The following is a 60,354-nucleotide window of genomic DNA, read 5'->3' as shown; positions in this document are numbered from 1 at the left end:
TTTAAGGCTTATTTATTTATGTATTTTATATATATATAATGAATGGGCTTCAGATCCCCTGAGACTATAGTCATAGACAGTTGTGAGCCACCATGTGGGTGCTGGGAATTGAACTCAGGACCTCTGGAAGAGCAGCCAGTGCTCTTAACCTGAGCCATCTCTCTAGCCCCTGCTGCCAGATCTTATGGAGACATTTTTTTCAACTGAGGTTTCTTCCTCTCAAATGACTTTAGCTTGTGTCAAGCTGACATAAAAACTAGCCAGCACATATCCAAAGGACTCTCAAGTGTACAGTAGAGATACTTGCACATCCATGTTGATTACACAATAGCCAGAAAACGGAATCAGCCTACATACCCATTGACGGATAGAGTAAATGCGGTGCACACACACAGTGGAATTTGACACAACCAGAGAGAACAATGAAGTCATGATGACTGCAGGAAAAGGAGGAGCTGGAAAGTACTAAATAAAATAAGCCCAACATGAACTTTCTCTTATATGTGGAACCTAGATTTAAAACTGTGTGTGGCCAGGTGGTGGTGGCGGTGGTGGCACATGCCTTTAATCCCAACACTCGGGAAGCAGAGCCAGGCAGATCTCTGTGAGTTCGAGGCCAGCCTGGGCTACAGAGTGAGTTCCAGGACAGGCTCCAAAGCTACACAGAGAAACCCTGTTTCGAAAAACCAAATTAAAAAAAAAAAAAAAAGTGTGTCTGTGTGTGTGTGTGTGTGTGTGTGAGAGAGAGAGAGAGAGAGAGAGAGAGAGAGAGAGAGAGAGAGATGAAACTAGAAAGGGGATCATGAGAGAGAGGGAGAGAGACCTTAAAGGAAGAGAGTCGTGGAATTCCTATACTAGGAATGCACAAAGGGGCACTAACTAGGGAGGAGAAGAAAGAACCACCTAGAGTGGAGCTCTGAAAACACTATGATGAAACTCTTTAGTTTAGACCACAGCCTTAAGAATTAACTGGAAAGCTCTGGCTGGAGAGATGGCTCAGCAGTTAAGAGCACTAGTTGCTCTTCCAGAGGATCTAGCTTCAGTTGCCAGCATCCATACAGCAGCTCTCTCTCTGTAACTCTAGTTCCAAGGGATCCAACACCCTCACACAGACAGGGGAGATACCAATACACATAAAATAAATTTTAGTAAATAAATACATTTTTAAAAATTAATTGAAAAACTTAAAACTCAAAGCAGGAACATTCCAGAAAGATAATGGGATGGAGGTCAAGCAGCCACTCATGCACATAGTTCTCATCAAAGCTCCAAGACTCCCTCGCACGTCCGGTCTGAACAAATGTGAAGCGTTTGTTGGCATGCACACCCATTTAAATCACTCTGACATGTCCATTATCATTTGTATCAGTTCTTCCTCTTGTAGTAGGCAAGATACTTTCAGTTTACTGCCACAGGCATGGGAACGAGCTGTAACTTCTGCCTACAATTCAGGGTGGTAGTCATCCTGAGATCCTACTCCACTGATGATACTTAAGATACTTTTTTCAATATTGTTGTAGATATAAATTGCCAATTCAGGATTTCCTCTTCCCCATATTTGTTCAGATTATCCAAATACCTGGATAGTTATAGGATCACATTAGATTGGCAATGGGGCCAGGCATGGTGATGCACGCCTTTAATCTCAGCAGGTGGATCCCTGAGTTTGAGGCCAGCCTGGTCTATAGAGCAAGTTCCACAACTACCAGGGCTACACAGAGAAGCCCTGTCTCAGGAAAACCAACAACAAAAAAGACTGGAGTGGGGAAGAGAAGCCGAACATTAGCCCAGCTGAGAGGGGACGACGGACTTCACAACACAACGGCAGAAGGATCTTAATTTTTTTTTCTCGTTTGTTTGAGGGACATAGTTTTGCTACATAGCTTAGACTAGACCAGCTCTTGTGTTTAACCCTCTTCCCTCAGCCTTCCAAGTGTCAGGATTCTAGGTACGGGCTGCAGATTAGTTTTTCGTATTTAAGCACAGAGGAGTCAATAGAGGAAATCCTATCACTCAGATGCCCCTTGGTGCACATAACAAAATAAAACAACATTGGCTAGAAAATATTTAAACTAATTTCTACATTTTCTCATTCACTTTCTCATTCGCTTTTGAATTAGTAAATCTCATTCCAAGCCAGGTGTGGCAGCATATGCCTTTAATTCACAGCAAGGAGGCAGCTAACCAGGGAAACATAATAAAAGCCTGTTTCTAAACAAACAATGGTTTTCTAGACAGGGTTTCTTTGTCCTGGAACTCCATCTATAGACCAGGCTGGCCTCAAACTCCAACATACATCTGCTTCTGCCTCCAGAGTGCTGGGATTAAAGGCATGCATCACCACTGCCAGGCTTAATAAATAATTTTTGTTTTGTTTTGTTTTATTTAGGTTTTTGGTTTTTTGAGACAGGGTTTCTCTATGTATCTTTGGCTGTCCTGGAATTCACTCTGTAGACCAGTCTGGCTTCGAACTCGCAGAAATCCACCTGCCTCTGCCTCCTAAGTGCTGGGATTAAAAGCATGTGCCAGCACCACCCAGTAATAAACAATTTTTAAAAGAAAGAGAGAAAAGAAAATCGTATCCAGAAAACAATTATAATTTTCACAAATATTTCAAAGAACATGAACACATTCTAATCTGACTATAATTTTATGAAATTATTTGTTTCTTCTATTTAGTAAACTTTTTTTTTTTTTTTTTTTTTTTTTTTGAGACAGGGTTAGGGTTTCTCTGTGTAGCTTTGTGCCTTTCCTGGATCTCACTCTGTAGACCAGGCTGACCTTGAACTCACAGAGATCTGCCTGGCTCTGCCTCCCCAGTGCTGGGATTAAAGGCATGCACCACCACCACCACCACCACCACCACCACCACCACCACCACCCAGCCTATTTAGTAAATTCTAGACAAGCTCTCTGTCAAACACTAGGTAGTCAGATGAGACCCAGAACCACCTCAAATTGGAGCTTTGGCTCTAGCTTACTTATTCTGTGTCTGTGATGAACAGGAGGCTACAAGCACCTCACACAGATTCCTCAATGGGGACTCCAGATACCAGGCGAGTGCCACTGCAGAGAGTTCCAGCTTTGACCGCAAATCTATGACCAAGTTAATCCATGTACTTCAATGTATAAAAAGCCTCTAGAAAATGTTTCAAAGAGGAAACACTACTGAGGGCTGATGGGATTGCTCAGTGGGTAAAGAACTGCCATGTAAATCAGAGAGCTTGAGTTCAATTCTCAGATTCCACAGGAGAGAGCAGACTTCTGGCATGACACACCCACAAAATAATAAACAAGTAAGTGTTTTGACATTAAAGATACAACATGTGTCAGGGTTCTCTCATTGTGCTATAAGCCTGTATTTAAGACCTCCTCCCTCCTTCAATAAACGGCATTTGCATTCAAAAGAAGAAGAATAAGAAGGAGGAGGAGGAGAAGTCAAGATCACAATGGGGAAACCCACAGAGACAGCTAACAGGTGCTAGTTGGAACTCACTGACTCTGGACTGACACCTCGGGAACCTGCATGAGACTGAACTAGGCCTGCTGAATGTGGGTGACAGCTATGTGGCTCCATGTTTGTGGGGGTCCCTGGCAGGAGGGCCAGGACTTATCCCAGGTACATGAACTGGCTCTTTGGAGCCCGTTCCCTGTGGTGGGATACCTTGCTCAGCCTTGATACAATGGGGAGGGGCTAGACTCTCCTTCAACTTGGTATGCCAGACTTTGTTGACTACCATGGGAGGCCTTACCCACTCTGAGGAGTGGATAGGGGTAGAGTGGGAGGGAGGTGAGGAGGAGGGAGAAGGGGAGGGAGGGGGAACTGGGGTTGGTATGTAAAATGAAAAAATTTTTTTTTAATTTAAAAAAAAAAGAAGAAGATACAACATGTGGCTGGAGAGTTGGCTCGTGGCTAAGAGCATTTGTTGCCCTTGTAAAGGACCCAGGCTTGATTCTCAGCACCCATTTGGTGGCTCACAGCCATCTGTAATTTCAGTTCCAGGGAATCTGACACCCTTTTCTGACCTCTGTGAGCACCTGGCATGTACACAGTGCCATATATAAATGAAGGCAAAACAGTTATACAGATAAAATTAAATAAATCTAAAATAAATATAATAGGAAGAACAGCATGTCTTGTACCAATCAGTCTCTTCTGGTTAGGTTGTAGATGTAATCACACATGGCCTGTCTCCAGCACTCCAGCATGTACACACACACACACACACACACACACACACACACACACACACACCACCCTCAGCTCTATTCACACTGGTTACAGGTATATGTTGTCATACCCATCTGGAGATCTGAACTCATGTCCTTATTCAAGCAACAAGCACTTACCCACTAAGCCATTTCCCTGGTTTCACCACAACTGTCTGAATCCATGTCCCTTAGTGACCTAAAGACCTTCCATCACCTCTCAGCAGTGACAAGCTGGGAACGAAAACTTTAATATATGGAGTTCTGAGGTTCATCCAAGGTCCAATTATAGCATGTATGAACACCTGTTATGGACCAAACCAACTAAGTTATTTCTATAGAGAAACAGAAATCAATCTGTTATGTGTCGAGACATCTAACAGTGTGATGCAGCAGCTACAGCCTAATGCCTTTCAGATGCCAGCAGCATTCCTACCTGTGGATTCTGCTGGAAGAACAAGGAGCAATAAATAAGAGGAGGAGGAGAAAAAATAAACCAACTCTATATCTTTTATCTTTGGTATAAGTATATTCATCTTTTTATCACCCTCAAGTTTGTTGCTAAGAATACCAACTAATACAAATGCATTGAGTCTGAAATGTGTATTCAACATCTGTGGGGAGATTGTGACTACAGATCTGAACACAGACCAGAGGGCAAGGAAGTAACTGAAGATGCTGGGGTAGATGCAGTTGCCAGAAGAAGTCCAAAGAGATGAAGGGGTTAAGTGGAGAGGGGAGGAGATGAAAGGTGAAGCTCTCGGGGATCAACGAAAGAAGAGTGAGTGTGAGTGAAGAGGGTTAAAAAGAACAAAATGAGGAGACAATGCTTTGTAGAAGCCAAGAAATGAAAGCGGTCAGTTTGTATGGAAGAAAATCCAGCCGGGTATGGTGGCACAAGACCACGTGCATGGTCACCAGGTGTCTGGGATGGACTGCACTTGGCTGTGCTGGAGGACGGTCTTTGGCTCCACCCCTTGGCATTCCTTGAAAAGACCTTTACCAGAGACAGAAGGGGCTGGTGGGTTTTGACCCAGGCCCTCCTGGGCTATCCTGTGTCTCTGTTTCTCTCCTCTATATTTCTATCTACATACTTCTCGTTTCTCCCTGCTCAAGAGTATCCTGGGAGAAAAAGAGGGAGCTGGATGCGTAGCAATTGTTAGACGTATGCAAGAAAAGATTGAAATGGTTGGTGAAAATATTACAGTACTGAGGATCGAACCTAAGGTTTCATGCATGCTAGGCAAGAGCACTACCATTGAGCTATAGAGCTCTAGTCACAAATTATGGTTTTATAAATGCACACCTTAAAGCTGTTGAACTTTGATTTGACCGTTGAAAGCTAAATCGTCCTGTAACTTGCTGTGTAGACGAAGATAATCTTAAACTTCTGATCCTTATGCCCCCACATGCTGGAATTGTAACTGTGGAACTCCACACCTGGTTTATATGGATCTGGGGGCTGCTGTGGGATGTCTTGCTGTGAATAAGTGTTGCTCTGATTGGTTGATAAATAAAGCTGTTTGGCCTATGAGCCCAGGAGATGTTGCTCAACAACTCTACCAACTGAGCCACATCCCCAAGCAAGAAGAGAACTTTGGAATTAGCTATCATCAAATTTGAGGGAAGGGATGAGAACATAATAAGATCTCACCAAAATTTTTCTTTTTTCTTTTTCGAGACAGGCTTTCTCTGTGTAGCTTTGCGCCTTTCCTGGATCTCGCTCTGTAGTCCAGGCTGGCCTGGAACTCACAGAGATCCGCCTGGCTCTGCCTCCCGAGTGCTGGGATTCAAGGCGTGTGCCACCACCGCCCGGCTAAGATCTCGCCAAAATTTAAGTTCTGCTTCATTTAGTAGATCATCGGCCACAGGCAAGCGGAGAGCAGCTGTAGACCGAGAATAGTGATGACATGTATAGGCTTCTCAACATTTCAACTTTTTCCCAGGCTCGAGGGCCCCACAGAGCATAGGACAAGAACTGGACGTTTCTCTTGCTTGTCTAATCTTGAAAACGCTGTGGCAAAAAGCAACAGGCAGTCCTTAACAGAAACAATCAGAACTAGTTCTGCAGATTTGTTTCCTTCAGCAGAAAGCCGCCAACTGGACTGTTCTGAAAACTCAGACACCACGAATCCACACATAGAATCACGCTAGCGCCAGGGCGACTTCTGAGATCAGAGTCCTAACGTGAAGAGCCCATCGAGACGCGTGAGCGAGAAAATGACTCTCACTTCCCATTGGCTGAACTTTCAGTTTGGCCCTCTAATACATTTTTCATTGGTTGCTATTGCTGTCACGTCTTTTCGCCACACCCACTTCCTGGTTGGCTTCCAGCAAGGGCAGGACCAGAGTGCGGTACGGTAGTCAGGGGCTCTTCCATTTCCCCCATACACTAGGCCGAGGCTCTTGCCACGCCCCTGTATGCTCGAGGGCACGCCCCCAGACCGTCAGTCTCCACCCCTTATGGTTGGAGCCCCGCCCCCAGCCCGAGATACCGCCTCGGAAAGTGAGATCCCCGCCCCCAGCTCATGATCACACCCCTACCTGCGGGGCCGCCCTCATTTGTGGTCCCGCCCCCATGCTCAAGCCCCGCCCCAGGCGGGACAGGTCCCCGCCCCTTGCCCGCGGACCCGCCCCTCCCTCCCCAGAAGGCGGCGGCCGTAGCCGCAGGAAGATGCTGGAAGCGGCGGGGCGCGCGCCGCAGAGGTGCTGAAGGGACAGTTCCCGCGGCAGAACTTGCCCCTGAGCGCGTGGGGCACGGAAGCGATGGAGACTATCTGGATCTACCAGTTCCGCCTCATCGTGATCGGGGACTCCACGGTGGGCAAGTCGTGCCTCCTGCACCGCTTCACCCAGGGCCGCTTCCCAGGGCTGCGCTCCCCCGCCTGCGACCCCACGGTTGGCGTCGACTTCTTCTCGCGCCTGCTGGAGATTGAGCCGGGCAAGAGGATCAAGCTGCAGCTCTGGGACACGGCGGGGCAGGAGCGCTTCAGGTAGGGAGGCACCCGCTACGAGCTCTCGAAAGTGCTCGCGCTCGGTGCTCGCTTCCCCTTCGCCCCTCCCCTTCCAGGGGCTACTTCCTCCTCCGCAGTTTCTCCTTTCTTTAGCGCGGATTCCTGCGCCCCCTTTCTGTCTCCTTTCCCGTCCGAACCAGGGTCGCCCAGTCTTCCCCAGCGCTATCTGCTCCTCTAGGCATGTGGGTCCCTTTAGCTCCCCCGCTGCCTTCACCCCAAACTCGACTTCGCACACACGCTTTGACTTAACGACCTTCCTCCTAGAGTCCCGTCTTCAGCCTTGACCAAGCCTCTTTCGGGCCGGGAGACATGCCAAGTGGGGTTCCCTGGTCTGTGATACATCTTTAGTTCTCAGCAAGCAGAACTCCAGCCGGGGTTATGGCCTGGGCTCCCTTGGAACGGTTCACAGCGAGATGCATGCGGTAATTGGTTTGAACGTCTGACAGCACCAAGTGCGGTCATCAGAAAATACTGGGCCATGCCCCTCGGGAGTAGGTCCTGGAAAACCACTAAATGCAACATCGGAGTCACTGACACAACTGAGGGTGTGTGTGTTTGTGTTTAAAGGGTGGAGTTGCCTTTAAAAGTTTGTCATCTTTGGGGCTCTGACGTGAGAAAGATAATATTGAGGTCTGTCTGCAACTTTCCCCTTATTTCATTGATCCGTACTTAACGTTCCAGCGAGATAACAAGAGAAAATACTTTTCTAAATTGTACAAAGACGACTGACGTTACAGCAATAAAAAGTAAATGAAACTGAATTCCTTGGATATTTGAGACCAAATCACATTTAAAGCGTATTTCCAGTTTCTGGGTCCGAAGAGTACTTTATTTTAGAGGAAGGTAAGGAACTGGTAATGTACTGTTTTGTTCCTTAAAAAAATCACATGATCAATTGGACCTCTTGTAGGCAAGCGTTTTTAGTCTCTCAGCAAGAACTCTGCTTGTGAAATAAAGAACTCCATTAAGGAACTTCCCAAACATGGCTTCCTCTCACTCCCAACCACCATTCATTCCAAATGAATGCAGCCGACATCTGTAGAGTGTCCAACATTGAAATTTTTGGTTTCCATTCTTGAGTCTGACACTGATTCGTGGAGATAGTAAGGGAACTAACTGCCTTGCTTGTTTGTAGTTTTCTTACTTTTGTGTGTGAAGTACAGAAATGGTAAGGCCAGCTTTCAGAGGTGTTAAGATTTTGTTTAGAATTCCATGAAGACATTTTTGTTCCCTTTTCTTTTTTTTCTTTTCTTTTTTTTTCTTTCTTTTTTTTTTTTTTCTTCTTTTTTTTGAGACAGAGTTTCTCTGTGTAGCTTTGTGCCTTTCTTGGAACTCACTTGGTTGCCCAGGCTGGCCTCAAACTCACAGAGATCCGCCTGGCTCTGCCTCCCGAGTGCTGGGATTAAAGGCATGTGCCACCACCGCCCGCTTGTTCCCTTTTCAATCAGCCTCCTTTGATTGAAACAGTTTTTAAAACTTGTGTAAAATGAAGATATCTTCATGATTTCTAAGATTCCTTCCGATTCAACTACTCTTGAGATCAGTTATAGATTCTTCTATTTGTGGTCTTAGTCAGGGTTAAACTTTGAGGTATTTCAAGGTCAGAAAAAAAAAAAAACATTTACTGAGAGTGCTTGCTCTGCCCTTTAAAAGTAGTAAGATCTTCCTGTTTTTATTTACTTAAAAGTAATTCCTCTACCTATTGACAGGAAAATAAAGGATAATTAATCTATTAGAATGTAAAGACCTTGCTAAAGACAGTGTTGTAATGCCTTTGTGAAGAATGTAAATAGCAATTCATTTTATATGTACATTATTAAAACCATCCAGTAACTGCCCCATAATATGCAAGAACAGTAGAGAATGTTTACAATGAGTCATACTTTGTTTTGTTTGGCTCTTTACCAATGATATATTCATAAATACATATCTCAGTAGCGACCTACAATACTTGTCTTTCTAGCATTTAGCAGAATGCTTCATCATAAAACTGCATTCAAAACAATTACTGTTAAATCATCCCACATCTTCTAGAAAATGCAGATATTTATTCTGAATCATGGATCTCTTGGCACCTTTTATTACATTCAAGGGTACTTGGAGATATATGCCTGTCATTACAATCATACCCTGAGGAATTTGTGGGAAATATTGTATTAGGTTTATTGGTGATTAGACATAAAGCAAAAAAGGAGCTTACCTCAGAGGGCTCATGGTGTAGTTTGAAAGCATCAAGAAATGTATTACAGAACAGTGAAATGACCAGCTGGTAATTATCATGACTAGTTTTCCGTTCAGTATTTAAATTAGCATTCTAGTGGAATTTAACTACTTGCAAAACAAAAAGGGACAAGAGCAGCTGGACATGGTGACACTTGTCTGCCATTCAAAGGTTGAAACAGGAGGATCTTGTGTAGCCAGCCCAGGCTACACAACCAGACGCTCTCAAAAGGGCATATACAAGCCTTTAATGCCAGCATTTGGGGTCTTTGTTTTATTCTGGTTTTTCGAGACAGCGTTTCTCTGTAGCTTTGGGTGCCTGTCCTGGATCTCGATCTGTAGACCAGGCTGGCCTCGAACTCACAGAGATCCGCCTGGCTCTGCCTCCCAAGTGCCAAGATTAAAGGCATGTGCCACCACTGCCTGACTTTTTTTGGTTTGTTTTTGGTTTGTTTTGTTTTTTCTTTTTCTTTTTTTTTTTTTAAAAGATTTATTTATTTATTATGTATACAGTGTTCTGCCTACATGCATGCTTGCAGGCCAGAAGAGGGCACCAGATCTCATTACAGATGGTTGTGAGCCACCATGTGGTTGCTGAGAATTAAACTCTGGAAGAACAGCCAGTGCTCTTAACCTCTGAGCCATCTCTCCAGCCCTTTGTTTTGTTTTTTCAAGACAGGGTTTCTCTGTATAGCTTTGGATCCTATCCTGGAACTCACTCTGTAGCCCGGGCTGGCCTCAAACTGACAGCCTCTGCCTCCAGAGTACTGGGATTAAAGGCATGTACCACCACCACCGGGCTAATGCCAGCATTAGGGAAGCAGAGGTAAACGAGCCTCTGAGTTCTAAGCCAGTCTTGTCTACATAGAGAGTTGGTGTTGTTTTGTTTGTTTGTTTGTTTGTTTGCTTGTTTGTTTTAAAAAAAAAAAAAAAAGGAGACAGAGGCAAGTGGATCTCCGTAAGTTTGAGGCCAGCCTGGTCTACAGAATGAGTTCCAGGACAGGCTCCAAAGCTACAGAGAAACCCCGTGGTGGGGAGGGGAAGAGTTGTGGGCCAACTGAGTGCTACATAGTGAGATCCTGTCTAAAGAATAAAAAGTAAAATCATGGGAAATTGATTTGGTTTATACAATACTTAGGATTCCATGAAGAACCCTAGTTCATGTGTTTAGGAAGTGGGGAAGGAGAGTCTAGGATTGTGAATGTTAGACAAGAACTAGCAATTACCTCTTTTTATAATTTTTAATTGTGGTGGGGAAAGTTTAGCGGTAAAAGAAATAAAAACAATGTTTAATGCCATGTCTGAGACTCTCTCTCTCTCTCTCTCTCTCTCTCTCTCTCTCTCTCTCTCTTTCTCTCTCTCTCTCTCTCCTCTCACTTGCTCTGGGAGCCCCCTATATAGACCAGGCTGGCCTTGAACTCAGAAGGCCAGCTGCCTCTGCCTCCCAAGGGCTGGGACTGAAGGTGTGTGCCACCATACCAGGGGCCATACAGTGTTAGTAAGTTTATAGGAAGGGTTAAAAATATGAAAGGTGTTAAGCAGAAAAATATAAATTTTGACGTTTTTATATAAAATGCATTTATGAAATATAAAATGCTATGGTCTGTCTTCTTCTGTTGACACCACCAGTTTCAACCAGCTCCACCAGTGTAATTGGTAAGAGGTGTCGGGATTTCTAAAAGGGGGTCTATAGCGTAAAGTCATTTGGGTCATTGGATACATTATCCTTGGGAGGGATCAAGTAATTTCTCGTGGAGGGTCTGCAAGATAGCTCCGTGGGTAAACCTGGTAAACTAAGTTTAATTCCTGGGATCCACATGGTATAAAGAAAGCATTGACTCTTATACATTGTCCTCTGACTTCTGTGTGTGTACTGTGGTGCCCCCTACCCCCATAAATAAATTCATGAAATAAAATTTTAAAGGAAAAATTTAAGGTAGAGCGTTTTAAAAAGTAATTTCTCATGGAACTCCAATTAGTTTTGTGAAAGTAAGTTCTTACAAAAGAATGAGCCCAGCCCCTCCCAGCTTTCTGGCACCTTGTCTGGCTATATGATGTCTTCCTCTCAAACATGCTGCCACCAGGATGTCACCTACCTGCCAAGGGGGCCCTCACCAAACCTAGTGTCAAGCTGTTTGGACTCTCAGCCTCCAAAACTGAACTAGACGCACAATTTCCCTTTCTACTGTATCCAGCCTCAGGTATTCTGTCAGAGTAGCAGAAAGTGGTCTAAACTATAAAATGAAAAAAGCATGGTAGCAATACTGCGTACACACAGACCATGAGACTTCCAGATTTCAAACCACATTTGGTCATTTTTTCCCCCATATTGTCTGACCTTTGGGTAGTACAATTATAGCCACTTATTATAATGCTCGGAGAATGGTGCCTGCCTCCGTGCTCTCAAGATAAGCTCTGTAGAACACTCATCTCCTGTGAGTCTTTTTGAAGGATGACTTGCATAATTACATGTGTTTAGAAATCTCTAACCATAGAACATCCCCTTAAAACACCTTATCAAAGCCTCTAAGAAGCAAGGCATGATGGTATATGCCTGTGACCTAAACACCTGGGAAGCAGAGGCAGGATTGTAAGTTTGAAGCCAGCATAGGCTACATAGCAAGATTTTGTCTCAAACTACCAAGGACTAAAGCTACATGTAGCTCAGTGGCAGAGTACTTGTTTACTATTCCCAAGACCCTAGGTTCGATCCCAGCACTGAAGGAAGAAAGCTGCAAAGAAATATTGCAGCAAAGAAATGTGTTTAACTTTGATTAAATTAACAGACTTACTTGGGTGATTTCCAAAATACCCAATTAGGGATAACTGGTGTGCAAGGAGTATGCTTTAGGAAAGGCTTCTTTGATAAGCTGCTTTCATCTTTTTCAGATTTGAAGCCATAGTGGACCTACATGAATGAGTTAGCTGGCTAGTTAATTTAGCAAAAGGCTTCAGGCTGTAAGGCTGTGAGTTAACTCCAGGGCCCCTCCTGTCTGCCTCAGTGTTGAGGTTACAGTGCACGCTGCCACGCCTGGCTTTTCTACACAGGTGCTGGGACCCACACAGGTCCTCATACTTGCAGAGCAAGTGCTTTACCCACTGAACCATTTCCCCACCCTCCTTTTCTGATTCTTTAGCCCCTCCCAATGGATCCCTTTGTACAGGGTTTAGTGTGATATGGAGTCATGTAGATACGGTCGAAGTATAGCTTCAAATATAGATGCTGCCTCAGATATACAAAGTGAAGTAAGTGGGGGGCCTGGAGAGATGGCTCAGTGGTTAAGAGCACTGGCTGTTCTTCCAGAGGACCTGGGTTCAATTCCCAGCACCCACATGGCAGCTCACAACTCCAGTTCCAGGGAATCTGGCACCTTCATACCAAGGCACATAAATAAATTATTTAAAAAAACAAAACAAAGTGTAGTAAGTGACCCAAACTGAAACCAAGAAGTGAGACCAAGAGAGAATGCTGTAAAGGGGAGTTAGGTGTTCCTAAAAACTTACCTAGCTGGACTGGACCGCAGTGGACTCTTGGGAGGCAGAGGCAGGCAGATCTCTGTTTCTGTGAGTTAGAGACCAGCCTGGTCTACAAAGCAAGTTCCAGGACAGCCAGGACTGTTACACAGAGAAATCCTGTCTTGAGGGGAAAAAAAATTTCCCTAGCTGGAGGCAGAGGCAGATCTCTGTGAGTTCAAGGCCAGCCTGGTCTACAGAGCGAGATTCAGGACAGGCACCAAAACTACACAGAGAAACTCTGTCTCGAAAAACCAAGACATTATGAAGAAAGATTATAGATTCTCAAATTATAGGTATTACCCGCCACTTTTCCTTGAAATAATTTTCAATGTGCTATTAATAGGTGTCACTAGAGAAAAGTCTTCCTTATTTTTTACTAAACTAAATTTACACAATTTTATTGAAAAATGGTCTCATGAAATCCAGGCTGGCTCAAACTCACTTTGTACTTATTCCTTTAAAACTGAACTCCTGATCCCCCTGTCTCCACTTATCAAATGCCATTTTCTAAGTAATATAATTAATGTATATAGAATCTTTGACTTGCCCAAGATCTTATAGCTCGTAGCAGGTTTTCATAAGAACTCAGTTCTCACCGGGCAGTGGTGGCACACACCTTAAATCCTAGCCCTTGGGAGGCAGAGGCTGGTGGATCTCTGTGAGTCAAGGCCAGTCTGGTCTACAGAGCAAGTTGCAGGACAGAAACTCTATCTAGAAAAACAAAACAAAAATAAATAACTAAATAAAACCTCGGTTCTCTTGATTTTATTTATTTTTATTTCACGTGTATGTATGCCTGTGTACCACATGTATGTAATGCCTGTGGAGTCCAGAAGAGAGCATCAGATGCCCTGGGATTGGAGTTACAGATGGTTATGAGTCAACATGTGGGTGCTTGAAATTGAACATGGGTCTTCTGGAAGAGCAGCCAGTGCTCTTTACCTCTGAGCCATCTCTCCAGCCCGCTAGATCTCTTAACTTTGTGTCTAGTGCTCTTTCTATGACCAATGTATGGTTGAAGCAAACTGTATTGGCACGCACAGTTTCTATCCTGGAAAATCTTTGTTTCCAAACAACGTAACACCCATCCCAGTGGACCCAAATTAATAGCCATCCAAACCATGGCTTTACTACTGCTATCTGCAAGAAACCAAGAGGAAAACTGTTTTACATAGTGGTTGCAATATCAAAATGAAAACATACCTGTGGCATCAGTGAATGATAGCCTTCCCCTCTGTGCAGCCCTTGCTGACTGCACTGCTACACTTAATAATAATAATGGTAATAGTAATAAGCACTTACATCAAAGTGAGAGTAAGTTCTCTCCTTCCACCATATGGGTCCCAAGGATTGAACTCAAGTCATCAGGGTTTGATGGCAAGACCCTATTCCTGCTGAGCCCTCTTACTGGCCACCCTGATTCTGAAGTGTTCTGTCTGTTTAGATAAGGGGAGGTCTTGAGAACACATCTGGGTGTGGCTCTTGAAGTCTCATAAGTACTATGAGATACCTTTTCAGTCCTTAGATGCTACCTTCCCCCAGCCCCCAACCCCAAGAAGGAATGCTTTACTTGTGGGAAGTCCCATTAGTTCAATGGATTTGGAAATCAAAACAGTAGTTTTAGAAATAGGCTGGAAGAATGAAAGGATAAATGGTGAGTGTGATACATTTCAGAACATGAAGTCATAGGACACAAAGCAATACAAACAATGTAGCAGGCTTTCTCAGATCACCAGCCCCCAAATCATGACACGGAAATTTATTGTTAGATTTGAATGCTCAGCCTTATCTATGCTTGTCCCACTAGCTCTTATAACTTAATTTAACCTGTTTCTCATCATCTACTCTTTTCCTTGGGCTTTTTACCTTTCTTTCCTTCTGTGTGTCCTGCTTTCCCACTTCTTCCATGGCTGGCCAGCTGGCCCTGGACGTCTTCCTCTCTTTCTCCCTGTTCTCTCTCTTTTTCTTCTTTCCAGCCTAGATTCCTCCTCCTCTTTATTCTCTCTGCCCACCAGCCCCACCTGTCCTTCTACTGCCTGGCTATTGGCCATTCAGCTTTTTATTAGATCAATCAGGTGCCTTAGGCAGGCAAGGTAAAACAGCAAACACATTTCTACATAATCAAATAAATATAAATGCAGCATAAACAAATATAGCACATCTTTACATAGTTAAAGTAATATTCCACAACATAAACAAATGTAACACATCTTTACATAGTTAAAGTAATATTTCACAACAGAAAGAGCCACATGGGAGTAGACTGTAGATGCAGAAATGATAGGAGAAGTCTAAGCCAAGAACATTTATTCTTTACTTATATTGGGTAGTATTTAATTATCTCTGATTAATCCCTTTTATTATATGAAAAGTAAAGTAATGTTGAGAAGCTGGACATTACTCTTCTGCAAAAAAAAAAAAAAAAAAAAAAATACCAGAAAGCACTGGCTGGGTAGATGGCTCAGTGGATAAAGTGCTTTGCTGTTCAAGAATAAGGACCTGAGTTCAGATCCCAGCACTCATGTAAAATGGCATGTATTTGTTTGTTTGTGCAGGGTCTTAGCACATAGCCAAGGCTAGCTTTGAACTCGTGATCCTCCTGCCTCAGCCTCTCAGTCTTGGGATTATAGCCATACACCACCATGACTAGCTCTGTGGATCTTTTTTTTTTTTTTTAAAGATTTATTTATTTATTATATATACAGTGTAATGTCTGCATGTGTCCTTGCAGGCTGGAAGAGGGCACCAGATCTCATTACAGATGGTTGTGAGCCACCATGTGGTTGCTGGGAATTGAACTAGCGACCTCCGGAAGAACAGCCAGTGTTCTTAACCACTGAGCCATCTGTCCAGCCCTGTGGACCTTATTTTATAATTGGGGTAGGGGGTTGAGATATAATCAAATAAGCTGAAAAAATGATAGAGAATGTCAGAACGTATTAACTGCTATGGAGAAAAAGAGCAAAAACAGCAAATAGAGTATTGGTTGGGGATGGCAAGAAGCACTGCCGCCGTGGAGGATGTGTCATGAAAGGGAGATAAAAGATGTCCACTGGGGAGCTGACTGACATTTCAAAAGGAAAATGGGCTCCATTAGTCCCTTGTTATTTCTTGGAGCCTCTGTAACCACAGCCTGATTTGTTTTAATGGGAGGAAGCTGGAATTACTAATGTTTGGGTGAAGAAAGACTATCCTAGGTTCACAGTGTCAGAATCCTCAGCAAGGACAGGGACTGAGTCTTGATAAAATGAGAGGGGAGACTCGCTGTGAGTGCCTAACGTCATCCTGAGGGCCAGCATCACCAGGCAAAAGAAGCAGGAGAGTGAAGTATTCCCACTAGGGCAGTGGAAGAGAGGCTAATGCATTTGTGGGCTACTAGCTGCCAACAGTCTTCAGCATCAAAGCCCTGCTGTCTTTGAATACCTATTTTACAGTTGGCAAAGCCGCAAGAAGGGCCTTTCCAGGGGGAGCATCTGACTCATTTAACCCAAGCCAGCAGGTGCCCAGGATTTTAAAGGGTCCGATGCCCATCTAGCAAAGTTTATGATGACATGTAAACACTATATATCTTACCACTTACACTTAAATATTTAGATAATGTCACTGCTATAATTCCTGAGCACCCCAGGGCCTTCGGAGTGTTAACCTCCAAATAGCAACATTATCTTGTTTTCAGTGCCTGCCAGAAAACTAGGTGGCTGCCTGAGATATCATGTGTATTTCTTTAGAACCTCAATAATTATTCTTTGTGCCAAAAGACTCCAAATTCCCCACAGCACTTTGCTCCCAGTCACCACGTTAAGCACACGTTAAGCACGTCTTTGTAAATGCAAGTGGGCTCCAAGGCTGCTAGCAAACACTTGTGTATATATTATCTCTGGGAGAATAAAAAAGAAAAAATTCAACAGCTGAAACATTTTATGTAGCCATGCTGGACATGGTGGCGTACACCTATAATCCCAGTACTCAGAAGGCTAAGGCTAACTATGAGTTTGAGGCTAGACTGGCTATTCAGTAAGATCTTGGAAAGAGACAAAGAGACAGAGCTGTTGGACAGAGAATGCATGATTCCACTATTAGAAGCATTTAACTTGTCAAACCTAAAAAGGCAGGGACTAGAATGATGGTTCTATAGAATAGATATTTAGATACTTGAAGATCTAAGCAACATTGTCCTTAAACTTAATGGTACTGTACTATACACTTAAAAATTAAAGAGGTGTGACGACTCAAGTCTGAGATGTCCCCCAAAGCTCATATAGTTGCCAGTCGATGAGTTTGGGAGAAGTGACTGACTCCTGACCTAACTGATAGATTAATTCCCAATGGTGTCATGATATGATAGCAATGTGAAGAGCTGAAGAAGGGTTGGGAAACATCACTGAAAGATATGCCTTGTCCCTGGAATGAGAATGTTCTTCCTCTCTGTCTGTGTCCCTCTGCCTATCACTTTCCTCTCCCTCTCTATCCCTACATCCCTCCCCCTCTCTTCACTTTCTCCATCCCTACCACCCTCAGGTGAGCAGTTCTGCTCACACACCCTGACTGCCATGATGCTTTTCCTTGTCACAGGGGACTTTGTAGTTAAGAGTTTTCCTTCCTGGCCCAGTCAGGACAAATTTCTCTCACCCGCCAGGCCCATAGACTCTCAGAGCCAACCAAGTAAACACACAGAAACTTACATTGTTTACAAACTGTTTGGCTGTGGCAGGCTTCTTGTTATCTACTTCTTCTGTCTTAAATTAACCCATTTCTATTAGTTTATACTTTGCCACATGGCTTGTGGCTTACCAGTGTCTTTACATGTTGCGTCTCATGCGTCTCATGGCGGCGGCTGGCGGTGTCTCTCTCCAGCTTTCTACTTCCCAGAATCCTCTTCTCTCTTGTCCCGCCTATACTTCCTGCCTAGCCACTGGCCAAACAGCATTTTATTTGTACAGAACGATATCCACAGCACTTCCCCTTTTCTTTTTTTTTTTTAAGGAAGGTTTTAACTTTTACATAGTAAAATTACATATAACAAAACAATTATCAAGCAAGAATTATAGTTACATTATTAACGAAGATATACTATCTATCTTATATTTGTGAGTCCAAGGTTTTATATCTAATTTATCTTTTATCATAACTGAGAAAATTATAACTATCTAGTCTTCAACCACATCAAAGACCTCAGAAGGATATAATATTACCTGAGAACCGGGAGAAGGATGCAAGCATTTTTCAGGAGTCTTGCAAGAGTAGACAGAGACAGCTGGCAGCCTGGACAGTCACCTAATGTTCCTTTGTAAAGTTGGGGCATTTGTCTTCAGCCCACAGGGCTAGCTAGAGTCTCTCGGTCACTTCTCTCAGTGTCCTGTGGAATGTCTGGCAGTTTCCTCTGCGAAGCAGGAACCTGAAGGACCATTTTGTCAAGCAAAGTTTAGTGGTCACCTTTCTATGGGTCCTGCATGTCCAGTCGATCAAGCAGTCCAGGCAAGAACAGTTTCTTGCCCAAATGGCTATTTTTGTCAAGGTGAAGATAAGATATGAAGTGTCTTCAATGCCCATCCTCCTCTCTGAAGTAAATTGGTGCTGCCAGGAGCAGACATGTCTCACTGTCCAGAAAGTCAAAAATTTAAAAGTATTTTAAATGCCATATTCTGTAGGTCTTTGAAGTATTTGAAGATTACCTATCTATCTGAAATATCTCTATGTATATCTAGAAGACTTAACTAACATGGCTACGAGTATGATTATCATAGATGACTTATCATTAATCTATTTTTAATTATCCATTTTAATTTAAAATGAGCTATACAAACATAATACCTTAAACAGGATTAGAAATATGCACACAGAGTCTGTATCAATAAACTAAAGTCTATACCAATGTAAAACATTTTAAACAAATTGTTGCTCTTTAGAAGTAAGTTCCTTAATCTACCCTTTTATCCTATTATATCTATATCCTATCCCCTTTTCTTCGTTAGAAAGAGATTGCATTTATAATCAACCCGATTTAAATAAAAATATTGGTTTTTCTCTGTCCCACACCAGAGGGCTCTTCTGATTTGGGACACAAGAATCTCTTAACCTTTTCTTTTAGCAGTATGTCTTGGTTTAGAGAAGGAGTGAGCCAATTCCATCTCCAAACCAGCTTGATAATTTTGGGAATGTGGGTGTAGTTTTTCTTACTACTTCCTGCTGGAGGGGGGCGCTGTATCTTAGGGGGACACAAAGAAAATTTTAGGATTATGGAGTAGTCCATTAGGGTGAACTCTGAGCCAGTTGCCTTGAAACCATTCTGGATGTCGGATCATCTGGGCCACTGTGTCATCGGAGACCTTTCAGGTGGTCTTGGCTGATCAAACCTGCTGTATCTTAATCTGGAACAAATCCACAACCTCTGGCTTTCTGTGGAAACAAAAGCAGAGACTCTTTTCCAAAGCAACATATCCTTATATCTAAATTTTGAAGTCAAGGTACCTTTAAAATTTACATATTTGTTTAACTCAACAGCTTTTACAATCAAATCTTTTTTTTGTAGTTAAAAATCCCAGAGACAACACAAACCAGATTCTCTGTGTAATATCCATCTTTGTAAGACTGAAACGCCGCTGTGGCTGCTGGCTCCGCCCACCTCAGCTTCCCAACATGGCGGTGGTACAGTTTACCGCCAGCTCTGGGTCTGGAGCCATGTGTACCATCAACTATCAGAAGCAGCTCTATCAAAGCAGTGCATAGCCCAGAAACTTTTTTTTTTTTCCTGCCTGGCCACTGGCCAATCAGAACTTTATTTACACAGAGCAATATCCACAGCAGGACTTTGGGCAGAAACCTCTGAAACTGTGAGCGAAAATAAATATTTTTCCCCTTAAATTGCTTTTCTCTTGTGTTTGTCATCGTGACAAATAGTCTGACTGACTAACATGGAGGAAGATCTCTTGCCAGTCTTCATTTCTCTATAATTTATTAGATTTGTTTTTTGGTAATACAAACAAAATTGTACATGTTTATAGGGTGCCGTGACATTTTGATATACATATTTGTTGTCTAATGTTTAAATATTATTACATTAATTTACTTCAGACAACCCACAAAATCTTTTCTGTAGGCTTTAAAAAATATATACAGTACATTATCATTATCAGTGGCCATGTAATTTTTTTTATTAAATCTTCACTTTGTTGTTTTGTTTTGTTTGTTTTGGTTTTGGTTTTTTCAAAACAGGGTTTATCTGTTTAGTCCTTGCTGTCTTGGAACTTGCTCTGTAGACCAGACTGGCCTCGAACAGAGATCCGCCTGCCTCTGCCTCCCAAGGGCTGGGATTAAAGATGTATGCCGCCACCACCTGGCCCGAACCTTCACTTTATAAAACCATGTTGGAAGTTATGAAGTATTTGTGACCTTGATTTCTAGCATTTTTCTGAGACAAAGTCTGTGCAAATTTCCTTGATCAGATATGTCCTGGACACCCTGGATAAAAATATCTTAAGAATCCTCATAAAAAGTTAAATTTGCTCAGATCTCTTTTGAGGCTGCCTTGATGGTCTAGGATAAGATAGTTCCTAAACTGGAAAACCAAGTTTAGAAGAAGCAGTAGATCTAGCCCATGAGCTTTGAGCAGTAAGAGCCACAGAAAGGAAGCCTGTAGTCCTCACATGATGGTGCTACCCCTTTCCTGCCTGTTCAGCCACTGCATGGACACTTCAAGGAGCCAGTTGGCAGCCTAGACTAATTCAGTAGAAGCATTACAGTGTTCTCTAGTGAAAGCATTCCCCCTCTGACTGCAAAAGCTTATTTATCAGCAAATTTAAAGGGATTAAAAGCATCCAAAATATTTAGTGACTCAGGAGCTCAACATGGTGACTCATAATCCCAGTTCTTGGGAGGACATGGCAGAAGTTCAAGACCTAGAGGGTGGGCTACAGTGTGAGTCACTAGCAGAAAACAGAGGAAATTTGAAAAAAAAAAAAAAAAAAAAAAGATTTAGTGACTCATTATAGGCAATAGAGAAAGGCTTCATCCCCAACCTTCATCCATTACTTCCCACAGAACAACTGTGACTCACGGAGAAAACACCCACCTTCTACTACTCATTCGTTTAGGATGTGTGCATTCTGAAGAATCATGTCAAAACCTTGCAAGGTGACATCTGGATGTGGCACATCTAAATCCTCATGAGCCATTCCACAGTTGTACAGGACTAGCTGCCTCTCGATGATAGTGGCAAACTCTTGGAATCCCGTGGTTGACATCAGCCCGTTTCCCATCGTCACCATGATTAATTGAATACTTTAATTGGTGCCCTATATATAATACCACGGCAAAGAATGAGGCATTCTGTGGTTTTATGGATCATTACTTAGATGTCCTGATTCCAGAGTAAATCCTCTACAGTGAGAACATCCAACTTCTCACATCGGTAGTTGCTGGAGATGTGGACAGCAAACAGTAGCCATCCCAGCCAACCTGAGTAAAGGGGAGACCCTTGGGCCCTGCCTCAGCTCTCATGACCACTCTGCATTCAAACTAGAGAGCAAAGCTTCACCTACGATGACAGGACAGGCTGTTTTGTTTTGCTAATTGTCAGAATTCCTGTCCTTTGGGTAGGCTCTCATGTAAGCTACAAGAGTTTGTTACTGTTTACTACATGTTCATCAGCACGCCCCTCAAACCTCTTTATAAGCAGATGGTAGGTAGGCTTTGTTTTAGTTTCCATGACAGACCCTTCGCCAGTGCTAATGAATTGTTGTGGGTCTTGAGCCACATCTATCCTCTAGGAAAAGGAGACAGGGAGTTGTACCACCAGAAGCTTTCTAAATGGGAACATTTCCCTTTTCTACTTAGCTTTAAGTTCTCCAAAGAGTGGAGCTGACTGGTGCTGGCTCTCGCTCTCTCTCTCTCTCTCTCTCTCTCTCTCTCTCTCTCTCTGTGTGTGTGTGTGTGTGTGTGTGTGTGTGTGTGTGTGTGTGTGTGTGTGTGTTTGGGGTGGGGGGTTACGGAGCTCAAGCCTGGTGCATCAAAGAATATCCTGCTCACACTGAGTATTCAAGTCTCGCAGTCATCTGGTGTTCTATAGATGAGCATTTAGTCTCTTTCAAAGCCAGGTTTGTGAGCCAAGAACTGTTTTCCAAAGTATAACAGCCTTTGATGAAGAGCATGCCTCTGTTCCAAAATGTCACTCCTATAATTATCCACTGGAGTCTTCCCTGGGCTTAATTGAACATTTCAGTCTTGTGTGTACACTACCATTAGATCTGATGGCCTAAGTGGCCAAGTTGCTTGTGTTATATCGTAGAGCGGTGCTTTTCAACCTCCCTAGTGCTGTGGCCCTTTAAAATAGTTCCTCATGTTGTGGTGACCCCCAACCATACAATTATTTCCATTGCTACTTTATAACTGTAATTTTGCTGGTATGAAATATAATGTAAATATCTATGTTTTCAGATGCTCTTAGGCAACCACTGTGAAAACTTATTTGACCCCCTCAAGGAGTGTCGAACCACAGTTTGAGAACCGTTAGCATAGACCAATCAAAGGTACTTTCTTTAGTCCTGTTAAATCTGCTACTTTTTGGTTCTCACACTTATGGGTCTGAGAAGTACACTATACTATATAAATTTCCTCTAAGATTAAGAAAAATCCATCTTTTTTGTGCAACAGGGGCATAAGATATATAACTACAACTACAAGGTGGTATACCAGCCTGGTGACCTAAGTTTAATCCCAGATCCCATATAAAGGTAGAAGGAAAGAACTGAATCCATGAGTCTGTGCTCTGGCCTCACAGCATGCACCATGCACAGACAATAGTAATGATGGTAATTATTAATAAATTGTAAAGATAAGGGGGTTGGGGATTTAGCTCAGTGGTAGAGTGATTGCCTAGCAAGCGCCAGGCCCTGGGTTCGGTCCTCAGCTCTGGAAAAAAAAAAAAAAAGACAAAAAATTAAAGATAGGATCTCACTATGTGTTTCTGGCTGGCCCTGGACTCACAGATAGCTGCCTGCCAGTGCTTGAGTGGTATCATTAAAAGCGCACACACCACCATGCCCAATTAATTAATTTTAAAAGTCATTACAATTGCCAGGCAGTGGTGGCACACACCTTTAATCCCAGCACTTGGAAGGCAGAGGCAGGCAGATCTTTGTGAGTTCAAGGCCAGTTCTAGGCTACAGAGCTAGATCCAGGACAGGCACCAAAGCTACACAGAGAAACCTTGTCTCAAAAAAACAACCAACCAACCAACAAACAAAAGACACTACAACTCACTTTCTTTGGTTTCATTAACATGTCTCTAGCTTAAAAGTCACCACCAAGAAACTTCACTGAGAGCGCTAACTACTGTGTGTAAATCAGCCTCTCCAGTACTGATAGCAAATGCTCTTATGTAGCAAACATGAGGCCCAACTTTGGTGAAATTATTAAGGCCACTCCACGTAGTTAAAAGGGAGGCTTATTTTGTGGGGTACTTACAAATGAGGGGGTAGGTTACAGGGTCTGGCAAGGGTATAGCACAATCCGGCGTTGTTCTCTGGAGAACTCTGCTCGGTCTACCTCCAGCGTCCAGAGTCCAGGAACCAAGAGAGTGAGTTCTTCCCGATCCTTCGTCTTCCGCTTCCTCCTCTGCCCCGCCTTGTGGGCGTGACCATTACCAAAGCCTCAATGGGGGTTGGAACTTCCAGGCCAATGCTGGGATGGCTACCCACTACACCCAACTGCTGAGAGATGAAATAGACAACCTTTTTCTACTGCTTTTATCTCTGTGCTCTGGCTTCATTATTCTGTCATGTCTCTGTTTCAGCTGTGCTGGTCACCCTGACCAGATTATCCATTCATTCATTCAGACACTGGGTGATCATTCTGTACTACGCACTTGAAGAGCACTGAGTATTTGGCGGTAAACAAAACAGACATGACCCTTCTTGCCTCTCAAAGTTAGCAGGCCTATAGCATAGATACAAAAAGTAGGAAGGAGGGGTAAAGGATACTGTACTTAAGTGCCACCGGTTCCTTGGCACTGTTGAGTGCCCACTTGGGATTGGTTATAATTAATTCATAGCGACTTCAATTGATGTATCACTGGACCATATCCTCAGCCCAAATTTGCAGGTAAAATTTTTTTACGTTTATTTATTTGAGGGTGTGGGACAAGTACACGCCAAAGGACAGCCTGTAGGAGGAACTTCTTCCCTTCCTCTGTGTGGGTCCTGAGACTGAACTCAGGTCATCATGCGTGGCAACAAGCACCTCCATGCATTGAACTGTCTCACTGGGTCCCCAATCTAGGCTGTGAGAGATGAGGAAATCTTAAAAACAGGTGCTGTTGAACAGTCCACCAGAGTGGATGCTGATATCAGCAGAACAGTAGGACTTGAGACAGAGATAGCCAAGTACTAAAATCTCCAGGCTGTGGAGAATGGCCCAGAGCTGACAGATGCCAGCAGATGGCTTCAGTCTCAAAGGAGCAGAGGGCTTGTTTACAGTGGGATTGGAGGGGATAATGTGGGGGTGGGGGGCGTGTGTGAGGCCAAGCCAGAGGAGATGCCTCTGAAGGTGAGTGAGATTGTGTCACCTTCAAACTGGGAAAGATCAGCAGGCTTCTTTTACATTCAAAAGCAGTGGGGCTGAGGACATAGCTCAGTGGCAGAGTGAGTGCACATTTATGGATTAGGCCTTGGATTTAATCCTCAACCCCAAAAGATATAAAGACAAACAAAACCTGGATCTTCCCTTTGGGTTCTGTATCCCCCACGGCCCCCCCTCCATGCCCCCTTGCATTCTGGTCAGAGAATAGTCTCACAACTAATAATTCCCCCTCTAACATTCAAAATTAAGATTTTCTCTTGAAAATATGCAAATTTCTAGAAAACACGGTGTTTTCTACAATGTAAGGCATGCTTCTGTGTATATACATATGTGTGTGTATACACACACACACACACACATATGTGCAAACATTTCAACACTGAATTTTCCTTTTTGGGTGGTAACTCATTTTTTTTTTATTTGTAAACATAAATATTCACTGAAATAACATAATTCTAAATATCTTGATGATTGAATGAAGTCATGGGTTAATGTGTTTGTATTATATCCTAGTAATGTGAGAGATCCATTCCTCTTCTTTTTTAAACATTTTTTGAGATTAATATAATTCCACCATTTCCCCTTCCCTTTCCTCTCTCCAAGCCCTCTATGTAACCCCTGACCTTACTCTCTTTCAAACTCAAGGTCTTTTTTTTCTTTAATATTTTTGTTGCTGTGCTGTGTGTGTTTGTGTGTGTCCCTAAATCTATAAATACAACCTGCTCAGTCCATGTAAAGTTACTTGTGGTTTTCCCTGGGGAAGCCCATGTCTCCCACTCTCAGCATTCCTTAGTTTCCTGAAATTCTTTGTCTAGGGTTGAACATTAGCTTTCCCCCTTCACATCAGCATGTCTGTTGGTATGGTCCTTGTTCAGGCTCTGTTAATTACGTATCCTTGTGTCTGCATGTGCGTATGTATATTTGAATGCAGTTGCCCTGAAAGGGTAAAGACTTCTGATTCCCTTGGAACTGGAGTTACAGGCAGTTGTGAGCCAACATGGGTACTGCAAATCTAACTTAGGTCCTCAGAGAACAGCACACACTTGTAACCACTGAGCTGTCTCCCAAGTTCCCATACCCCGGTAAAATCTTAAAAAACTTGCACTAAGTAATCTTCTCAACATTGAATTCTCGACCACAAAAGTCTTGTCTTTAAAAAAAGCAGGTACAACGTTGGGTCACTGAACTACTGTAGCTTTAGGAATGAAGGTAGTGTGGTGGGCACAAGGGTCCGGGCCGTCCCGCTGTCCCTTCCCAGAGGTCTTTGTACCTTGGACAAGTAGATGAGTTTAGTGTAGAGCATTAACAACTTGGATTCTGACACTTGGGAGCTCCTTGGCATTCAGCACTTCCCCTTGCACTTTTGACTAGTATAGATAGTCCTGTATAGCAAAGGTTTGGTGATACCTAGAACTTGCCAGCCAACAGATGTAAGACACATGTATAAAACATGCTTGACCTTCAAGGAACCATGGATTGAGCTAGAGACCTACATATCTTTTGTAAAACAGCGGGAGAGAGACCTTGGTGGGGTGAAGCCTAGGGGCCCCACAGCTGGGTGAGAAAGAGACAAGCCATGCGACACTGCAGGTGGTGGTCACGGAGGATGGGAGCCTCGGGGACAGACACGCCATGCAGTTGGCACTCACAGGGAAAGTTTCAAAGTTTTATTAAGGGAAAGAGAGAGGGGGAAGAGAGAAAGCGGGTGAGGGCTGAGGAGAGAAGGAGAAGAGGAAGAGAAGAAGGAAGAGAGGAAGTGAGGAGGTGCAGAGTGACCTGGTGGGAAGAGAGAAAAGAAGATTGGTAGGGAGAGGGGAGAGACTGGCGGGGGGGGGGGTGTCTTTTCTCTTTCTCTTAAAGAGGACTTTACCTAGGATGACATTGTCAGGACTCTGGGTGGGCTAAGGTATTGCCCACTTATTGGCTGGGTCCCCAAGGGGCGGCTCTGAATGCTAACAATATCCAGTCAGCACATTATTTGAGATTATTGGGATTATTTGAGAAAGGACTCGGTGATGGGGAAGGCTTCTCAGGTGATACCTTTCTTCAACTATTGGGGGAGAAATAGGAGTGTGGAAGACAGAGAAAGGATAAATGACATCCAGGTAAGAAAAGATAAAATGAACGCGCATCAGATTTCTCTCCTAAGCTGTTACAACAGAACCTCACTGAACTGCAGGCCAGGAAAGTCATCAAGTCTGCCTCACTGTATGACCCTTACACCCTCTCCATTTGTTTGTTTTGTGTTTGGAGTTGTTTCTGACTGTCTCAAATATCCCAGGCTGGCCTCAATCTCATTATGTCAGCAAAGAAGACTTGTGTGTGTGTGTGTGTGTGTGTGTGTGTGTGTGTGTGTGTGTGCGTGCGCGCGCGCGCCCAAGCACATGTGTGTAGTGAGTGTGGAGGCCTGAAGTCAATCTCAGGAATGTTTCTCTTTCATTGTCTACCTTGTTTTTTGAGACCAGTCTCTCACTGGCCTAGAACTCACCAAGTGTACTAGCTGTCTGGACAGCAGCCCCAGGGGTCTGCCTGTCTCTGCCTCCTCAGTGCGAGGATTACAATTTTGAGCCACCACACCAGACTTTTTCCATGAGTTCTAAGGACCAAATGCAGGTCTTCATGTTTGCATAGCAAGTCTTTTTCCGACTGAGTTAGCTTCTCAGTCCAACCTTGAACATTCTCTTCCCTTCACCTCCTGTGTGAGGGGATTACAGGGGTGTGCCACCATATAGGTCTTATCTGGTACTAGGGATTGAACTCGGGGCTTCCTGCATGCTAAGCACTCTACTGACTTACATCCCTAGTCCTCTATCTGTTTGTAACCCAATTTTGTAATAACTCTTCTATCAAATACTTAAAAATAAAGCCCCATAAATCACTGCAAGATGATATACTGCCAAAGTTCTTATGTGTCTAAGAAATGCAGCTTCAATATTCTGTTCATATATGAAATGGGCCTATGTGTTAACCTCAGATATGTTTGTTCACCTAAGATTCTTCATATTGGATTTTTAAATTCTATTTAAATGACATTAAGTTGTCTTCAAATTTGATTTTGGTGTCTCATTATTCAGAGGAGAAAAGAGCACTGTCCTTACACAACCTTCTTTATTTTTCAGATCCATAACTCGATCCTATTACCGCAACTCCGTTGGTGGATTTCTAGTATTTGACATTACTAACCGACGGTCTTTTGAACATGTGAAAGACTGGCTAGAAGAAGCGAAAATGCACGTACAGCCTTTTCATATCATATTCCTGCTGGTGGGACATAAATGTGATTTAGCTTCACAACGCCAGGTGTCAAGGGAAGAAGCTGAGAAACTGTCAACAGACTGTGGAATGAAGTACATAGAAACCTCAGCAAAAGATGCTACAAATGTTGAGGAGTCCTTCACAATCTTGACCAGAGACATATATGAACTGATTAAGAAGGGAGAGATTTGTATTCAGGATGGCTGGGAAGGGGTTAAAAGTGGTTTTGTTCCAAATACTGTGCATTCTTCTGAGGAAGCTGTAAAGCCCAGGAGAGAGTGCTTCTGCTGACTTCCACATGCCAAAGAACTATCGCGGACAGGCTATGACGCTCCTGGATAAGTCACCATGTACAGCAGAACGACATCTACAAAATATCAGGACCCACCATCGCACCATCGTTGGCTGTCCGATATAGGGCTCTATGCTCACTAGTTACGCGCTAACAGCTAGGGGAGTCGGCTGAGTTAGGAGGAAAAGCAGGCAACTCATCCTGAAACCAGTGTCTACAAGATTACATCCATTCTCACTTTCTTAGCATATAGCAGACCTTAGTGTCCAGATATGTCAGCATTATCCATCTTTCTTGACAGTTGAAAATGGATTTTTTTTTTTGTATACACGTAGTCCGGCTGAAAATAAATGTATCAGGATTATATTCTCCTGAGTTAATTAGTATTAAATGTACAGTGCACTGGAAGGGCCAGCAAGATGACTCAGTGAGTGAAGAAGCTTGCCACCACATCTGTAGACTTGAGTTTGATCTCTGGAACCCCTGTGGTGGAAGGAAAGAACCCACTTCCCTTGAAGTTCTCTCCTGACCTCAATATACACGCTGTCCTGTCATACATATGTACACACAAATCCACGAGTGAGTGCAGGGACACACACCAAATAATGTGGAAAATGCACAAGGTACACCTTGCAGGCTGCGGCCATAGCTCAGTGGCAGAATGTTTCCTTAGTTTCTGAAAAATCTAGGTTCAATCCCCAGCATCAAAAGCGGGGGCAGGGGAGGGAAGTACTCGTCAGCAGTCTCAGATGTACAGACCAGGACTAAAATATAAATTTCCTTTTCAAAGTACCAGGTTTGCAATTCTTAGAACATAATAAAATAAGTTTTATATTCCTTTTTGTTCCTGGGCTTATTCACTTACAATTATTGTAAGATTCACTGGAATCTTCACTTTTGATAAGGTATGCAAATGTTCAAAGGAGATATTTTAGCAAATATTCACAGGAAACAAACAAACAAAAAAAATCCCTCAGTAGCAAATACTTTGATGTTCTAGTAGACTGCCAAAATTTAGCCAGGAAAAACAAAAACAAATTTAGCCAAGAAAAAAAAATAGTGACATTTTCAAAGGAAAAAAAATGTAGTTTACCTTGAACTATTGTCAAAATTATCAATATGCATACCTAGTATTTTTTTCAGATTTCCAAATTATCCTATTTCCAGGGAAAGAAAAGTGGAGAAGATGTTCTGAACAAGAAAAATGGTATTAGCCACTCAATTTAGCATTCACATTTCATTTTACAATCTCATTAACAGAAGGGCAGATAAAATACTCAGTTAAGTAAATAAAATGATGTTCAAGTTCAATTTTTAAAAAACTAGTATTATTATTTTTTTCTTTTTTGTAGACAGTTTTGATACATAGCTCAAACCCACTTGCCCCAGTCCCCCAAGTGCTGGGTATGTACCACCAGCCCAGCTCCTTAAGTTTTTGGCATGGAGGTTGAGACAGGGTTTCACTCTGGTAGACCTTGTTGGCCTCAAACTTGACACATAGACTAGGCTGGATTTGAAGTCAGAGATCTGCCTGCCTCTGCCTCTGAGTGCTGGGATAAAAGGCATGCAGCTTATCATGCCTAATTTTTAATTACTGCTTGGACATGGGTGGAAGGGACATTTTGATCACAGTGTTAAATATTTTATAACATCTATCCTATGCTATAAATCACAGAGGGGTATCTAATTACCCAGTGAAATTGCCTTTTTGAGATTATAAGAGTCTTAAGCTCAAACCATGGTGACTTCATTTGTCTGAAAACCAAAATGGCATAGTGTAAACAATATTAAGCAAGAAGTCAGGGAATGTAGCTCTGAGCTTGCCTTTGCTGTACTAGTTAGTATTTGACCATAAGAATGTCCAATGATCTCTTGAACATCATTTTTGTGACTTATAAAATGAGCCTACTAGACTCATTTATTCAATTTTATGGAATTATTTTGAAAACCAAATGGATGGTGTTAAAAAACTTTGAGTGCAGAAAGCATTATACAAGTGTGTTGCTGATGCAGCTGCTTCTGGACATTATGTTTACAGTTGATGAGAATATTTTTTTTCTTGTGTTCTTTATTTCTGTGTGGAGGTACTAGAAGATGGTGTATATTTGAATAGACCCAGGGGAGTCCTTGGCTGGCATTGCCCTCTGTCCTTCTACCTTGAACCACTGTTGAATCACTGCTTCTCTAAAGCATAAACAACAGAGAAGAAAGCACTTGGAAAATTCATCAATCAAAAAGTCAATCTGAAAATTTTTTGTGAATCTTTGAAGTAGGCATTTAATTGTATTTTAAAATATTAACACTTGCACATTTTTTAGGTTTGTGTATTTTTAATAGTGCTTATGAAGAGAATATAAATTATGTCACTATGAAAGTTTTGAATATTTATATTATCAATATTTTTTATATCCCCAGACTATTTTGTGGGAATGAATTCAAAATGTTCCTCCCCACACAAAGCAATCTATTTTTACTGTTACAATTCTAAATTTTACATTACAATCTTCCATCACATCCAAAATGGTGTGTGTTTGGGTGGGAGCTCCACCTCAACCCCTGGTACCCCGGCACTCTGGCATCCCTATACACAAAGAGTCTGGAATGTTTGTTTGGATGGAGTCTGGTAGAAGATCCACTTCAGCTCTCTTCCCCATCTCTTTCCCTAAACCCGCCCCTTCAAAGCCCACCAAACACAGCTCCTTCCCCAGAGAGGCTCAGGATGACTCCCACAGGGGATATATAAGCAGCATCTCCAAAAACAGACTCATGGTTCTTCTGGTCTTGCCTCCTTGTCTCCTCTCTGTGGGACCAGGGAATCACCCAGGAACACTTTACCCATTAAACCTGGGCTTTCCAATTTGGTCTGATTCAGTTTGTTGCAATGGCATAGAGGCCTTCAGGAGGCCAAAAACTTATCAGTGTGACCTAAAATGTGGAATATCTAACAGTTTAAGGTAGACCTGAGGTCTACTTGTCAAGTTGAACAACTGAAATTTAAAGTGTGATTTCATTTTCAGTGGACACCTTTCATAATACTAATGCTGGATAAAGACTAAAGTCTGGTCTGAAGGATAAGATGTGTTCTATACTAGAACAGAATTAGGAAGCTGGACAAACAAATGGGAAGGTGGAGCCTCCAAAAGCTGACACTTGCAGGACCAGAAACAGTTCTGGTCACCTCCCAACTCTTTGATTACCTCTGTGTGTGTGTGTGTGTGTGTGTGTGTGTGTGTGTGTGTGTGTAAAACACACGCATGTAAAAGGGCAAGTAAAGCTGGACTGAATGGCTTTTACTTTATAGAGGAGATATTTCCCACACCCCAACCCTTATAGAGGAAGTATCAACAGTGAGTGATAAACTTGCATGGTGGTGCACACCTTTAATCCCAGCACTCAGAAGGCAGAGGCAGGTGGATCTCTGTGAGTTCTAGGTCAGGCCTACAATTCGAGTCCCAGGAAAGGCACAAAGCTACACAGAGAAACCCTGTCTCGAAAAACCAAAAAAAGACTGCCAAACGTGTATACTCTTAACCCCAAATCTATCCATATATATACTGGATGTGTGTGTATGTGCATATACATATGTATCCATATATATTTATAATATACATATTTGACCTATTTCTTATATGTTGTTATAGAGGATGTGAACGATAATGCAAAAACAGTCAGTATTTGCTCTAGGCAAAAAAGATTTTGCCCAGGCTTCTTTTTTTCTTTAGATTTTTTTCAAGACAGGGTTTTTCTGTCTGGCAGTCTGTAGCTAGAGTTTTCCTGCCTGGCCCACAGTCAGGACAAATCTCTCTCACCCACCAGCCCCACAGCCACTCAGACCCAACCAAGTAAACACACAGAGACTTATATTGCTTACAAACTGTATTGCCCCAGCAGGCTTGATATCTAGTTCTTATATCTTAAATTAACCCATTTTTATTAGTCTATAGATTGCCACATGGCTCATGGCTTACATCTCATTTGTCATGGCGGCGGCTGGCAGTGTCTCTCTGCCTCATTCTTCCTGTTCCCAGAATTCTCTTCTCTCTTTGTCCCACCTATACTTCCTGCCTGACTACTGGCCAATCAGTATTTTATTTATACAGAGCAATATCCACAGCAGCAATCCTGGAACTCACTCTGTAGACCAGGCTGGCCTCGAACCCACAGAGATCGGCCTGCCTCCGTCTCCCAAGTGCTGGGATTAAAGGTGTACTCCACCACTACCTGGCTGCTGCCCAGGTTTCTTAGAAACCAGATATACACCTTTAATCCCAGTACTCAGGAGGCAGAGGTAGGTGGATCTCTGTGAATTTGAGGTCAGCCTGGTCTACAGATCAAGTTCCAGGACAGCCAGAGTTACATGGTAAGACCCTATCTTCAAATTTAAAAAAAAAAAGACATATTTTATTTTATATTAATATTACATTAAAATTTTAATCTTATTTAAATTTAATACTACTAGATGGTGTAGCTAATTACCAAATATTAGAAGTCATTAAAATTTTTAAATGAACAAAATCTACCCAGTGTATAATAAACTTGCACCTGATTAAAACGGCTCATCTACAGTGCTAATAATTTCAGAACATGTAATGGTGTGATGGTTCACTGTATATAAGCTTAAACAAAATTTCCAAGTAATCAGAATGCTTTTCAATGTAGTCTTTATGTTCTTTGCATCATCATGAGCGCAAGTAAGAGAGAGTTCTTGAGCCTGGAAACCTGAGGGTTTAGGGTTTCAAACACATCAAGCAACCAAAAACAATCGTGTATTGTGAACACATTTTTTTTTTATTGAGCTTACATCATTAAAAAACTGGATCTAGATTACTAAAGTTATTTTAAGAATGATATTGTGTGTTTTTACACTGCCCTTGGTTCAGTGAAGAGCATAACTCTGGAAACTTCAGAGTGCCCTGTATTTGAATAATTCCTTAGATCTGATCAAGCAAAAAGGATGAGCTAGACTAAAGATCCATTTGATAAGCTGACTCATCGCTTTCCTCATGACTGCCTGGAAAGAATTAGATTGGAAATGCAAAGGAAACATCATATCTAGAGGAGCGTCACTTAGAGCTAGATCCTTAATATCTTAAAATAGTAGAGTAGCAGGGCCAGGTATGGGGAAAGCAGGATCACTACTGCAGAGCCAAATCTGCTATCAGTCCATCAACAGTAGTATATGTTCAACCAGAGCTACTCTTAGAAACCCACAGCTGATGAATAGCCATTTATGCTTCAGAACCTTTCTGAACCTCAAATGTTTCCACCCATCTTTTCCTAGGCAACCAATCTTCACCTGTGAAATAAGAAACAAACTGTTCTCTTGAACCTGAATGAAGTGCTGTGTGACTTGATACTTCTTGATAATGCCAGGAACTGAAGCCAGGAGACCTGGGTCATGAGCTATGGCAATCTGAATCAATCACTACACGTTCTAGTTCACCTGATGCACACAATCATGCTAAAAAACAAAATGAAAAGAGGTTTTGTTTTGTTTTGTTTTTAAGATTTATTCTTGCTGGGCAGTGGTGGCACGCCTGTAATCCCAGCACTCGGGAGGCAGAGGCAGGTGGATCTCTGTGAGTTCGAGGCCAACCTGGTCTACAAAGCGAGTTCCAGGACAGCCTCCAAAGCTACAGAGAAACCCTGTCTCAAAAAACCAAAAAATAAATAAATAAATAAATAAATAAATAAATAAATAAATAAATAAATAAATTTATTTATTTATTTATTTATTTATTTATTTATTTATTTATTTATTTATTTATTATGTATAGTGTTCTGTCTGCATATATCCCTGCCGGCCAGAAGAGGGCGCCAGATCTCATTACAGATGGTTGTGAGCCACCACGTGGTTGCTGGGAATTGAACTCAGGACCTCTGGAAGAGCAAGCAGCACTCTTAACCTCTGAGCCATCTCTCCAGCCTGAAAAGAGCTTTTAAAGACATGTAACAAGTAACTTTGTTATCTCTCTGGGTAAAAATTTTGTCTCTGTTAAAATAGTGCCTAATACGTTTGTTTTAAATGTGACATTCAATGACTACTAATGTGGTTATGGTGTTGAATTATGCTTTCTAAATGTGAGTTCCACATTTTTAAATTTGAGTTATACGTATTTAATTTTAATGAATACATTCTATGGAAGAATAAATGTTTTGCTGTCATAATCTCTTGGTATTTTTTTTCCAGAACGACAAGAAAAGTAAACTATAGTGTGAACTTGAAGTATGTTATTAATGCTCCCTGATGTAAAGTAATGAGATAGTCACAGAAGCCTTCAAAAGTGTGAACTTGAAGTATGTTATTAATGCTACCTGATGTAAAGTAATGAGATAGTCACAGAAGCCTTCAAAAGTGTGAACTAAAATAAACCTTTTAACAAGTGAATCACTCAAATGTTTTGTTAGAGACAGAAAATGGAAATACACACATACTTCATCTCCTTTGAGTGCAGAGATTAAGTAAACCATTTGGTTACCTTCTATTTTATAACCAGGGTGATTCAAAGAGACAGAATCAATATGATACTTACAAACGAAGATATTTATTATGTTGTGTTTATTACATAGCCAGTGAGCCTCACTTCTGTCATGGAGGTAGTCAAGTCCAGTCTTCAGGCTGCAGACTCAGAAGAATTGATGCTGTCCCTGGACTGCAGAGGCCATTCTGCCTAGAAACACACAAACAAACAAGCCAGTATTGTCAATGAAGTCCGAAGGCAGGCTTCTGGAGAATTCCATTGCTTAGAGCAAACCAGTCTTTTCATTCTATCCAGTCTTCAATGAAGTAGATGACACCCACACAGCGGGCAGTGGTGGAGCACGCCTTTAATCCTGGAGCTCAGGGGGCAGAGAGGGTCTATGTGAGTTTGAGGCCAGTCTGGTCTATATAGTGAGTTTCAGGATGGCCAGGGCTATGTAGAGATCCTGTCTCAAACAAACAAACAAACAAAAGCTGATCTCCAAATACACTTGCACAGAAATATCTAGAATGGTCATTGATGTCATTGTTAGTTATTTATTTTGGCGCTCTTATCCCGCGAGGAATATGTCCCGAACACGACAAATCCACAGAAGAGCTGTTTATTAATATATGATAGAAAGAGAATGTGACAGGCCTGTGTGAAGCACACATGTGGGTGAGGAGACAAGAGAGAGAGGAGAGAGAAGAGGAGAGAGACCTGTGCAAAATGGCGCCGGCTTTTTAAAGAGTGAGCCACACATGCGAACAGGACCGCGTGTGGCTCCTCCAGGCATGTGCATAGATTACATGGCTGCGCACGCTTTGCGCAACCATGTAAAGCCACGGAGTCCTAGCCACTCGAGATGGTCTGACCTGGAAATGGCTATTTTGAACCGGAAATAATTAGGCGGTTCGCCCGACATGTTGTGATTTCCTATCAGTCATGGCTCAACAAAGTTGATACATTAAACTAGCCACCCCAAACCTAGAAAAACAAAGTGTCCTTTTTGTTTGTTTGTTTTGTGGTTGTTTTTTTTTGTTTGTTTGTTTGTTTGTTTGTTTTTCCCGAGACAGGGTTTCTCTGTGTAGCTTTGCGCCTTTCCTGGAACTCACTCTGTAGACCAGGCTGGCCTCGAACTCACAGAGATCTGCCTGCCTCTGCCTCCCAAGTGCTGGGCTTAAAGGTGTGCGCCACCACCGCCCAGCTCAAAATGTTCTTATTTACATGTGAAATGTAAAACAATAGAACTCCTAAAAGTGGAGATGAGAATGTTGGCTACCAGAGGCTAGGAATGGTAGGAACTTATTGGAGTTACTGGAGAAGTTAATGACCAAAAGATGCAATCATTCAATTAGATAAGAGGAATGAACAATAAGTACTTGCTGAACAATAAATACAATCATGGATATGTGTATTAGGTTGATTCAATAATTCCACATTGTATACATATGTCATGGCATCCCTTTGTACCCCCAAAATCTATATAGTTTACCAGTGAAGGGACCAGTATTAGCTCAAGACACCCCAAGACCAAGTTCTCAGTACAGAGGAGATTTATTTGCCCCAGAGGGACAAAGGACAGGAAATAAGAGACAAAGACAGGAGACAGAGGAAGAGGGATCAGGGGAAGGGAACAAGGGACATTTGTTCTGGAGAGGGTGGGGCATGACAAAGGACTGCCTCTGCATAGAGAGGAGACAGATGTGGCACAAAGGCAAATGGCAGTTTCTAAAGGTAAAAGGGGGAACCCCGTGTTAGAATGAGTTGGGGTTTTTTGTTTGTTTAATTTTTTTTTTTTTTTCAAAACAGGGTTTCTCTGTGTTGTTTTGCGCCTTTCCTGGGACTCGCTTTGTAGACCAGGCTGGCCTCGAACTCACAGAGATCCACCTGGCTCTGTCTCCCGAGTGCTGGGATTAAAGGCATATGCCACCACTGCCTGGCAATTTTTTTTTTTTTTTTTTTTTTTTTTGGTTTTTCATTTGAGACAGGGTTTGTGTAGTTTTGGAGCCTGCCATGGAACTCACTTTGTACATCAGTCTTGCCTCAAACTCACATCGATCCATCTGTCCCTATCTCCAAAGTGCTGGGTTTAAAGGTATGTGCCACCGTTCTCTAGCTAGGATGAGGTATTTAATTTTGATTGGGCATGTTAATTAGGGCAGCCAAAAGGGAGCTTTTGATTGCTGGGCCTTGGTAGTCAGCCTCAGGAGGAGAAAGTGGCAACAAAGGGGGCATAGATCTTGTTGTAAGGGTTCTGTCCTTAATTACGTCATCAGCCTGGGATGTGTCCCAGCCTAAAAGGCTGGCGGGCCCTCTGTGTCCCTTCCCTTTTCTCTTTCCGCTCTCTTCCCTCCATGGGGTCTCTCGGTCTCTCTGTCTCTCTCCCCTTCTCTCTCCCTCTCTTTCCCAATAAAGCTCTAAAAGGTAACTATGTTGCACTGACTCTTCTGTCCAGCACTCTCCGCCAGCGGCCAGCCACCAGTGCTGCGGCTTTAACCAATGGCTCCTGACTCCAGCACTTTTGCTCCATCGCATGGCATGGCCACCACGGGCAGCAGCCAGCCACAAGCAGCGCCTATTTAACCAACACTTGTGACTAGCTCTAGGAATGTAATCTAATGGTTTTTAGCAAGGCAGACGGAATGGGGCGGGGGAGGGAGAAGGGCAAGGCCTGCCAGAGCCATGTTTGCCATGCTTGGGCTAGCTAGAGTCCTTTCAACTAATACTCAGTTTTAAACGCTAGGCAGTACAGATACCATGTCCTCTCACTCATTCTATAAAGCTGCAAAACAGTCACACCTGGCTGCCCTCTGAACTTGACATACACATTGTAACCATATGGTTACTAAGTATTGTCACACAGTCTCTATCACAAGCACTTCACTGTTGCCATTCCTATCAGGAAGCCTCTGTCTTGACCTTTTCTATCACCGGCCTGCGGAGGAGAGCTACTGTAGCCTTGGAGAGAGATACAACTGCCCTTGTTACCAGGATCCTCTTCACCGCCCTTTCTGCAGCACATGGGTACTGGAGAGCCTCTCACTTTACATAGCACATCCATTTAGCATGCTCAATTTTTCTGGGCCTGGTAAGCCTTTTTTTTTTTTTTTTTTTTCTATTGACATGGCAGTTTTAGCATTCCAACTGTGGTTAATGTGGACAACATTCTCTGCCTTCCATTCTGTGGAAAAGTTGGCACTTCTGAGATTCTTGCCAGAGTATTAAATCTAATATTCCTGGAAATGCTCCCAAATCATTAAAATCTCCCTTATTTACGCCCCCCCCCCACTTTCTGATAAAGTGCCTTAAAAAAAAAAAAAAAAACAGCGGCAGAGCCTGGCAAACAAACTTTTAATCCCGCACTTGGAAGGCAGAGGCAGGCAGATCTCTGAGAGTTTGAGTCAGCCTGGTCTACAGAGTGAGTTCCAGGACAGCCAGGACTACTAGAGAGAGAGTCTCAAAACAAAAACACCACCCAGCAACAAAAAAGCCAAAACCCAAAACAAGACAAAAGAAAAAGCAGTGGCAGGCATAAGCCCCAAGTCCCTGTCAGCAGCAGGTTTGTGGTAATGTTGTTTTGTTTGAGACAGTATCTCTAGGTTGTCCTGGAACTTGCTACATAGACCGAACCCGGCTTCATACTCAGAGAGATCCATCTGCCCGAGGGAATTAAGGTGTACACTTTATTAGAATTCCTAGCCACTCCCCCACAAGTGCGCTGTCCAGTAGCCAGGCAAGATGCTTAGTCATCCCAGACCCTTAACATCTTATATAATCCGTGCGCTACATGATCACATAATTTGCACACAGCATGATCACGTAATCTATACCCATGCATGGCATAGCAACCTAACCCATATGTGCAGGGGGCTGGGACCTATAAAAATCAGGTTCCACGTGTTCCTTCTCTCTCTTCTAGCAAAATCATTCCATAGGCCTATGCGCATCCCTCCTGGTCCCTTCCCTTAATAAACTCTTCTAGTGAGTTCCTTGTGCCTGCTGGTTTCTCTCGCATGGTAAACAGCGCCACTTAACAAATAACACACTTTGTGAGGAGACTGCCAGGCTTCATTTTGAAGGCAGGAGCCACTGTGCTGTATTTTTAAAAAATAAGTTTCTATTACTGGGAGAGTTGAGTTGCTCCTGTTTCCTGGAACCTGACTTTCCCCAGCCCATGACCTTGATTTGTTTTTGAGAATACCCTTACCCTCCCTGACCTCTCCCTAGCCACATGGTGACCACATGATTTTTTTTTTTTCAGGTTTCTTGTATTTCCTTATTTCCCCATTGTCTCCCTTCTGTTCCTTAAAAGGAACCCAAGAGATGGACTCTGTTAACCCAACTTAGGAGGCAGCCATTGGCCACCTCTAGGGTGCTTCCCAATTTAAAAAAAAAAAAAAAAAAATCAAGCTTGCTTCAAATTTGGCTTAAATCGTGGTAGTGGTCTTATTCTTGCCGTTGGGATTAACATTTTCTGGAGGTCCTGAAGGGCCCAGAGTAAGTCTGAACATTAGCTCACCCACCCAGCTTCTTCTAGTGCTTGACCCTTGCCCTGCATTCTCAGTCACAGGGAGAACAGATGGTTAAAGATTAAGCCAGGACCCCAGCTGTGTCAAGAGCAGTGTTAAGACAACTACAGACTTTTGTAAGCCACGCCCCCACTCCCCTCACCCTCACCCCCCCACCCCCGTTTCACCACCACCACCCACCACCCCCGTTAAGCTTATAGCTTTTACAAACACTGTTATCATAAGTTGTAAATCCTGGAACATACTCCCCTCCTTTGACTCCCTTCAAGAGACCTAGTCTCAAGATTGTAAAAATTTCTTTGACTCCCCATGCTGGGTATGGATTTTTGTGATTTAAAAAAAAAAAAAAAAAGCAAGCAAACAAACAAACAAACAAAACCTTAATGGCCTCTTCTCAGGGTCACAAAACCAGATCCCGACTTGCCTGTGGCCCTAACTAGTTAGAAGTTCTGGTGCCCACCGTGATGGGATAAAGTTTGCTTCTGCTCATCTAACTGTGGTGGCCTTGTCTTCAATATTCATGCAATTCCCAGACCCAACAGACTCAATGAGATTCAGACCACTCATCCAAATTCTAAACTGGGACCTTTGCTCTGGAGCTCCAGGGGACTGGGGGGCTGCCTCGTGAGGCACGTGCCTTGAGACGCTTCGAGGCTCTGGAGCTGCCTGCCTGCGGTTCTTGAACTATGGGATGAACTTTCATGCTGAGGAAAGCAGCAGGCATCTACAGAGGCCTCCTGGTGAGTCATAGCCTGGTTCTGTTTTGTGGGATCCCAATCTGGGACGTGGGGGAGTTCAACAGGACCCCAATATCCTCCTGTCCAGGCCAAAAAGTGAGTCGTCACATTGCACCGCTCACCTGAGGTTCTTGGTCTGGTTTTGTGTCCATTTGTCTCGTCTTTGGTTTCATTTTTACTGTCCTTTTTCTGCCTTTTGCACTTTCTGTGTTAATCGGTTCATTTTGGACTTGGGGCGACTGAACTACCAGACAGTGTAGGTAATAATACTAGGAAGCCCAGCCGCCCTCTAACCTATGTTCTAAAGAATTTTGAGGGCTGGAGAGATGGCTCAGAGGTTAAGAGCACTGGCTGTTCTTCCAGAGGTCCTTAGTTCAATTCCCAGCAACCACATGGTGGCTCACAACCACCTGTAATGAGATCTGGTGCCCTCTTCTGGCCTGCAGGCATATATACTGTATACATAATAAATAAACTTTAAAAATTAAAAAAAAATAATTTTGATAAACTTGACCCTGCTATATAGTTAAGGAGGAATATGATTATCCTATCACCGAGAGTCTCTTCTGAATGTTCTGTGACACTGAATGGCCAACATTCAGGGTTGGCTAGCCCTCGCACGGTACTTTTGATTTTCAGACGGCTTGGGCAGTGGTTAAGCTCACCCAGGGTAAGCCTGACCACCCACATCAGATTGGATACATCTTGCCAAGAGCTAAAGCAACTTCCAGTCCGTCCCCCAGGATGATGATCTGTATGGTCTGCAATGGGCAAGATGGCCAAGTCCTAGTTGTTGGCAGACGACCTTTTGAGGGCCTGTAGCAGAGACCCACGAGCCCCCTCTGAAGTTTGTTCTGCAGGACTCCCAGGAGGAAGAACCCCTTCTCCCTCATAAAACCATCTTTACCCTCTTCCCCTCCCCACCTCAACCTCCACCTTTGCCACCCAAGTCCCTGAAGGGTCCAGGAATATAGAAATATAAAATTATAAGCTTTAGAGATGGGAACTGACAGTCATGCTCTTCATGAAGGTTACTTCTAACAATAGCTCTCTGCTTTACAGCCAACTCCTCTGTCAACAGGCAGGGGTTAACTTTTAACCTCCTTACCCCTTATAGTCAACAACTGCCTGAATCAAAGTTAACTTTTTTGTTTGTTTGTTTTGTTTGTTGAGATAGGGTTTCTCTGTGTAGCTTTTAGAACCTGTCCTGGAACTCACTCTGTAGACCAGGCTGGCCTCAAACTCACAGAGATCCACCTGCCTCTACCTCCCCAGTGCTGGGATTACAGGCGTGCACCACCACTGCCCGGCCCAAAGTTAACTTTTAATAGTTGTTTCTATGTGACTCCTAGCATGCACCCCGAAGCCTGATACTTTCCTTACTATAAAAATGGGGGCCAGGGGTTGGGGATTTAGCTGAGTGGTAGAGCGCTTGCCTAGCAAGCACAAAGCCCTGAGTTCGACCCTCAGCTCCAAAAAAAAAAAAAAAAGGGTGGGGGCAGAACCCATCTCCGGTGCCTCAGAAATCCCGAACTTCGGCTGTGGTCTCAGCTAGCTGATAAGCTTTTGTGCCCTGCGGTGATTTGATTTGATTTTGATTTTTTTTCTTTTTTTTTCTGAAATAAAGTTTGCTTCTGGTTTAATAGACTTTGGGGGTCTGTCCCCCATTATTGCGTGATGCCAGACCCAACATCCCTACCACCAAGGCTTCACTCTGCCCCCCCCCATAACACTTATCCCTACCCCACCATCTAGTTCTTCCCTATTTCTGCCTTTCTTCTCCCCCTCAACCCCAGCTCTTTCCTACTGTTATTCCCAGATCTCGGGGACCCCCAAAAGACCACCACAGAGACCAAATCTTATATATAAAAGCAAAGAGCCTTTATTTCAAGCTCGAGCTTGGAGAACTCTCCATCAGTCCGACAAAGTGGTGAGAGCAGAGAGTCCTGAGCCCAGGCAGGGTAGGGCTTTTATCATAGCAGAGGTTGGGGTGAGGGACTTCCAGAGTTCAGGACACTGATTGATTGGCTGACATTTGTCTAGGGGTATCTTGGCAAAAGGGGAATAGGTGTGTGCTAGGCTCAGAGACATCTGGAGATCTTATCTAATCTTATATAATGGTTGAAATGTTGGGAACTTCCCCTTAGATGCTGGCCCTCCATGGGTCAGGTCGGTTTAGGGCTTTTCCTAGGGACTGGGTGGTACATGCCAGTAAGCCCGTCATGGCAGCTGTGTGGTCAAGCTGTTTTAGGTCCCCCACACCTACCTCCTGTTGGTTTAAAAAAAAAAAATAAGCAGCACTTTACCATGTGAGAAGGGACAGAGGCATGACAAAACCCAATATCAGAGCTTTATTAGGAGGAGGCAGAAGGACAGAAGAGGGCTTGGCCAGGCCTATTGGAGAGACACACGAGAAGAAGAGAGTTGGGGGGGGGGATGGGGGAAAGAGTAGGAGAGAGAGGGGAGGAGTCTGTGTCCAGCTTTTAAGGATTCCCTTGCATATACCCAGGTGGGTTTACGGAGCTACATCACCCATGTGCTGATTGTGTGACCATGCTCAATCACACAGCACACTGATGATACATAAGACCCCTTGCATAGGTACTGAACTGGGCATGTGCGGTCATGCAGCTGGAGTGGCAAAATCCTAACACCTGCCCCTGTCTTTTCCTCTGCTACACCCGAAAGGGAGTCCCATATGACACTCCTGACTCCACCGATTCTGGTTCTGGGGTGGCACCTCCTTCAGTCCTCGATCCCCTATGGCTGTTTCCTGACAATTGTTACCTGTGTGTCCTTTTCTCCACCACAGATCTCTACAACTGGAAGACCCAGAACTCCTGCTTTCAGCACTAGCACAGACTCCTCAATTTCTCTAATTGATTCTTTTTCAATCATCTCCCCACCTGGGACAACCATCAGCAGATTCTCTGTACCTTATTTTCTTCTGAAGAAAGGGAACAGATTCTCACGAAAGCACTCCCTGGAATAGCTTCAACGGTTGATGACCAGAGAGTAGAAACAATCGACCAAGCTCTGCCTAGGAGACCCCAATGGGACTACTGTTGGTTTCAAAAATGATAAGCGGTGCTGGTTGCCATGCAAAAAGGTCATGAGGCACGAGCCATAACAAAACCCAGTATTGGAGCTTTATTGGGGGTGGGGGGTGGTGGACAAAAGAACCAGGCCTGGGGAAGAAGCACATGCAGAAAGCAGAGAGGGGGGGTAGTGGGGGCGGGAGAGAACAGAGAGAGGGAGGAGTCTGTGTCCAGCTTTTTAAGGGTTCCCGTGAACATGCACAGGTAGGCTTACGGAGCTATGCCACACATGTGCTGATTGTTGCATGACCATGCCACTTGCATGTAAGCATGCAGTGCACACTGATGATGTAAGATGTAAGATCCCTTGCTTAGCTACTGAACTGTGTGCGTGTGCAGTCATGCAGCTGGAGTGGCGGCAGAATCCTAACATTCCAAACTTTTTGCGTATTATAAAAAAGTGGGTGAACAGAAGTAGGGACATTGTTCCTCCTGGAAAAACTGCTTCCAGATGACTTGGTGGGCATCGGTTGACTTTTGGGAGGATAAGGAAGGGGGTTTCTGAGGGGCAGGCATCCTGGGATGGTGGGCTGTCGTCTGCTGCCATGGAGTTGTTCATCTTTCTTGGTGTGGCACTTTGGCTACTTTTGTGTCTGATAGGATGCTGGTGAGACAGAGAAAATCTTAGAAGAAGAATTATTATTTTTATTTTTTCCTTTGGGGGGTTCATAGGGGGATAGAGGAGAGATCAGGAAAGTTTGACCTTGGCACTTATCTGAAGTAGATTAGACCTGTCCAGATGAATTTAATCTGGTTTCTGGAGCTTAGAAAAATTTTGGACATATCAAGAAGCAGCCATGAGAAAATTAAAGTCTTGGGCTGGTGACCATTGTAGTGTTTAGTACTCTGCTGGTTAATGTTGAGAGAGAGAGAGAGAGAGAGAGAGAGAGAGAGAGAGAGAGAGAGAAACATGTTTTTGATTTTTACCTGAGATAAGCTTTATCAGAGACAGATTATTTTAAGGCATCTGTTTCCTTATTAATTTAACATCCAGGAGACACAGGTGATAAATTGTTGAGAGCATTTAACAGTAACAGATGGTTATATTAAAGTCTGTTTATTTATTTATTTTTTGTTTTGTTTTTTTTGTTTGTTTGTTTGTTTTGTTTTACCCGTTTGGGTCTGGGGGTATAAATACCTTTTAACTGTTACTGTTTCTTTACCACCTGGATATATATTTGATGGCCCTTGGACTCCGGCTCTATGGTGATTCTGTAATAATTAGCTGAGTAGTTAATTAGAAGAGGGAACCAGGAAGAGAAAAGCTTGCGAGGTGTGTAGCAGGAATCTTAAATGGTCTTATTAATAAAATCAAACCTGAGACTAGTTATTGGGGTGAACACCAGAAGATCAGAGAGACAGAACAAGCCACAGCTTCCTTGCCTCGACAGTTCCTCAGCTAATCCTGTTTCCTCAGACTGGATGCCTCTCAGCTGAACTGTTGCTCCAAAGCCTAAAAAGCTTAACCAGCCAAATGCTTAACTAGCTCTCATTCCTGGTTTTCACACCTTATATATCTTTCTGTTTTCTGCCACTACCCCCTGGGATTAAAGGCTCTCTTTCTGGGATTAAAGGTGTGAGTCACCATGCCTGGCTGTTTTCCATAGACCTGGAACTCACAGAGATCCCAGATGGATTTCTGCCTCTGGAATGCTAGGATTAAAGGTGTGATTGCCACCATTTTCTAGCCTCAGAATATAGTGGCTTTTTTGTTCTCTGACCCCAGATGAGTTTATTAGGGTACACAATATTTTGGGGAACCCAATACTACCACAGGGGTGAAACCTCATTTTTCTGGAATTGGTGACAAGGCAGAGAGCAGGACCCTGTCTGAGTCACTGTGCATGAGGAGAAGAACCACCGCTGACCGGTCTGGAGTGAGACACATGGAGGGAACAAATGAAATGAAAACTCCTACCTTATCTGGAAAATCTTTTCCCATTAAGTAACCCTGAAAGTACAATTAAGTCCAGTGAGGTGGGTAAGGCTGTCCTCCAACACTAGGGAAACGAGGAGAGGTGGGACCCCAAAACTCCCTCAGGATGGAGTAAATGGCTTGAGTTAAGCATGAAAACGGATTGCCTCCATGCTGCATCCTGGGTTCCCTGTGAGTCCGTGGCCAAGCCTGGGAGGTCTGCTGGAGGTCTTTGTCCCCAAGCCACTGGGTGCCGGGGGAGGGGGTGGGGGTGGGGGGCAGCGTCAGCTGACCGGTTATCTCTCTAGGTAGCACTTTGAACAAGGCTTAATTGATGGCCCAGCAGGGCATGCACTAGCCCACATGGCCTTTTGTAGCACACATATAAAACAGGGACCTGGGTGCCCTTATGCAGCTGCTCAGATAGCATGTGCCAGCATTTGGCAATTCTGTTTACAGGCTTTCTCATCTCCCCCATGGCACACCTTAGACGCCACAGCTGAAACTTCCACTGTGGGGTCAGGAGCCTTGCTCTCCAGATGCTTCAGTTTTAGCCCTAATGTCAGGGAGCTCTAGAAGACAAGAGACAGATTTTATTCCGAGTCTTTAATTTTCTTTTTCTTTCTTTTTTTTTTTTTTTTTTTTTAGAGTTTGCTGGCTTGAGGACACAGCTTTGGAAGACCCGCCAGGAGGCAGGCAGGCTGTAAACTGATCTCTGGCTAGAGAGCCATCCAGATTATTATGATACCAATTCCTGATCGTAAATTTATTTGCATGCATCCTAGCCTGATTCCAGACCTGTCTGTGCTTAGCAGTCCACCTGGTACCAGAGAACAGAGCAGAGAACAGGAAAGATAAGGTTCTATGGAGTCAGAGATTCCTTAGGTTCAGGAATGCAAGTGGGCAGGAGAGAGAATCAGAAAGGGAGGGTTCAGAGTTTAGGCAAAAGTGTGGGGATAAGGTAACTCTTTTCAAACTCTTTTCATTTACCTGCTCACTGGTAGAAGTTAGATAATTCCTGTGAAATATTGGGATTCAAGCAGCCGTTATGCAGCCAAATTTACTGGCATCTATCTGGGGGATATTTCAGAGAACAGGGAGGAGGAAGCCTCCATGTCCCATGACTGCAGCTGAGAGAAAAAAAATAAAAAATTAAAATAACAAACAGGATCTCAGGCTCCTATCTCAAGCGTCCTTGAGGATGGATAGGTAATCTATGGACCAGCATTAACAGTACAAGTTACCCAGACCACCATCACAGTGGGGGCAAGGGCTGGGCATACGTACCGGATGACTCCCCAGGAGACCAGACAGCATTCAATACTTCGTCTAGAGAGAATGTGTTGTGGTACGCAGCCAAGGACCACCTGGGGATCTGGTGCAAGGAATATATCTCAGGCTACAGTCACGGGAAATGGCAAGTGATCGGAAAGGGGAAACTCGCCAATCTGGTTAGTGGGTGCGTTGTGCAGAGCGGTCCCCACGGCTGGGCAAATGAAAAAAGTAGATCAGGCAGATGCAGATCCAATAAACCACAGTACAGGATCCCGGATGCAGAGCCCCAGACGCAGAGTGCTGAAGAACCTGTCTCATCACAGCACCAATGTTGTTTTTTTAAAAACGATAAACGGCACTGGTTACCACGCAGAAAGGTCATGGGCAGGAGCACAACAAAACCCAGTACCAGAGCTTTATTAGGAAGAAGAGTGGGGGACGAAAGAACCAGGCCTGGGGAAGAAGCACATGCAGAGAACACACACACACACACACACACACACACACACACACACACACACACACAGACAGAGAGAGAGAGAGAGAGAGAGAGAGAGAGAGAGAGAGAGAGAGAGAGAGAGAGTCTGTGAACATGAGCAGGTGGGCTTGCAGAGCTATGCCATGCATGTGCCACTTGTTGTGTGACCATGCCACATGCACGTAAACACACACTGATGACATAAGACGTAAGCCCCTTGCTTAGCTGCTGAACTGCGCATGTGTGGTCCTGCAGCTGGAGTGGCGGAGTCCTAACAATTACAACACAGACAGAGGTAGAAAGTCACTGAGTGAATACACGAGGTTCTGCTAAGAAGGAATGGAACAGGCATCACTTGGGGATTTAGCTCAGTGGTAGAGTGCTTGTCTAGCAAGCGCAAGGCCCTGGGTTCGATTCTCAGCTCCAAAAACAAAAAACAAAAGCCCACTAAACTATCTGAGGTAATAGAAGTGAAACAGAGTCCAGATGAGTCGCCTCCAGCTGTCCTGGGGCATCTCCTGGATGCCTATCAGTTATACACTCCTACAGACCAAGAGGACCTGGCAAATCTCAAAGGGATTAACCTGGCTTTTGTTACTCAGTTTGATGGCAGAAGACAGCAAAAAGATCTTCTGATAAAGAAAATGGGGTGTTCCACCATGGCTACAATACAAGCCTCAGCCACTCTCAACTCTGCCCGTGCATACCATGATAAAAAGAGGAAACCTTTACAAAAGGACCAACGTATCTACTGCTAGGAAATGGGTTATTGAAAAAATCACTGTCCATGCCAGAAAAAGGTAGCCTTCCCCCAAACCCAAGCCAATCCTAACTTTGGAGGATTAGTGAAGCTGAGGCCCCTTTGAACTAGGCCCCCAGGAGTCTATGATAATCTTCACCATAGGGGTCAACCTGTAAAACTTCTGATGGGCACAGGGGCTACTCATTTGGTATTACAGGAGCCCCTGGAGTCCCTTACCAACCAAACAATGGAAGGACAGGGATGTCAAAGAATACAAACGGACCAGTGACCGGGCTGTTAACCCAGGACCAGGAACGGACTCATTCTTTTCTTGTTATTCCTGAATGTCCCCACCCTTTATTTACTGGGGTGGGACCTCCTGAACAAGCTCCAGGCAGCAATATCATTCTCAGGAGACTCTCCTAGATCGTAGTTGGGAGGCCCTGCTAAGGCTTTAACTATAACCTGCCCAATAAGTGAGGAATGTCTGCTTCTCCAAAATCCAGCCCATTCCCTGGAAGGAGAATGGAAAAAGTTGCTGATCCAGGAAATTCCTACAGTTTGCACAGAGGACAAGCCTCCTGGCTTGGCAAAACATGTGCTACCCATCATAGTGCAAGTAACATCTGGGGCAATGCCCATTCGAGGTGAGCAGTATCCCATTAGTTCAGAAGCCAGGGAAAGGATTAAGATTATTCATATCAGGAACCTCCTTGAAGCAAGCATACATATTGTTATTATTCCTAGCCACTTCTGGAGTCACATGACTGTGCATGTACTGTTAGCAGTCAAGCAAAATGCTTAGTCACTCCAGGGCCTTACATCCTACTTAATTCTTGAGCAGTATGGTCACAATTTGCATGAATCATGATCACGTAATCTATATGCATGCATGGCATAGCTATGTAAGCCCATATATGCATGCATGAGGTAATCTATAAAAACAGCCTCTACCTGCTTCCCGCTCTCTCCCTCTCACCAGAGGTAGCGTGCACCTCCACCCCCCCACCTCAACACCCCCACACCTTTCTTTTTGGTAGGCCTACCCACCTCCACCCTTTCCCTTCCCTAATAAAACTCTTACAGTGGGTTCTGTTGCATCCGGAAAATAATACCTACAAATAAATAACTCATATTCCTTGCCAGTCAGCCTGGAATACTCCCTTGTTGCCTGTCCAAAAGCCTGGAACTTGAGACTGTATATAGGTCAGTACAAGACTTGAGGGAAGTGAACAGGAGGGTAGAATCCATTTACCAAAGTGTTCCAAATCCCTATACATTGCTCACCAAAGCGTAAAGTTTATACTGTATTGGACTGAAAAGATACATTTTTCTCCATCCCTCTGTCAAAGTTAAGTCAGCCCATCTTCACATTTGAATGGGCTGATCCTGAACTGGGGATATCAGGACAACTAACCTGGACCAGACGGCCTCAAGGGTTCAAAAACTCTCCCACCATCTCTGATGAAGCACTCAAGTAGGAGTTAAGTCTGTTCCTAGCAAGTACCCTGAGATAACCTTGCTTTAGTAAGTAGATGATTTATTTTTGGCTGCTGAAGATGGGGAGAACTGTTTGAGAACTGAGGCCTTTTGGCAACTCTAGCCCAGTTAGGCTATAGAGTTTCTAAAACGGAAGCTCAAATCTGCTCACCCCAGGTTACTTACTTGGGATAGGAGCTGAGAGAAGGGAAAAGACCGCTGTCCCAGGCCTGCATAGCAGCCATACTGCAAATCCCAACTCCAACCACCAGGAAACAGGTTAGGGAATTTCTAGGGCTGTTGGATATTGCCGTCTTTGGGTACCTGCATTTGCTGAAATTGCCAAAGCCTTGTGCTCTGCTATGGTCAGGGGCAACACCCCTTTGGAATGGACTGAGGAACATGAACAGGCTGTTAAGAACTTAAAAGAGGCCCCTGCATTAATTCTCCCTAATTTCTCCAAGCCCTTTCATCTTTACGTCCACGAAAGGACACTGCCAAGGGAGTCCTAACTTAGAACTTGGGTCCCTAGAAAATGCAGACAGCTTACATCTCCAAGAGACTGGATCCGGTAGCCTCTGGATGGCTCCCTTGTTTAAGGAGCCACTACACCCAGCTCTATTTTTGTGTTTTTCTATTCAATGCTAATTAGACAAGATAAAATTGTCTGTATTTTTCTGGTACTGGAAAAGTAGATGGTTGGTTGTGCAGTTGTGGATAGGAAAATAAGCATTAGATGTGTTGGGAAACCAGGCACTTCTTTAATCCTAGTACTCTGGAGGCTGAGGCAGGTGGATCTGAGTTCCAGACCAGTCAGGGGTATGCAGAGAGACCCTGTCTCAACCCCATCCTATCCATAAAACAAAAAGTGCTGGGAGAATACTTCTTTGAGTTTTCCTTTTATATCAAGTGACCTGAGATGGCAGTTCCTGTCACTGTAGGTAATTGTGGAGGTACTGAGGTTGAGTTTTAAACACTCTCCATCTAACTCAATCACTGCAGGCTGAACAGTGGCCACTGGAGGGTACCAGAGTGCCAGGTAGAGGAACACAGCCCTAAAATTCCTGACTTGTCTGTAGCTACTTGAGAAAGAGAAAGTCTGTCACGGTCAGGTTTTAGAGAGTAAACAAACAGATAAAATAGAAACATCAGAAACTCTGGAACAGTCTCCAGTCTCATCCCTCCTTTCCTGCAGGAACAGAGTGAGGGGGCAACAGAAGATGAGGGCGGGAGCAGTCCTCCTTTGTGTAGGTAAGGGGCTGAGAGGAACTAGAGGCTAGGCAGCCTCATGGGAGAAGGGAAGAATTAGGTCTGAAAACAAGGTTCTGCTTTGTGGCCTGAGAGTCACATCTGGAGGCCTTTGCCTCTGTTTCCTTTGATGTTTTTCTCTTGACATCATCCTTCAGACAAAATAAGCATTCAGTCACAAATTGGAGCCCCAATTATGTCAATCACTCGCACAATGGTGGAGCATAATTGGCCTCCAAGAAAGTTCACAAGTTGCCAAGTCCATTAACACAAAAGGTCAGGTGAAATGTGTTTGTTCCAAAAAACATACAATGGTCACTGGGTTTTCAAGCTGTAATACTCTGGTATCTGTTTTTGGAAATTTTGGAACTTTAGACATTTTTCCAGTATTTCAGCATTTGAAGATTGCTTCCTGCTATATAAATAGCATTATTTAATCCATCCTTGTTTAGAAAATACAATGAAGGATAAGCTCTGGCCTTGGTTGACAGTAGTTCATGAAGAACCTTGAAATAATTGACTATTCAACAGTTACTTTGCGAAGGAGAGTTACAAAGTCATCAGCTCCATGTTAGCCTCTGCTGTCCCTGGGCCCTGGCCATCTTGGGGTCAGGCAAAATGCCAAGCTTGTATTGTCCATAGCCTTATGTTACTCTCCAAAGGAAGTGGGGTTACCCTCAGTACACCCCTCATTCACACAGTTGAAAACTGCCGGAGGCTTGCTTTGGCAAGGGTTCAGGTCTCAAAGAAGATGTGTGGAGTTGTGGGGGGAGGTGCAGACATGATCTGTGAATCATGATGGCTGTCAGCAGTGTCTAATTGAAAAAAAAAAACTACACTTTTTATTGCACATAGGATTAAATGGGAGAAATCGGGCTTGTGAGCTGGGGTGTGGCTTGCAATTAGGGACTGAGGAAGCTATCCTTGACCTTGACAGTATGAACCAATCATTTGTTAATGAAAGAGTCATAAATTACTCTTGCCAGAGATAAAGAGGATGACTGTTTTAGCAAGCAGGAACTTTCCTCAAGCCCCCAAGGAATGGAGACCCTTATACAATGCTTGACCTTGAGAGAAACACTTTTGGGGAGCAGATGCTATACTACAATATCTTAGTCTTACTATATGGGCCTGTTTCCCTCTTAACAACACTCCCAAAAGGGAAGATCCTGATGTCTTACTCTTTTCCCATTATACTATACCATTCTGCTTTCTCTACACTTATTAATGGAACTCTTGCTCTTAATGGCCTCAGGCTTTGGATCTGAAATGCAAGCATTTCATCCTTGGGATCAGGTATGTCTAGAAAATCTCTAACTTTCCTGTTCTTGGTGTAATTAGGAGGGCACAATGTAATTTCTGATTCCTTGGTGGCAGGAATTTTTTCCAAAGAATTTTTTCTTTAGAGAGGCTACCATTATTGGAATTCCTGGCCACTCCCCCAGCTATATGACTGCACATTCGCAGTTCAGTAGCCAAGCAAGGGGCCTTAGGTCCTACGTAATTCATGTGTTGCATGATCGAGTAATTTTGGCAGCGTGATCACGCAATCTATGCACATGCATGGTGTAGTTTCATAAGCCCATATGTGCATGTGCAGGGGAATCAATCCTTAAGAAGCAGATTACAGACTCCTCCCCTTTCTCCCCTCCCCCCATGTCTTTTCAGAAGGCCTGACCACAAAGTCTGTCCTATCCCTCTCTTCTCCTAATAAAACTCTGATAGTGGGTTTTGTCATGCCTCATGGCCTTTCTCGCATGGTAACAGTGCCACTTAATAACACAGCACTGCCGCATTATAACCAACAACCACTGTACATAATTTTCTTCTTTACCAAAGCCTGCATAAAATTTCCCAAAGGGAAAAGCATTAATGTAAGGATTCTGTCCTTATTACATCATCAGCCTGTGACAGTGTCCCAGCCTAAAAAAGCAGACTTGCCCTCCCACACGTTCTCTCTCCGTATTCTCTCTGTATTTCCCCTCTGTGCGGTCTCTGTCTCTGTCTCTCTCCTTTCTCCTAATAAAGCTCAAAAAAGATAACCACGGCTCGTGATTCTTCCGCCACTGCAGCATCCAGCGCTCTCTTCCTCCGCCACAGCCGCTGCAATAGCTTTGGCCATCCACGAGTGCCGCATTAACTCTTCATTGGTGCCGTTCAGACTTGGAGAGATCACCGAGGACCTGCTCAGCTGCAACCGCCTCCTCCCTCCAGAAGGACCAAGAGACTGCGAGCACATGTGTGTGTCCTTCTCCTCTGCTGGACCCCCACAACACTACCGCTGCTGCCATGTTGGCGGCCATGTTGGCCGCCATGATTCTTCACCACAGTGAGTCTGCTGTTCTCGCAGCTGCAGTCTGAGCTATATTCTTTGCGACACACACCCTAGGGATTGTCCTCAGGCTGCGCTGACAATGGCACATTTTCACTCCTGACAAGGGGGTCAATGATGACTTGGTCTACCAGGTGGACCACCTGTGGCACACGCCGAGGAAGGCTAACCTGAGCTAATTCATAGATAGATCTTTCTTCTCTCCTCGGGGATGCCTGAGATTGGAGTCTGATCCTGATTTGTTATTTTAACTTCTTATTTTTCAATCGGGTATAACCATGGAACAAAGGGGCAGATACATTTACCACTTACCTTGGCAGATACCCGCAAATCTGGCCGCATAACAGCTTTGCAGAAACTTCTGCCAGCGAACGGGCAAATAAAAGAGTTACGTTATCCCCAAGCTTTCTGCTAAAGCTCTGAACCTTCTCCCTCCCCATTTCTGACGTTTTCTTTTCCTCTGCCACATGCAACCTTTTCTGTCAGACTTCCGCCGGCAGTGGGTGGGCTCAAATGGGCGGGCTTGGGCAGCTTCTACTGACTCTTGCCCTAACTCACCTTAACTCCATCCACTGGTTCTCAAACTGTCTTGAGAGGCACAGACGGGTCTGGAAGCAGCTAAGATCCATACAAGTAAGTTTACAGTAGTCAGGATGGCTCTTAAGCCAAAATCAGCTTATAGCCTCAGGCAAGTCTTCCAAAAGGATAAGTGTATAGTCTGCCTCCTAACAAATCTTCCAAAAGCTGTCCTTAAGCCAGCAATCATCAGGAAAAAAAAATTCAGGATACGGGAATAAAATCTGTCTCTTGTTCCCCAGACCTCCCCGACTAAAACTTAAGCATCTGGAGAGCAAGGCTCCTGACCCCACAGGCAAAAGAGTCATCTGTGGCATTTAAGGTGTGCCAGGGAAGAGATCAAAAGCCTGAAAACAAAATTGCCAAGTGCTGGCACTCACTGACTCCCAAAAGCTGTTGGGTCCCTGTTTTAAGTGAGGAAAAAGGCCATGGGCTAGCGAATGCCCTGCCAGGCCATCAACAGCCTTGTTAAAAGTGCCACCTAGAAAGACAGCCAGTCAGCTAACTGCTCCCAGTGGCCAGGACTCATGGGTACATCAAGCTAAGACCTCCAGCAGACCTAGGCTTGGCTACAGACATGGCAGGGAACCTAGAACACAGCAGGGAAGCGATCCGTTTCTTTCCGTCTGGACACCAAAACCACTGACTCAGTCCTGGGAGTTTTGGGATGTCACTCCTCCTCATTTCTCTGTTGTCAGGTACAGAGGACAGCCTTACCAATCTCACCAGATTTACACTTTCAGGGTTACTTAATGGGGATTTAGCTCAGCGGTAGAATGCTTGCCTAGCAAGCACAAGGCCCTGGGTTTGATCCTCAGCTAAAAAAAGAAAGAAAGAAAAAGAAAAGCTTTTAGTCACTAAGCTATCTTTCCAGCCCAGTAAAGTATTTTGTTTTAAGACAGTGTTTGAGACAAGGAGTTGGGATAGAAGTGGTTAATTTGGTAGATAACTCAAGTTGGCAGGAACAAAGGAGGAGTTAATTGGCACCCTTAAAGGTGTGCTACCAAGGTCACTACCATGAACAAAATGAATCAAAGCTAGTGAGTGCCCTGGTAATCACTCTGAGAAACCCACATATATACCATATATACACCTATATACCATAAGAACTATATACCAAAAGACTATGGGTTAGGCTGCTACCCACTGGCTTCTTATTCTACTGTTAGAATTAATCCTGGAAACATTTGCTTCCTCAGGCTTTGTGGAACTTGCCTGTGACCTTCATGTGACCCTGGACCTTTGGAGAAGACCTTAAAGTCAAAGCAGAAAGAACTGTCCCTGTCGGGTGGGACACTGTCACGGGGATTGGAGCTCACATAGGATGTTTACCACAGTGGCTGCTGAGGTCAGGAGTAGGTAGGCCTACTTATTAGGATGCCTGGCTTTCCGGTCTCCAGATCTGTTTTCCTGTTTCTCCCTTGATCACAGCTTAGCCTTTGGCATTACAATGGCTACTGCTACTAACAGCCTAAGGTCCATTTCACCCTCCAATGGCTGCCTTCTGTCTTTCTGGCCAGGTGCCTCTCATTTCAGAGCTTCAACGATTCTTAGGTCCTCAGCTGATTGCAGTACTTTGATCCTCCACTTAATTCCCCTTAATCTAATGGTCAGTCATCCTCTTTACTCCCGTGCATGTTTGCCCAACTCCATCATCACTCAGCAAAACTGCCGCCTTAGTTCCTACAATGCTATTCTATCCCTGCTCAGTGCCTATACCTAAGTGGATATAGCTACAGAGTCAGACAGACCCTAGCACGTAGAAGCGTGTAAGCCTTTGTACAAATTATTAGCCCTACTAAATCTTTGTCTCCTTAGCTATGCCCAAAGGTCAAAATTAGCATTTGGAGCCAAGCTGAATCCCTGAGGCAGGACGACAGTGTTCCAGGCCAGCCTGAGCTGCACAGCAGGACTCTGCCTCAAATAAATAATTCACAACTAAAATCTTCTTGCTTACTACTTGCAAGAGGACACATAGGGTTGCCCAGGAATCATAGTACATGTCCTTAGTCCCTTTACTGTCCCACCACTGAACACAGCAATGTGTTATCTTTTCTCCTTTCTGCTTAAATTTCACAACGTCCTATCAACGGATGACCTTTGGTTTCAAGTAGTGAAGCAAGACTATCAACAGAACCCTCAGCTTGCCTGCTCCGCTTTCTGCACTGCAAAGTGGTGTCACGGCAGTGTTTCTGTGTTCATTCCCTTCTGACTCTGAGTCAGAAATGTGTGAAAGATCCAAATGTGGGCTGGAGAGAGCACTTGCTCTTCCGGAAGACCCAGGTTCAGTTCCCAGCACTCACAGGAAGGCACACAACCATCTAGAACTCCATTTCCAGAGGATCCGATGCCCTCTTCTGACCTCCGCGGGCACTGCACAGACATGGTACACAGACTAATATACACACAGGGTCTCTATGTAGTCCTGTCTATCCTGAAACTCACTAGGCAGATCAGGCTAGGATAAAAGGTATGTGCCACCACACCCAGCTTAAATTCAAATATGTATTTGTGTGTGTGTATAAAGGATATATTTTATATATATATATATATAATCAACAAAGGAGAGAAATCCAAATGCATGACCATGAGCAGTAGCATACCTGTGGTCCCAGCACTGGGAAGACTGAGGCAGGTAAGAGTGAACCCTGGCCCTCCCTGGGTTTGAGCCAAGCCAAGCAGCCAGACCTGCCCTACAGAGACCAGCAGGTGAGGAAAAGCTCAGTGGCTCAGCAGCAGCAGCAGTGCTGAGGAGGCAGGCTGTGGACTCATGGGGAATGGGTGTGGATTGTGGAGGGCTGGATGTGGTAGTGTCTTTCATACCACCATGCCCAACTCGGTTGCATTCCTCATTGCAGTGACAAAATACCCTGACAAGAGCAACTCAAGGAATGGTTTATTTTGGCTCCCAGGTCATGGGTACAAACCCATCAGAGTAAGTGAATGGGAATGAGGTGACCCTTCCCAGGCATGGCTGAAGTTTTATTGTAGATATGAAGGAGGGCTCCGCCAGAGGCGTCAGGAAAGGTCCAGACGGAACCAGGCCATGAGAGGAGAGAAGAGGGGCAGGGAGAGTGAGAGAGGAAGAGAAGGGGAAGAGGAGGCCAAGGTGACAAAGACAGTATATGGGGACCAAGAGACCAAGGGTGTGCTTAGCCAAAATGGCTGAGCTATCTAGAGACCAGAAGTCGAAGGGAAGCCCGCCCTGTGGGTGGAGAGGTTTAGGGTGGGGGTAGGGTGAGAAGTGCTGGGAGGAGCCGCAGGTGCTAGTGAGGCTCGTCCTGGGTTTGAGAGTCACATTGGATCTTCTCAGGAAGCCTGCTGGTCAGCTTCCTTTTCCCTTGCTCTTCCCCAATTAGGGTGGATCTTCTCAGGGCAATTAACCTGAAGTGGAAAATCCCACACAGACATGCCCAGAGGGTTATTTTCATGCTGAGTTTAATCCTGTCAAGTGGACAGTCAAGATTGACTGTGACACTACCCTGTGTCTGTTTGGGACTGCGTCTTAGTCCAGGCTGCCCGTGAAGTCACTGGTAGCTGAGGACGCCCCTTGTGCCCCTGCCTCCTTGGTGTTAGAACTGCAGGTTGGCAGCACCTCTCCCTTGTTTATGTGCAGGTTGAGCAAGGACTACCAACTAAGTTATGCTCTTTTGACAAAACAACTAATACAAACAACAGGACAGTTTTCAGGCTGTACTGGATACTGTAGCCAGTCAGGAAGGTCTGGAGGCAAATATCCAGGGCCAAGGGTGGGTCACCTCCTTAGATGAGTTGTTCTAGGAGGTCCCTAAAGTATCTCCTCCCCTCAACCTAAGACTTAATGCCATGGATAAGTTCTTCTTTCTGAAAACACTATACGCTTTGGCTGAAAGGCCTTAGGACATCTAACACAATCTCCCTCCTAGCCTTCCTACCTGAATGCAATATGTACGGTGCTGGGGGAGGATTGTCACCAAGAGCCTTGCTTGGTATGGATTTTTTTTCCTTTTGGTTTTTCAAGACAGAGTGTTTCTGTATAGCCCTGGCTATCCTAGAACTCACTCTGTACACTACACTGTAGACCAGGCTAGCCTCTTGAATGCTGAGATTAAAGGCATGTGTCACCATTGTCTGGTGCTTGGTATGGATCTTGATGGCACATGAAGAGATGCTATGTGCTTCTTGGTGCATAGTGGCATGACCGTTAGGGGTGTAAACAACTATTTTCCAATTGGATTTAATGTCTGCTCCACAAGAGAAAACTCACAAGTAGTGTTGTAAGCCAGGACAAAAAACTAGTGGCTGGGAAGTTCTTAGGACCCAGTGGGAAAGCAATTGCAACTGTGTTGCTAAATGGGTATTATGTGCCTATTAAATTTCCTTCTAAACATTTATGATTATACACATAATTATTGCTGCTGTCAGTCTGGTTGGTCCTGGAGGGATTTTTTTTTTTTCCTGCAGTGTACTGCAGAGACTCATTAACCAGTTGGCCTCCTGAGAATAACTGTTGCTGTGGCAAAGTGGTCCAGTGCTAAGCTCCCAATGACATAAAATAATCAGGTACCTACAGTATCCACCCCTACACCCGCACACAAGCCCAGAGAACACCATGTAAGAGGATGGAAAGAGCTGGGCGATGGTGGCACATGTCTTTAATCCCAGCACTCAGGAGGCAGAGGTAGGTGGATCTCTGTGAGTTCGAGGCCAGCCTGGGCTACAGAGTGAGTCACAGGAAAGGTGCAAAGCTACACAGGGAAACCCTGTCTCAAAAAACCAAACAGAAAAAAAAAATAATAATAGTAATAATAAAAATAAAAAGAGGATGGAAAGACTATAAACCAGAGTAAGGGAAGGCACATAGTGTAGCTACTTCCTCCTTATTCAAACATTTCCTTCCCAAAGAGAGGAGGGAAGCTAATGAGACTCAGGAAGCAAAACTTAGAAAGCTCAAAGTCATATATACACTTAAAGGCCCAGAAAACCCCTGTTCTGTATGGTCCCGAATGATCTACAACACCCACACTTCCCATTGGAATGAGTGAGTTTATGAAACACACAGCAAGCAGAAGTAGAATAGAAATTAGTGGACAGCAAAACATCCAGCCGAGACAACTGGAGGAATCCACCTGAGAAAGCCAACAAAAGGTAACCCCATCAAATCCAGGGCTTACAAACCTCCAGCAACATCACCTGTGGAATCCCCACTGAAGCTGTCAGCTGAAGTTCCCAAGTCACAGTCCTGGGCAGAACAGCGTCTAAAGGCTTCCAAGTAAAAGAACAAAGGGCAGCAGATAGATAACATCATGAAGGAAGCCCAGTGCTTACAAATAGACAGGAAAAAATTACTGAGGAGGTTGAGGCAGGCAGAGTTTCTGATTGGACTTTATCTCCATGGATGAGTTGCTTGAGGTTGAATTCCAGCTTCCTATTCCCACATGTCTTAGAGTTTTTTATTGTGATGAGACACCATGACCATAGCAACTCTTGCAACTCCCATAAGGAAAACATTTAATTGGGGTTGGCTCACAGGTTCAGAGGCTTAGTCCATTATCCTCTTGGTGGTAAATATGATGGTGCTGGAGGAGTCGAGAGTTCTGTATCTGGATCAGCAGGCAGCAGAAGAGAGAGTATGCCACTGGGCCTGGCTTGAGCTTCTGAAACCTCAAAGCCCATCCCAGCCACACATGAGACCATGCCTCCTAACAGCTATTCCCTGGGCTCCTAACAGAGCATTCAAATCTGAGTTTCTGGAGGCCATTCTTCCCAAAGCACCAGACCACTGCAGGCATTTTTTATGTCGTGGGATAAATACTAGAAACCTTGCTTGGAAATAGTTTCCTTTCTATATGTTCTAAAAGATACAATCTTTCCAATACTCTTAGGAGCTTGGTGTTTTTCTTTCCCCTTGTTACAGTTAGTGGGCCATTTTTAGAGGAAGTAGGGAGGGCTTCCAGGATCTCTTTGTTTCTAACAAGCTAACATCACATGACAGTTTACCAATATAATGAACATTATATTCATGAACCTCCGAGATTGATCAGGCCCCTCCCCAAGGCTATAGATGTAGTAACAGCAGTAACTATTGCTGAAGGAAACTCTGGCCAGCTGAACTGCCTGTAACTGCTTTGTGGGCACATCGTCTGTGAGTCCTCACACATACAGGGCAGGGCTTTTCAGTGATGCAGCAAGAGTCAACCATACTCCTGTGAGTAACTCCAATAAACTTACTGGCTCACTCAGCTGGACTGGGGAGAAGTCTACTTTGGTCTCTTGTTGTACACTATTTGGGGAAGATGCATGTTTGTTCAGATTCCCTGAAGAGAAGTCACACAGCAGTTACTCTTCATTACCCTAGAAAATGTGGTACTTTGTATATTGGGGTAATAAGTGCCATCCTCTTTCTTTATAAAGACTGATTCTAGGAATTTTCCCACTTTTTGAAAAAATTTTATTTTTACTTATGTGTATGTGTATCTCTGTGTGTGTATGCTTAAGAGTGTAGGGGTTGTCAAAGGCCAGAAGTATTAGATCCCCACAGAACTGGAGTTCTAGTGGGTGCTGGGAACAGAACTCAGAGATCTTCCCCAAGAGCAGTATGTATTCTTCACCCCTGAACTGTCTCTCTGGTCTGTTCTCCCTTCTATTTCTTTCTCTCTCTATTTGTTTTTAATTTAACTTCTTTATTGTTTCTTTGGGAGTTTCACATCATGCACCCTGCTCACCTCCTGGTTCCCCCATATGCTCCCCTCACCCCTGCAAAAACAAAGTAAACAAGCAAAGAAAAACACAAGAACAAATCAACCAACCAACCAACCAACCAACCAACCAACCAACCAACCAACTAACCAAAAATCCTCTTCGATTCTCCTTCTTTCCTGCCTCTCCAACACCTCTTCATTCATCCTGGTGGCACTGGGGGTCTCTGGGGCCTTTTGTCCTATCAGCTTTACTTGCAAATATTCATTGCAACGAGTCACTGGTCCGGTTCAAGGCCTCTGGTTTCTGATCCTCATCACTGGATCCTCACTAGAACTCCTCCAGGATATCCTGTGGCCACCCTGAGTCTTGGACATCCTGCTGGTATCCTTCAGGACCTCCAGCAGGTCCTAGATGGGCTAGATGTTGGGTGGGCCTGGGTGGTAGCTGAGCTGGTCAGTCCAGGGCACTGGGGCCACCATCTCAGTTGAGGGGGCCAAGTCAGCTCCCCTGTGCCCATGCCTTCAGGGTCAGTTCACCTTTGTCTGTGGTGAGGGGTGGGGCCATCATCTCTCTGGAGTGCAGGAGCCAGCTCCCATCCTTTAGTGTCCAGCAAGAGGCAAGGCCAATCCTGGGTGGTGGTGGTGGTGGCGGTGGCGGTGGCGGTGGCACACACCTGTAATCCCAGCTCTCGGGAGGCAGAGGCAGGTGGATCTCTGTGAG

The 60,354-nt window shown here is 44.1% G+C and overlaps 1 protein-coding gene across 1 annotated transcript; it reads left to right on the top strand.

Moving 5' to 3' along the window:
- The first annotated feature begins 6,874 nt into the window (after nt 1–6,874).
- On the top strand, nt 6,875–29,380 carry Rab39a (RAB39A, member RAS oncogene family). The gene is made up of 2 exons (XM_036193501.1): nt 6,875–7,202; nt 27,653–29,380. The coding sequence occupies exons 1-2, from the start codon at nt 6,976–6,978 to the stop codon at nt 28,077–28,079; spliced, it is 654 nt and encodes a 217-aa protein (XP_036049394.1). The 5' UTR covers nt 6,875–6,975; the 3' UTR covers nt 28,080–29,380.
- Nucleotides 29,381–60,354: the final 30,974 nt, after the last annotated feature.

Source organism: Onychomys torridus, chromosome 7 (assembly GCF_903995425.1).
Source record: "Onychomys torridus chromosome 7, mOncTor1.1, whole genome shotgun sequence".
Taxonomy (NCBI): Eukaryota; Metazoa; Chordata; class Mammalia; order Rodentia; family Cricetidae; genus Onychomys; species Onychomys torridus.
This window is presented reverse-complemented; position numbering and strand designations above follow the sequence as displayed.

Coding starts and splice junctions, on each gene's coding strand:
- Rab39a (XM_036193501.1), top strand. CDS start 6,976: ATGGAGACTATCTGGATCTACCAGTTCCGCCTCATCGTGATCGGGGAC. Junction 7,203..27,652: donor GCGGGGCAGGAGCGCTTCAG/GTAGGGAGGCAC, acceptor TTTATTTTTCAG/ATCCATAACTCGATCCTATT.